General features: G+C 34.4%; 2 protein-coding genes and 6 non-coding genes across 8 annotated transcripts; all 8 read left to right on the top strand.

Annotated features, from left to right (window-relative positions):
• Nucleotides 1-11446: 11446 nt before the first annotated feature.
• On the top strand, nt 11447-16327 carry LOC128556921 (uncharacterized). Its single transcript, XM_053542898.1, has 3 exons — nt 11447-11812; nt 12729-12869; nt 14941-16327. Exons 1-3 carry the CDS (start codon nt 11566-11568, stop codon nt 15333-15335), a joined length of 783 nt encoding a protein of 260 aa, XP_053398873.1. The 5' UTR covers nt 11447-11565; the 3' UTR covers nt 15336-16327.
• An 848-nt stretch (nt 16328-17175) lies between these two features.
• Nucleotides 17176-17248, top strand: Trnaf-gaa (transfer RNA phenylalanine (anticodon GAA)). The gene has a single exon. It is a non-coding gene; the product is annotated as a tRNA-Phe (tRNA).
• Nucleotides 17249-18736: 1488 nt separating this feature from the next.
• Trnaf-gaa (transfer RNA phenylalanine (anticodon GAA)) lies at nt 18737-18809 on the top strand. The gene has a single exon. It is a non-coding gene; the product is annotated as a tRNA-Phe (tRNA).
• Nucleotides 18810-20304: 1495 nt separating this feature from the next.
• Nucleotides 20305-20377, top strand: Trnaf-gaa (transfer RNA phenylalanine (anticodon GAA)). The gene has a single exon. It is a non-coding gene; the product is annotated as a tRNA-Phe (tRNA).
• Nucleotides 20378-21726: 1349 nt separating this feature from the next.
• Trnaf-gaa (transfer RNA phenylalanine (anticodon GAA)) lies at nt 21727-21799 on the top strand. The gene has a single exon. It is a non-coding gene; the product is annotated as a tRNA-Phe (tRNA).
• Nucleotides 21800-26165: 4366 nt separating this feature from the next.
• Nucleotides 26166-26238, top strand: Trnaf-gaa (transfer RNA phenylalanine (anticodon GAA)). The gene has a single exon. It is a non-coding gene; the product is annotated as a tRNA-Phe (tRNA).
• Nucleotides 26239-28403: 2165 nt separating this feature from the next.
• On the top strand, nt 28404-28476 carry Trnaf-gaa (transfer RNA phenylalanine (anticodon GAA)). The gene has a single exon. It is a non-coding gene; the product is annotated as a tRNA-Phe (tRNA).
• Nucleotides 28477-61708: 33232 nt separating this feature from the next.
• On the top strand, nt 61709-69987 carry LOC123558191 (uncharacterized). Its single transcript, XM_053542899.1, has 3 exons — nt 61709-62046; nt 63464-63604; nt 65699-69987. Exons 1-3 carry the CDS (start codon nt 61797-61799, stop codon nt 66082-66084), a joined length of 777 nt encoding a protein of 258 aa, XP_053398874.1. The 5' UTR covers nt 61709-61796; the 3' UTR covers nt 66085-69987.
• Nucleotides 69988-72089: the final 2102 nt, after the last annotated feature.

Below are 72089 nucleotides of genomic sequence, written 5' to 3' on the forward strand. Positions count from 1 at the left end.
CGGTTCCTCCTTAAAAGACATGGTCGCTGGAAAACCGATCTTGCAAAGGATGGTTACATTGTAGATTCTTTAGACAATAGATTAATGATCACCAAAAAGTTAAAGTTGTAATTAGTTTGACTAGTTACATGTTAGTAGCACTCAAGTTCAGGTTTAATGGATAACTGAATTTTAATGCCAACTTACAAGCTTTGTATTTTCTATAAGCGTCTCGTCTTGCAAAACAGTTGTTGTTGTTGTTTTGTGCAGAGTCAATTGAGACTTTTAGTTCTCCGCGTTACAGCGTATAGCGGAGAACATTTGTCTCAACTGGTGCGTATACAAAACTGGTTTGACCAGTTAGGTCACGTGATTGTGACTATTTATACGGAGGTTTTGGTAGAATAGTCGGTTCTACGCAGACCACTCTTTGGTTAGTGCATACTTAGCATTAAAATTCAATTTTTTAAAGAAGATTAATGTTTTAAATTTTTCAATATTTAAATTGGCATTAAGGTTAAACTAAATGTTAGTATTGAAATAAGTGTATATTTGGTATATGTTTTGGCATGTCTGAACTCGTTCCGTTTTTCAGTATTTCGAGGAATAGTCTGAGCATTTCAATGTTTTATGCATTGGCTACGGAAACACGTTTCCTCCTGTCTAAAAGTAAAAACTGGAGAGGGGGGTTTTCGTGGGCGGCTCGTATTCCGTTTGAGAAATATACAATCGAATTTGTTTAATTTAGTAACACAATGTAGATGTTAAAACAATAATGTTTAGTTTACAGATTCGATTGTGGCATGCGTCATAATAGATATGATAACGGTATCGAATATTTATTTACATATGTGAGCAATATTTACTTCGCATTGTAATGCAGGATGCCGTGAAAGATTGAACTTTTCTGTTAACAGACTGTTTAGTAATTATATTGTTGTATGTAAACAAAGTACATGTTATATGTAATCAGTTACGTATTTTGTATGCCGACTCCCAATCAGTTATGCTAACCAAATAAATAAGCGTCTCGTCTTGCAAAACAGTTGTTGTTGTTGTTTTGTGCAGAGTCAGTTGAGACTAATAAACCTACCAATAGCACAATCCTATGGTACGACTTCCGCGGGCGTAATCCATCATAAATCCGTCTACGTCAACCGGTTTGCATCGTCTCGAATACCTGTGAAAGACAGTTATAACATAATATCAAAGTTTTGATTTATTTAACAGTCAAATAGGTAACCAACGTTTATCATATTTGCTTTATGCAGCAGGAGACGCACTCTACATCACATTCCTGATGGAATCCATCGCACGAGGATATGAGACAAGAGAAACCATTTCCATTTTAAATGCTGAGCGACAAGCAAGGGAGCTATTGGTACCATTTTAATTTTATTCTGAAATATAAAATATAAATTGACTTACCTGGATTTGCATTGAAAGAAAAGAATACAGTCAAGCCAGCCAGGGAAGGGACACAGTTTGATAAGGCAGCTGACTGCTAAAGAAAAACTGAAATTAGAACAAAATGTCAATTTGAAAAGATAGCTGTCTGGCTTCTTAAGGCAATTGGCTGTCTAATACAGTTGGCCGCTAAGACCAGCTGTACATAAGATAACATTTAACACTTCTTCTATCTCAAAATTCCTTCTTAACGTAACATAATTCTTCTCATCATAACAGAGACATTTGGTTCTTTCTTCTTCTTGTCGTCTGCTGCCTCGAGGTCATGTACACTATACAATTGCTGCAACAATTTGTTGATCACGTGATAAAGATATCGTCTAGGTTTAGCTAGTCTCTAGTGGTGGTGATAGTGTATCTCTCACGCCCAACTTGCCCCTCACCGAGTATGTACTCGGATTTAGATCTATATAGTTGTAATGGATTTAGTAAAGTGTTGAAATGGCGTTCTTATATAGGCATAGACAATATAGATAAATATGAACGAAGTTACACCTTTACTGTAACTAATATTACAACGCCTGTAATTACATTGACAAGCAAAAATATAGTATCTTTGCTATAAAATTCTGAATGATACTTCATTTCATTTTTAGATAAATAAGCTGACAAAAACATCTAAAGCAGTGAAGCAATGGTAAATCATACATATACAAATATCCGGATTGTTTTTGTATGACACTGTGCAAGGGAAGTAAAGTAATAGATATATGTGCCCTTGCTTGATACCCCAATCACACATACTGCGCGGATAGCTACGTCTAGCCACGGATAGAAACGTAGTAATCCGTATCGATCCGTACCCTGAGCCGTACCTCATAGTAGTAATCCGTATTAATCCGTACTCAAAACGTATTCAAGACTTATCCCAAACTTGCAAGTTTCTCCAACTTTAGAACATGCACAAAAGTTTGAGCGATCCGTAGCCATTTGAGCGTGACTTTAGTCCAACTTAATTGAAACTAATTCATCCTTATACCACAGTCACACATACGGCGCGGATAGCTACGTCTAGCCACGGATGACAACGTAGTAATCCGTATCGATCCGTACCTGAACCGTACCTTAAAGTAGTAATCCGTATCAATCCGTACAGCTCTGGTACGGATCGATACGGATAACTACATTTCTATCCGTGGCTAGACGTAGCTATCCGCGCCGTATGTGTGACTGGGGTGTTAGTTAAACTTACCAAAACGTAGTTATCCGTACTGTAACGTACCTTGCTGCATTGATCAGTATCCAAGGCTTCCCGTACTTAAGCGTACGAGTAGTTCAATGTAGACCGCAGACCCGTCCACGCGCTGGGCAAGTCGCCAGGTACAGTAAAACGTAGTTCAAAGTAGTACTTATTCGCGTCCTGTATTTTTTGTTTCCCGTTTCTCACCATTTTTACCGTACTAAGACCTATTGTTCCGTACTTATCCGTGTCCGCCACCAACACAGACCAATCCCATTCGCACCGTATCTCAACGCACGGACATATCCGTATGTGTGACTGTAGCTTTAGGTAAGATTTGTCATTCTTTGTCAACAAATTTTGTAATAAATATCATAAATATAGATTTTTAGACTTTATTTAATACGTCTCTATCTTTGGGAACTCACGGTTCTCTCTATATCTTATAAATATACCATGAAAATATTCCACAAGAAATATGTATTATGAAATAACTATAATTTCGACATAAGCTTCACCTGCAAAAGATTTTCAACAGAAGAAACGGCTTATAGAAATAAATATTCTGAATATTAGTATTTTATTTTCAGAGCAATAATTTGTCATACCTTGTTATAAGAAAACTGAGCCGTAACTTTTTCAAATATTTTGGTCATACTGGTGCTTTGCCATGGATACGATACAAGTAGTCTTCTCACGGACATTACATCACCGTTGTCTCAACAGGTTGCTTACCAGCGGGCTTTGCATGAGTCTAAATACAAATAAAAATATTCGACTGATTGTTACATCTTTACACAACTGTTTATTACAAATAATGTGTTGCCTGCAGTTCCATGAAATGTATCCTTGGTAATCACATGCTATCCTCTTTTATGACTTGTGCACTGTCATTTCTAGCGTGACTACGACATGACAAATTACTCGTAAATGTTATGACAGTTTATAATATAAGATACACGTATTATACCTGAAAAAGTACTAGCTTAACTGTGACAGAAACCGCATCAGATTACAAGAATTTTGAACCGCCACGTTTTGATCTACCCTCCATCACTACAAAGACAACTTCTCCAATCTCCACTCTCTTCCACAAATGCGTTGTTTATTGTCATCTCTTCCAAAGATCTGAACATGTTACAGGTAAGAAAATCACGGACGCTTATAAAAATAAAACTTGATGCACATTTATGTCAACATTTTAAAATAAATCTCTGCTTGGTCCAATCAATAAGTTAGACGACGATACGTATTGGAAGTTGAGTTATTACTCCACAGGGTCACCTTTTAGAATAACTTTTTTGTATACTTTTGAACACTGTTTTGATTGAATAGTGTTGTCTCTTGTTCCTCGCCATCCCTAGTAACGTCTATAAGTTAGAGAACACCGATTGTTTTCTCACAGATTTCCATAATAACATTATGGCGTGAACGGCCTTCCATCAATCGAAACATGTATATCTAATCATTTTTACTTCAAGAACTATTTTACTCCACCAAATATCGGACGACGAAAAACATATGAATAGTGATAATTGTGAATCAGATGACCCCCTGTTTACATCGTTCGCATAGCAGGAGAAATTCGTTTGACACATAAAATGTAACAGTTGTTGTCAAAATGTACAATAAAATACCGAAAATACAGTAAAAAAACAATTTTGAAAGAATTAATCATTTCTTGGGTTAGTTCACATGACTGACAGACATTGCCATATTCCAAGCTATACGCTAACCTTATTCCCAGTAAGATTGGCGGTCTGTGACCCCAAGTATGCGTCGTAACCGAACCTACCGCTGTCATTGTCATTGGACGTGATATTCGCCCAAAGACCCCTGGCTGCTGCGCTCTGAAAATCGAGGCTTTTTAATATCAAATCCTTTGTCTTGTTTTATGTCGGTTGTTATTTCGATAGAAATATTTTCTTCTAAAGAAGTGTGAAATAGTGTTTTGTTTTCATATATTAAATGATTTCGCAAACTAGCCTTTCTAATGAATTTCGGCTAAATGAATAACTGTCCTTGCAAATATTTGACAAATGTTATATACTCGTTGGGTGATAAGCTAGTCAATATAATAGTGTTATTAGGTAGAGTTGTATTCGACTCGGTCGGATTTCACACAAGGCGAGCATCCTGCCTGGCAAACTCCACGAAAGACGAATGGAACGTCCCAGATCAAGCTGCTGTTATAATTGCCCTTTAATTACATACTTCTACCTTTTTGTGGTGCATGTTAGGTTCTTTCAAAGAAATATTCTGCAGAGTTATGGGACTTTGATTTTTGTTACTATATTATATATACATACATTCCACATAATTATGCATTCTTGTGTGCGTCAAATTGCAATGTACAGTGTCAATACGTGCTATGGGTACATTAATCACCTTCAGTGATAGCTCTAGTTGTTTACTGCTTTGTTTAGCGAAAGACGACTGAATACGGAGATTTACCTAATTTTTTTCAAAACATAGGTATGAAGTTTAAAAGCTTTGATATGCTGGCAAAATGCCCAATTTATTTCTCAAAAATAGATATATATTAATAATATTTCAACCAGGGACGTATAGTTTTGAGCATCTAATTAAAATTTTGTGATCAAGGAAATGTAACTTCTTGAACATGTAGAGTAGAAATACCAAAGGGACATAATAGACTGGATATTTTCTATTAGGGTGTATTCCATTTTACATTCAACAGTGATCTGGATTGCTAAATAATGATCAATTACGTTCGCTTAAAATGTAGAACATCTGGAGCAGCGTGATAACCTGCAAATACATGCTGTAACAGGATGCATAAATGTAAGCTCTGCACGGGAATCGAACCCAGGACCTATCACACCAAAGGCAGACACTCTACCACATCAATATAACAGCAGTAGCTATAGCTAGGTATTGTAAGTGCATCCCTATTCACTACCCGACTACATTATAACGTTCATTATCGGTGTATTTTTCGTTTAAAGAAAAAATAAAATCTAATTTTGCCAACATATTTAATCGGTCATAACTGCCCAAATTTCTCTGACGTGTTTTTAGAGAATGAACTTACTAACTGGTAGTATCGGTGAAATATTACTTACACCGAATCTTTTATATTTGCCATTTTAGCGTAAGCAAGTGTTTAATATAGACCTGTCATATACAATGATACTTGGAGTTAGGACCAGCTACGACCCTGTCTTTGTCCACAATTTGAAGACCTAACATCCCCCGGTATAACAATTTAATCAAAATCAATGCGCTTCCTAAAATCATAAAAAAATAACCACCGATCTCTAATCATTTCTGTCCAAATTTTGTTCAAGCGGAGGCACCCGGTCCCTCTCTGAGCCACTAGAGCCAACAATAGATAAAACGTTTAAACGCCAAATTGATATACAGTCAAACCTGTCTATAAAGACCATCCTTGGGAGAGCCAAAATGTGGTCTTTCTTGGGAGGTGGTCTTTATTGACAGGTTAAAATACACTGTAAATGTTAAAATTGGAAACGGAACATGTGGTCATTAGAGCCAGGTGGTCTCTGTTCTGATGTGGTCTTTAACACAAGTTTGACTGTATCTGCATTAAACTTTATTTTTTTTTAATTTTTTTTTTTTTATTAAAGTTTAACTCCCGTTTTTAAAAGTATTTCAGTTATGCAACGGTGGACATAAAGGGCTTCTAACATTTGTTCAAATGTAGGCACATCACCTGTTTTATTTCTTTTATATTGTTAACATGGATGATACCATTCCTGATTTAGTGTGTCATACTCATATTCAAGGTTAAATAGTCAACTTTAGCGACTTGGTGCAACTGTGGCTCTCTTGTTTTTTTTCTTTGCATAAAAGGTTATAAAATGTATGATTTTGCTAAAGCCTCTGTACTTACGCCCGAAATAAAGACCGGCTTACGTGTCTTTCATGTGGTTACAGTACTACTAATTATTAAGTTTGTTATTGACACTCCACGTTTGCCGAGTTTCCATATACATGTATATCAAACTGACCCCGCATATTTCCGTGGAGGGTCACTAACAAACCCTATAACTGATTTGTTTTATCGGCCACTTATTCACCCCCTATAAACGACTCTCCGACCGATCAAAACAAACAACTGACATTATTCGCATCAGACCGACTGCCTATATTTTCTTAATTTATTTATTCGATTCAAAATCTAATTGACATGACCATATCATTATCATTTTTCCCTGGATTTAAGGATAACTGAAATAAAAATCAGGAACTGTTCTTCTATCGGAAGGCAAATTACAATTTACTCTTAGCCTGGCGATTTTGCTGTCCTATTAAGATGTTGAAAAACATCAATATCCTGTCATTTACCTTAAATTTTTGATGCTCATGTACACAAATCACTTTTTCGCTGTAAAATTTTAAGTAAAATAATTTAATGCTATTTTTGTGCATTTAGACGGATTTAAGCCACATTGGGACATCTTGCAAATCATCCTGGAATCTCTGAAGTAAACGCAAAAAAATAACATTTAATTCTTAATTAAACTTGATCTAATACGATTGTTTCATTGGCAATATTGAAGCTCGACCAGTACCGAGTTCGTTCATACAAAATCAAGAGTGTGCATTGACATGCCGAAGTCGATTACAAATTCACATAAAACCACCATTTCTTTAAAATTGCCAGATTGTCTCAAACTTGGGGTATTTTTATTGTTCCTTGAGAAGGAACACTTATGGTGAACTTGTCACACTTGACTGAGCATGTAATGGATGCAAGGGTATCATCAAAGGAATCCGATTTCCCGTAGGGCGCCGCCATCTTGGACTCATGCATATTCATTACAAATAGCCTCATCTAAAAATAGACTCCCGCCAAAAAAAATTTACGTAATGAAATTGTCCCTGGTCACGTGATTTTTTTAGCTTCTAACGTTTCGGATTTGCAGGTGCTTTCTTTTGCGTACTTTTTTTACTCTTCCTGATTTGTTTTTCGAATCGTAAATGCATGTATTAAAATTCTTTGTGTTAAGTGTGCACACGCCATGTACCCGGATAATCCTAACTCTGTTCAGCGACCCTAACTCAGTGCCAACATGGCTGACAGAAAGACGGTACATGTAGTTAATTTCCTTGTCTTTTTTCATGTTTTATGTGAGTATGCAATGTTAGCTTAAAACTGTTGATAGTCATAATATCCTGTATTGATAACATGTTTTGTGTACTAAATATATCAATCGAAATGTCACATTATGTGGTTGGAATTCATTAAATGTACTCAAAAAAGTCTTCAAAGTGAACATGTTTTATGTTTCTAACTGTTTTAAAGTACCAGAAATTACAGTAAGACCTTACTTATTAAATGTATTAGTTCCATAAATATCTCGTTGACAATGTTTAACAGTATCAAAGTTTGAAATTTATTTTTATAGCTTAAAAATTATATTGATTATGAGGTGGGTTTAAATTTGCGGATAATTCCTAACTGGTATAGGAAACAGTGCTGGATAAATACGAACTTAGAATGGATAAACACCTAACCAAACGAAAACGGCTGTTCGTCTGTGCTTTTTTATGGACTGTTGATGCTCGAAGTTCTTTAATCTACCCACCCCTGCAGGGATGTGGGATTCCTATGTCCAACTTATCCGACTCGTGATTTTTTTTGCCGGCGGACAAGTGCATTTTTCATTCTGTGTGTCCGCGGACAAGCATACTTTTTTCAGGTATAAAATGAGAAAACATAAAATATCATTTAGATTGTGTGTTGCTTTAAGTGTATGGAGGTGATAAAGATAATGGGTTCTTTGACTATGTCTCGCGCACACTGTAACTCGGTGACTATGATAAAATATCAGAGAAGATTTAGATACAAGAAGATTTATTTAACGTCGGATAAGTATAAACATATAACACTAGCTTAAAACTATTTTCCGGCAAACACATGTAAATAAGCTCGACATAAGTAAATCAGCTGTAATAAAATGCAAATATGTTAAAGCACATTAAAGCAAATAAAGCATCTGACTGTAAGTAGATGAAACAAATCACAAATTATCATATATATGTTACAGCGCATTAAAACAAAATAGCACAGAGGTACTAGCAAATAAAAGGAAAAAGTAATTTACCGCATACAGATTTAGCACATTTAAAGCAACATAAAAAAGATTAGCTGACACTACACAAAAATAAGAAGAGTCACATTTTACAACATGCATTTGAAAAAAAACATAAAAGAAGAAATCATATACATGCTAAAGGGAACATAAGAACTACTTAAAGTAGCTGAAGAAAAATATTTGCATCATCAGCATATAGCATTCTGTAACTAAAACTAAAAAAGGAAAACAAGGGTTACACACAGAGAACTAAAAGGACATTTAAAGACATCAGAAACGTAAACAACTTAAAAAAGTATTATGACACGTTTGTAAGTAGAATTCCTAAATCAAAAGCAGAGATCGCAAGTATGACTAAACAAGTCGGAACGTTTTAAGAGTCTTTCTCTGAATTCATCTGGCTTTGCACCATTGCGTGGGCAGTGTTTCGGGCATGACCTCAAAAGATCCCGAACACTACTTACGCGATTTCAGACTTTTATAAACATTTAAAGGCAAATATTTCAACAGCTTATGTTTTACCACACTTACTGTGATGTGCTTTTCTTTTCATTGTCCTAAATAAAGAACTCGATCTACAGTCTATTTGCGCTTTCATGAAGGTTTGATATTACAAATCAGAGCAAGTGAAATTTGACTATGGACAAGTGGATTTTTAAGTTCCGTGGACAAGTGAAAAATGTAAGGATACCCACACCCCTGTCCCGTCAGTCCATGCATTACTAACCCCTGGGGTGGAGTCAATTTTGACCCCGGGGGTCATGATTTGAACAAAGTTTATAGAGGTCCACTAGGCAATGCTACATGTGAAATATCTAAGCTCTAGGCCTTCTGGTTTATTTTTAGAAATTTTTTGAAGATTTTCCTATGTAAAATCAAGTGACCCCTAGGGCGGGGTCAATTTCGACCCCCGGTGTGTGTGTGTGTGTGTGTGTGTGTGTGTGTGTGTGTGTGTGTGTGAGAGAGAGAGAGAGAGAGAGAGAGGGGAGAGAGAGAGAGACAGAGAGAGAGAGACAGGGAGGAAGAGAGGGTTGGGGACTACAGAACTTCGAACATCGGTGGTATTAAATAATTTCTTATATAAATATAATAATTTTGACTTTTATACTGAGTTATTTTTGAGGGTTTATCCAGATTGTTCCAGACATTGCTATTTGCATAATATTAAAAATATGAAAAAAATATTTGTCTGTAGTGGGCATACATATAATATCTTGTAAAATTAATGACAAATTAATTAATGAAGATTTTTATCCTTACATTTTTCACTTGTCAACGGATAATACCGTAATGTTTACAATAATCACACCATGTACATGTCAACTCATTCATTTCTATAGAATACTAGTCAGTTAGGTGTTTATCCGTCACGCAATTTCGTGTAAGTTAGGTTTTTATCCATTCCTCACGTAAACTGAGTTCGGTTTTTATCAACTCAAAGTTAGGTTTTTATCCCTTTTCTCACTGTCAGTACATTTGAACATGTATTGTGTCAACATGTAGTGGGTTAACAACATAGTGTAAACGGGCCTATAAAACAGTATATCTTTGCTTTCAAACAACAAAATACTCGGGACATCAAAAGCATAGAAGTATTTTTAAAGATTTTTTGTAAAAGTTTTCATTGAAAAAGTTACCTTGTTCGTCGTTTTTCCACCTGAAAACACAAGGGTTGATATATTTAACATGATGCATTTTGAAATAAATATACACTTGATCAATGGAGATAGATATAACAACAGAAACATTCCTTTATACATCGTAATTACACAGAAAACAAAGTTGTATCGGCTTTACATCCGCCATGTTGGCACTGAGTTAGGGTCGCTGAACAGAGTTAAGATTATCCGGGTACATGGCGTGGTGCAGGTACTCGCTGGTGTAGTCGCGTGATGAAAATATCCGGAACACAGACTGCAAGACAAATGCTTCCAAATAGCAGAATATGTACTGCACTTGCTTTTATTAAAAAACAATTTTGGGTTATGATAAAACTGTTAATACTGAGATTAGTTCTTAATTAAGTTTGCAGCAATAATGACAGCACATATTTTTTCTCATTGCATTATTAAACATTTGTAACATTATGCTAAAACAATATCCCTTAAAAAGAATATTTTATATGCGCTAGAAGGAACCTTTTGGTAAGCTAAATCTTGTTTTATCTTATGAAAAGTAGGCGCACCTCAAGAATTTCTTTGTCGGAGCGTAATAACGCCATGAGATCGTAAACCATTTCAGTAGTTCCAGTATGGGATCACTGAAATATAAACCAGGCAGACTGAGATACAATATGTATGACAACATTATGTCAACATATTTTGATTACCTCACTCGTTAAAGCAACGTAAAAGTCAACTAAAAGATTTTTAATTGGATATCCCTATGAATGAACTTACCACTTATCATTTGAGATTCAGCAGCATTTTGAAGTTACAGGGCTTTATTACGTTTTATCAGGTTCAGTATTTTAGATAGATTTCTTACGGACCAAATGTTAGACTGGCTGTAGTCAAATATATTATCCCCTTTAAATACATTATTATAGATTCTTCATTATTACTACAACCACTAGATATTACTCATGTTATGGCTGCTTGCTTTTTATTCTTGATTAGTTAATGCATTTCCGCGTAATGTTCTTATGTTTTATAGCTATGTGTTTTTCATACTCTAAGAGAATTCCTTGACCTGAAAATCACGAAGTATGTAAACACGCGTAACGTGGCTCTAGGTAAGTTGAAAAGTACATGCGCAGTGTAGCAGTTTATAAAGAAATCGGAACAGGTATAGCTGCCAACTGGAAATTTTGATTCCTAGTGAATACAGTAATATACAATATTTGCTCTGAAAATGGCGAATAGGGCGTTTTCATCTAGTTCATGCAGTCTTAAAGCAGCAACTGTGCTATTACTCATAGTTTTAATTCTTCACATAATTGGATTTGCTTTACCAAAATGGGTTATTGTGGAGTTTAGTGTAACCAGATTCTCAACTAGAACAGAGAGTGGCTATCATGCCGGACTCTGGCAACACTGTGGCTGTGCTAAAGTACACGACTCGAGCGTATGTCTTTGTTTCTCAAGGATAAATGATCCAGGTGAGTGTGTTTTAACCGTTTTCCAGTGTATATTGTGTAAAACCTATAGATATCAAACGCCATTTGTTTCTGCGAAATTATCCGCTGTGTATTTATTTAAGTACATGTATTACGTTTCGGAAAATGTAAGAAAGTTTCATTATCGATATGCAGAACTTTGCGATTAAAGGAATTGTGTAGACATTGCAGCGCCGTATATTGCTCTAAACGCCCGCTAGTTGGAATGATTTAATAGTAAAGGGGAGTGTTGGTCTAGTTGTTAAGGTATCGGACGCTCAGCTTGAGTGTCGTGGGCTCGAACCCATATGTGGTCACGACCACGCCTTCTCATATGTCACTAGTACTGGTTTTTCCAGGAAGCGGACTCGAGAGTGGTTCAAGTAAGCTTAAATCTTTCATCACAATCGAGCTAAAACATATCAGTATAGACTAAGAGTGATTTACGAATGTTAATCCCAGTTAATCCCAGTTAATTAATTGCCTTTCTAACATGCAGCGGATTACAAATAACATAATTTTATCTTCTGATATTGCCTACTTCATTATACTGTTGGACTTTTTTTATGCCAGTAAGGATTAATTTGCTCATAAAACGTTGTTCTTGATTTATGTCTTTCGCTTCACTGTCCGTGATACGTACTAAGAATAGAATTGTGTTTAATCATTATGTTAGAGGATCATAATTATGTTAGACTGGCTATAGTCAAACATGCGATTCTCTTTGAATCAAGCTATCACTATTATTATTATCTTATTATCATTATTGTTATTATTATTATTATTATTACATCATTATCATCATTTATATTATTATCAACATGTCTTATGAATTAATGGACAGCAACACGTTCTGCCATCCTGTTGTTGTGGGGTTTTTTTTTTCATGTCTGTTTTATTTCCCTATTTTTGTTTCCAGCGTGGTTTAAGACAGTACAGGCTGCGGAAACCCTCGGGCTGATTGGCTTAATCATATCGATGCTTCTGTCTCTGGCTCTGATGTGCTACAAGCAGAACAAGAAGTACAAAATCATCAACCTGATAATTGTGATTATTTCTGGTAAGATAAAAAGCATAAGCGTATAGGCAGATCTTATCAAATCATCTGCTGTCATGTGTATTTCCCGCGGACATTACAACATTAATCCACGGAATATTTTCGCTGACATTTACATAAAAATCAGTCTGGAATATATCAGATCAACACATATTTTGTTTTACTTTATTGTTTAACGAGAAATACCTCTTATCGTGGCCTCAACGCGAAACTAGTCTATCTGCTTCTATTTCTATATACACATAGACTAGTTTCGCGTTGAGGCCACGTTATGGTATAGATAACGTTGGTAATATGCATTCGGAAAACTACAGAGCTCTCGAAAGCCTTGTTATTAAAAACAGAACTTACCTGATAGATAAACTGTTTATTTAAAAAGTAGATCTATAAGATATAACTGGGGTTTTATAATAATTTTCGATCCAGTTTTAAAATGATTTACGCAAATGTTTCTTGGTTGACCCTTTACCTACGTTGTTGCAATTACCATGCCTATGTACATCAAAATACTCGACTGCCGGAACTAAGAACAAAAAGTCTCCAAATAACATCTGCTGTTATATCATTGGTCCCATTTTGAATTAATTTCAAAGAAATGTTCATTGGGTATACATCTACCTATAGAGTATTAAATGTTATTTTATAAAAAAATATAAAACACTGGTCCGATTTGAAATAATTTCACTGAAATATTCCCTCTACTAAAATTGTGAAAAGTCTTCTCCGGGTCGTTCAAAAAGAACATTGCTGTCAGAGGCCGGTCTAGTTTTTCCTATAAGGCTTTTTAGAAATTTTTTGAAAATCTCTAAATCTGCAGGCTTGTTTTCAAAGTATTGGGGCAGAAATATTTGAGACGCACTACGAGAAAACCAACATAGTGCATTTGCTACCAGCATGGATTCAGATCAGCCTGCGCAGTCAGGTCAGGATCCATGCTATTCGCTTTCAAAGCCTATTGCAGTTAGAGAAACCGTTAGCGAACAGCATGTATCCTGATTAGACTGCGTGGATGCGCAGGCTGGTCTGGATCCATGCTGGTAGCAAATGCACTATGTTGGTTTTCTCATGGTGCGGCTCATTTCTTGTTATACATATACTGATGAGTGGTATAAGACAACCAGTGACGTTTTGTGAGAATGCTTGTAATTTCAAACTGGGTCATCCTTAGTGCAAAGTCACAGAAAAAAAATTAAGGTGCTATATGCCAAACATTATACCTGTATTTCAGGAACCTTATTGTTTATCAAATCTAGATTAAGTCTGAAACTTGGACATCTGAAGTTAAAATCCGATCACATTGTCAAATCTTACATGATGTTAAACTGGAGGATATCCAATAGGCGCTGCTGGGAAGCACATGAAGGGTGTTCATATTTCTTTACCCTTCATGAACTGACCCAGTCAATCCGAGTCTGTTATTATATAACTTGGTTGCGTTCTATACTTTCTAAGGGTCTTCATACAGATTTTATTTGTTAACGTTAAGGTGATAATATATTCTACCTGATCTATAAAGAATCTTTGCTCGGGTACATTTCTAGGGTTGTATCTGGGGTAAAAGGAACTAGGTTACTAGGTCAAATGACATAAAATGCCCTTTTGAGGACAAACTTTCTACTTGATATCATGAAACTTTCATGAATCATTGCCAAGATGAGTTTGGCCACATTTCAAAACTTAGGGTACTCAAATTATAGAAACCTCTACAACACTCTATAGTTGTCATATTTATCTAAGAGGCCTGAAATTTATGGGTTTTTTTTTTCGAAACTCGGTCTGTGGGATCAAAACGCAAGTGAGCAATGTCTGATCATTAAGTATGTCCATTTTCTTGAAACTTGATACATATACCATGCTTGTAATCTTATTTTAAATGATTACCCGAACCTTCGATTAAGTTTTGTAGCATTTATTTTAACTGGAAATGGAGAGCAATATACCGTCACTTTACTTCCGAAAAGCTTACTTCTTCAGTTTTCAAAGCGCACATTTCGTTTAAAATGTTAGCATGAATTTCTAGAGAGATTTACATTTGTATTTGATAATATTTATTTCGGAAATATTACCATTTCAGGTACATTGATGTTAATTGGAGTGATTATTTTTGGAGTTAAAACAAAGGAAATGACGAAAGCATTTGAAGATATTGACAATTATTCGGAGTCAGTTGAGTTCAAAGGAGATTATGGAGAGCTTGGTTATGCTTTTATTCTCTGTACCGTTGCTGGATGTCTTTGCATAGCCGTTTGTGTGCCTCTCTATAAGATAGACATTTGCACTACCACCCAGGAAACATCATATGACGCTCCCGTACATTACACAGCTCAAAATAATCCGCAAGGTTATGTGCAAGGCGGACAACAACCAATGATGAATGTGCCTACACACCCACAGACGCAGTATGGGTCTCCGCCAGCGTATGAGCATTGTTATGCTCAGGGCAACAGTGGAATACCCTACAAGTCATAGACTTCTTACCAATAACCACCTGCTAGTATCAAAACATTTAAATATGTATCGACATAATCATTGTATAAGGTCGACATGGACAACTGAAAATATTTTATGTGCATGACATATGCAGCAGCAATCGTATCGTTAGAAATATGAAACATGTGACTACCAGCATGTAATATTGAGAATTTTACTACATATATCTACCCACACGAAGTGGTTGAGATGGGAACATCAGTGAAATGATAATATGGTGAAATTATAATATGAGCCGTGCCATGTGAAAACCAACATAGTGGCTTTGCGACCAGCATGGATCCAGACCAGCCTGCGCTTCCGCGCAGTCTGGTCAGGATCCATGCTGTTCGCTTTCAAAGTCTATTGCAATTAGAGAAACTGTTAGCGAACAGCATGGATCCTGACCAGACTGCGCGGTAGCGCAGGCTGGTCTGGATCCATGCTGGTCGCAAATGCACTATTGGTTTTCTCATGGATCGGCTCATATGGTGAAATTATAATAAATATTTTTGGAATGGGGAGCTCTCGTTTAGAGCCACAATTTGCAGTATCGTACGGATAAAATGAGTGCGTTTAAAGTTCAAACCCGTTATATTTATGTTCGTAACGCAACACAAATACCTACAACCATTTGCATTGGTCTAACCCAGCCAAAATTCAAAATGACACTGCGAGCAGTCGCGAATAGGTAGATACTGCTCATTTGGTTGTAATTTAATTATGTAATTGTTCAGAGACCCAACCACACAAACACGCAAGCGCACATGTACGCACAAATGAAAATCTCCGAAGTCTGTGTCCATCACACATGTTATTAGTGAGTAAATAGTATAAACTAAGAAAATTACAGCCCCGCTGTTGATTTATCGGCAAATCATGTTTTCAGTTGATTACGTTATTTGAGTTAAACACAAGAAAATGTTTCCCTCTCCAATTAATACAACTAAATATGGTGTTTTAATTTAATAAAAACAAATGTCAATATATCAGTTCCGTTTTGTTTTCTGTATTGTTTAAGCATCTAAAACCATCTGCAAACAGAATAAACCCATAGAGTATATGTATGTTATAACACGTTATAAACTTGAAGGCAGAAAATTCAGCAATTAACGCTTAGCTCCACATTTTGGAGAACAAAATTCAGACAGCACCAAAACATAGAAAGAAACAAGTGTTTTACATGAATATTGAACAGCACATTAAACATGTATAATACTCAATAAATAATTGTCATTTTACTGATATATGCATTGAAATACCGGAAAAGAACAACGTAAGAGGGGCCACACTTTCGGATAATGCAATGAGTTTAAAAACTCAACATTTTCAAAGAACTATTACATATCTTAGTTTTGATGCATTTTCAGTAACGTCCTAGTACTGTAAATTCGCAAAACTAGCTCGATCTAGATCAACAATTGTTTATTTATATTTATTTCCATACAAATGGCATTTTAGCTCATCAGATTTTTTTGAGAGAAAATTATGTGTTATTGTCAACGATTGATATCAGCGTCGGCTTCGGCGTTGGCGTTGCCTGGTTTATTAAGTTATGTGTTTAGGTCAGTTTTTCTCATAAACTACAAAGTCGCAAAGTATCGATATTACGAAGTTTTCAAGCTACTTAAAGAAACCATTGCCGTGTTAAGTGCTTCTTAGTTAAAAGTAGTTGCTCACATTGGTAGCTACTAGTATGTATCTGTTGAAATGTATTGTATAATGTAATGTTTTTGCCTTATTTATGATGATTATGTCAATGGAAATAGGTGAATAATTTGCTAAATTGCTTAATCATCTGATATTATCAGGTTATAAATATTTTCGTATCAACTTGTCAGCCGGAATAGCTCAGTTGGGAGAGCGTTAGACTGAAGATCTAAAGGTCCCTGGTTCGATCCCGGGTTCCGGCGCGAACGGAACGTTCGTCGGCTTGCCTTTTTGAACAATATTTAACATTTTAAACATATCTTATATATACATAATATTGCCATTTATTTTGCTGGTGTTCTATCTTCAAGTATACACGAAATTGGAAGTAGTTGAATAACAATACCTGTTTAAAATGATTGGTTTAAATGATATTTTATTCATATATATATATACATTTACAACATGAAACGCTGTATTATTAAGACATGAAGGACTGAGTAGAAAGCTAAGCTTATTTGGAACTCTCTCCTTTAATATATTGACAACTGATACGTTTTGATAATATGAAACGAAATCGTATATACTGTATAGAAAACGCTTCAACTTCAACAGCCGATGAGTGATACTTTGTTGTTGAAATAGTTAAAGGTAGCCAACTGCTGATTTCTCTTATAGTATACAGGAAACTTAAAATAGGTTATAACCTACCTTTAAAATGTTTACACTTATGTCTTTGTATAGAAATGCAGGCGCTTACTACAATGTAGAACGAAGAAGGAAGCACGTAAAAACGTTGTGACCATGTGAGTCGCTTTATAGTTCAAACGTCTTTATAAGCCATTGACAAGCGAAGGATTTTCAAAAATGTAACCAACTTATTGTAACATGGTGTTTTAATTAAAAACAAACAAATGTCAATATATCAGTTCCGTTTTGTTTTCTGTATTGTTTAATCATCTAAAACCATCTGCAAACAGAATAAACCCATAGAATAAACATGAAGGTAGACAATTCAGCAATTAACGCTTAGCCCCAAATTTTGGAGAACAAAATTCAGACACCACCAAAACATAGAAAGAAACAAATGTTTTACATGATTATTGAACAGCACATTAAACATGTATAATACTCAATAACAATTGTCATTTTACTGATATATGCATTGAAATTCCGGAAAAGAACAACATAAAGGAGCCACACTGTCGGATAATGCAATGATTTTAAAAACTCAACATTTTCAAAGAACTATTACATATCTTAGTTTTGATGCATTTTCAGTAACGTCCTAGTACTGTAAATTCGCAAAACTAGCTCGATCTAGATCAACAATTGTTTATTTATATTTATTTCCATACAAATGGCATTTTAGCTCATCAGATTTTTTTGAGAGAAAATTATGTGTTATTGTCAACGATTGATATCAGCGTCGGCTTCGGCGTTGGCGTTGCCTGGTTTATTAAGTTATGTGTTTAGGTCAGTTTTTTCATAAACTACAAAGTCGCAAAGTATCAATATTACGAAGTTTTCAAGCTACTTAAAGAAACCATTGCCGTGTTAAGTGCTTCTTAGTTAAAAGTAGTTGCTCACATTGGTAGCTACTAGTATGTATCTGTTGAAATGTATTGTATAATGTAATGTTTTTGCCTTATTTATGATGATTATGTCAATGGAAATAGGTAAATAATTTGCTAAATTGCTTAATCATCTGATATTATCAGGTTATAAATATTTTCTTATCAAACTTGTCAGCCGGAATAGCTCAGTTGGGAGAGCGTTAGACTGAAGATCTAAAGGTCCCTGGTTCGATCCCGGGTTCCGGCGCGAACGGAACGTTCGGTGGCTGCCCTTTTTGAGCAGTATTTAACATTTTAAACATATCTTATATATACATAATATTGCCATTTATTTTGCTGGTGTTCTATCTTCAAGTATACACGAAATTGGAAGTAGTTGAATAACAATACCTGTTTAAAATGATTGGTTTAAATGATATTTTATTCATATATATATATATATACATTTACAACATGAAACGTTGTATTATTAAGACATGAAGGACTGAGTAGAAAGCTAAGCTTATTTGAAACTCTCTCCTTTAATATATTGACAACAGATACGTTTTGATAATATGAAACGAAATCGTATATACTATATAGAAAACGCTTCAACTTCAACAGCCGATGAGTGATACCTTGTTGTTGAAATAGTTAAAGGTAGCCAACTGCTGATTTCACTTATAGTATACAGGAAACTTAAAATAGGTTATAACCTACCTTTGAAATGTTTACACTTATGTCCTTGTATAGAAATGCAGGCGATTACTACAATGTAGAACGAAGAAGGAAGCACGTAAAAACGTTGTGACCATGTGCGTCGCTTTATAGTTCAAACGTCTTTATAAGTCATTGACAAGCGAAGGATTTTCAAAAATGTAACCTACTTATTGTAACATGGTGTTTTAATTAAAAACAAACAAATGTCAATATATCAGTTCCGTTATGTTTTCTGTATTGTTTAATCATCTAAAACCATCTGCAAACAGAATAAACCCATAGAGTATATATATGTTATAAAACGTTATAAACTTAAAGGTAGAAAATTCAGCAATTAACGCTTAGCCCCACATTTTGGAGAGCAAAATTCAGACAGCACCGAAACATAGAAAGAAACAAGTGTTTTACATGAATATTGAACAGCACATTAAACATGTATAATACTCAATAAACAATTGTCATTTTACTGATATATGCATTGAAATTCCGGAAAAGAACAACAATAAGGAGCCACACTTTCGAATAATGCAATGAGTTTTAAAACTTAACATGTTCAAAGAACTATTACATATCTTAGTTTTGATGCATTTTCAGTAACGTCCTAGTACTGTAAATTCGCAAAACTAGCTCGATCTAGATCAACAATTGTTTATTTCTATTTATTTCCATACAAATGGCATTTTAGCTCATCAGATTTTTTTGAGAGAAAATTATGTGTTATTGTCAACGATTGATACCAGCGTCGGCTTCGGCGTTGGCGTTGCCTGGTTAAGTTTTGTGTTTAGGTCAGCTTTTCTCATAAACTACAAAGTCGCAAAGTATCGATATTACGAAGTTTTCAAGCTACTTAAAGAAACCATTGCCGAAAGCAGCTGCTCACATTGGTATCTATACTAGTATGTATCTGTTGAAATGTATTGTATAATGTAATGTTTTTGCCTTATTTATGATGATTTTGTCGATGGCAATAGGTAAATAATTTGCTAAATTGCTTAATCATCTGATATTATCAGGTTATAAATATTTTCTTATCAAACTTGTCAGCCGGAATAGCTCAGTTGGGAGAGCGTTAGACTGAAGATCTAAAGGTCCCTGGTTCGATCCCGGGTTCCGGCGCGAACGGAACGTTCGGCGGCTGGCCTTTTTGAGCAATATTTAACATTTTAAACATATCTTATATATACATAATATTGCCATTGATTTTGCTGGTGTTCTATCTTCAAGTATACACGAAATTGGAAGTAGTTGAATAACAATACCTGTTTAAAATGATTGGTTTAAATGATATTTTATTCATATATATACATTTACAACATGAAACTCTGCATTATTAAGGCATGAAGGACTGAGTAGAAAGCTAAGCTTATTTGAAACTCTCGCCTTTAAAATATTGACAACTGATACGTTTTGACAATATGAAACGAAATCGTATATAGAAAACGCTTCAACTCCAACAGCCGATGAGTGATACTTTGTTGTTGAAATAGTTAAAGGTAGCCAACTGCTGATTTCTCTTATAGTATACAGGAAACTTAAAATAGGTTATAACCTACCTTTAAAATGTTTACACTTATGTCCTTGTATAGAAATGCAGGCGATTACAACAATGTAGAACGAAGAAGGAAGCACGTAAAAACGTTGTGACCATGTGAGTCGCTTTATAGTTCAAACGTCTTTATAAGCCATTGACAAGCGAAGGATTTTCAAAAATGTAACCAACTTATTGTAACATGGTGTTTTAATTAAAAACAAACAAATGTCAATATATCAGTTCCGTTTTGTTTTCTGTATTGTTTAATCATCTAAAACCATCTGCAAACAGAATAAACCCATAGAGTATATGTATGTTATAAAACGTTATAAACTTAAATGTAGAAAATTCAGCAATTAACGCTTAGTCCCACATTTTGGGGAACAAAATTCAGACACCACCAAAACATAGAAAGAAACAAGTGTTTTACATGAATATTGAACAGCACATTAAACATGTATAATACTCAATAACAATTGTCATTTTACTGATATATGCATTGAAATTCCGGAAAAGAACAACATAAAGGGGCCACACTTTCGGATAATGCAATGAGTTTAAAAACAACATTTTCAAAGAACTATTACATATCTTAGTTTTGATGCATTTTCAGTAACGTCGGCGTTGGCGTTGCCTAGTTTATTAAGTTTTGTGTTTAGGTCAGCTTTTCTCATAAACTACAAAGTCGCAAAGTATCGATATTACGAAGTTTTCAAGCTACTTAAAGAAACCATTGCCGTGTTAAGTGCTTCTTAGTTAAAAGTAGTTGCTCACATTGGTAGCTACTAGTATGTATCTGTTAAATGTATTGTATAATGTAATGTGTTTGCCTTATTTATGATGATTATGTCAATGGCAATAGGTAAATAATTTGCTAAATTGCTTAATCATCTAATATTATCAGGTCATAAATATTTTCTTATCAAACTTGTCAGCCGGAATAGCTCAGTTGGGAGAGCGTTTGACTGAAGATCTAAAGGTCCCTGGTTCGATTCCGGGTTCCGGCGCGAACGGAACGTTCGGCGGCTGGCCTTTTTGAGCAATATTTAACATTTTAAACATACCTTATATATTCATAATATTGCCATTTATTTTGCTGGTGTTCTATCTTCAAGTATACACGAAATTGTATTTCATATTATTTCATAACTAAAACAAATTGGTCCACTTAATCAAGAAGCGGTACAAAACTTAATGAGTATTCATTGTTCCGCCTACTATGGGTTTCCAACATTCATAGAGGTGGAGCAACTGCCAGAACAGGGACTGTTCAATAAATAATGTGTCTATATGAATGTAGGTATCAAATTGTGTTGTTGTTTTTCTTCTTTATAATGCAAGCTGTACTTTCATAGTTCAACCTTTATGCACCTTTCACACTCTTTGTATTAACTCCACGATTTTAATACAGCATTGACCGAGAAGGGCACTAATTGTTGCTATTTATATATATCCGAATTTTCCTGTTGTTCATAAAATTCAAATGTAAACCGGAGGTCAAGTAACCTCTGCTGGTCTAAAAGTAAACCAGAGTGCATAAAGTTAAGCCTGCATATCATATTTTCATTAAATAAGAATGTAATATTGTGTTCTACAAACTACTAGATAAGTGAGTCGTCTACTATGTATTTATAATTACATCCGCATGTGTACAGACATTGATGGCCACACCTCCAAGGGAAATTCAGATTCAAAAATCTTAATGGTTCTCTATGTGGTTTAATTTACTTGAGAACGAAAAGGGGCGTTTTAACTATAAGATGGTTATAGATACACTTATTGACATTCTAATGTATCAAGTTTTGCCTTCACTACACTACGCTTCGTTTCGGCAACGTTAATTGCATTAGAAAGTCAATAAATGATCTATAACCTATACAAAGGCCACATTGACCCTAGCCATCATATAATATAATGTTAAATATGACTTTTATTAATTTAGCTGGTTTTGTTTCGAAGTATACTTCACAACATGCAAACTCGGGAGTGTCATTTGAACCCTTGACTTTAGAAACTGAAATCGGTGGACTAATAAAATTTAAAGTTACATACTTCTTGTGAAAAGTAGTCTCATTTTTTCACATAATTCAAGTATTTATTCACATTTGAACATACCAGGAATACATCATTTCATGAGGGCCAAACTCTGTACATCTGACCTTTAAAAAGAAAAAGTCGGATAGTGAAATTTAAATCCGAAGTTTTCCGGTTTTCACACATTTTGTTCAAATTCTTTTCATAGCATCAATAAAATATATTATCAAGATTGGACAGGAAGCTGTTTAAGCTTAAGATTTCACTTCCTTATTTTCACAATGTGCATACATAGTTCATGGCATAGATATACTTTTAATTAACTGTATGCTAAGAAATATTAACATACCTTTCATAATAGAAACATCAGAAAAGGGAAATAAGTGGTGATAGACAGCAAGAATACGTTATTACGTTTACTATCTCTTTATACAAGTACGCATATGACACAACGATAGTCAAATAGAGGAAGAATGTATAAATTATCATACATGGTCAAGGATTGATTCTTTTGCAAACAAAATGTAAACGAATTCTACTCATGAACCGGTTGATTGATCAAAACCAAACTTGAAGTGTAGCATCCTTGTAAGGTCTAGTCACAAGTTTTTATCATATGGTTCCGTTTAACTGATTTTTGGGGCCGCTAGTGCTAAAACAAGAAAATAAAATAAACGACATCTTCTCGTGAACCACTTGATGGATCTTAATCTGTAACATGCTTATCAGGTCCTCTTTCAAATCGTAAACTCTCAGACGGCACAGGGCGTCGGCAGAAGTATGTCCATTCAGTTCTGCCAATTTGAGTACAGCTGTCGGCGAATCTAAGGAGACGTAAAGGACGGAAAATGCCTCTATAGACAGGCAAATACATACAGCCGGAGGACAGGGTATTATCAACTTCTTTCGAGCAAGTACATGTCTGCAGTTCCATACAACTCTACGGTTCTTTCACAACGTCTGGCGTTACAAGTCACAAACTTGAGCGGTATCTAAAAATGGTAAGCGGTTACGGAACTACATATGGAATAACATTACATATTGAACGACCCTCGTATATCCAAATTTTTCTATTGTTCATGAAATTCAAATGCAAACCGGAGGTCAAGTAACCTGTACTGGTCTAAAAGTAAACCAAAGTGCATAAAGTTAAGCCTGCATTTCATATTTTTATTAAATAAGAATGTAATATTGTGTTCTACAAACTATTAGATACGTGAGTCGTCTACTGTGTATTTATAATTACAACCGCATGTGTACAGACATTGATGGCCACACCTCCCAGGGAAATTCAAATTCAAAAATCTTAAACTTTTATCTTTTATAAAGTCACCTTTGCAAAGTAAAAACAGAAGCAGAATTTTAATAAGATATTGTAAAAAGTCACTACGTACGAATGTTCCAATATAGAAAAAATTCTTTCTACTGATTTCTGATAATTTCAAAGAATTGTAGTTTAATTTACTTGAGAACGAAAACAGGCATTTTAACTATAAGATTATTATAGATACACTTACTGACATTCTTATGCATTAAGTTTTGTCTTCACTACACTGCGCTCCGTTTCATCAAACTTGATTGCATTAGAAAGTTAATAAATGATCTATAGCCTATACATAGGACACACTGACCTTAGCCGTCATATAATATAAAATTAAATGTGGCTTTGATTAATCTAGCTGGTTTTGTTTCAAAGTACACTGCACAACATGCAAACTCGGAAGTGTCATCTGAACCATCCACTTTAGAAACTGAAAACGATGAACTGATCAAATTTAAAGTTACATACTTCCTGTGCAGAGTTGTCTCGTTCTTCACATAATTCAAGTCTTTATTCATATGAGCCGCGTCATGAGAAAACCAACATAGTGGCTTTGCGACCAGCATGGATCCAGACATCAGCGCAGTCTGGTCAGGATCCACGCTGTTCGCTTTCAAAACCTATTGGAATTAGAGAAACTGTTAGCGAACAGCATGGATCCTGACCAGATTGCGCGGATGTGCAGGTTGGTCTGGATCCATGCTGGTCGCAAAGCCACTATGTTGATTTTCTCATGGCGCGGCTCATATTTGAACATACCAGGAATACATCATTCCATGAGGACCAAACTCTGTACATCTGACTTTTTATAAGAAAAAATTGGATAGTGAAATTTAAATACGAAGTTTTTAGGTTTTCACATACTTTTTCATATTATTTTCATAGCATCAATAAAATATATTATCAAGATTGGCTAGGAAGCTGTATAAGCTTAAGATTTCCCTTCCTTTTTTCAAAATGTGCATACAACATAGTTCATGGCATAGATATACTTCTAATTAACTGTATGGTAAGAAATATTAGCATACCTTTCATAATAGAAATATCAGAAAAGGGAAATAAGAAGTGATAGACAGCAAGAATACGTTATTACATTTACTATTTCGTGATACAGGTACAGATATTGATAAGCTGTTTCTGTTCTAAGCTTTCTCTGATACATTCATTAACTGAAAAAATCAAAATCTCTTAATTTTAGCAAAGTTACACTGAACAGCAGTAAACACTGCTATATACGTTCAATACATCTGATAAAGCACAATTAACTTGTCTTTTCACCTTGCATTCCAAACTTTCTATTTCTTTCAGATTCATTAAAACTGTATCAAAATCTGTCTCAAATTATATGATTATGCTGTTGTATCTTCTGAAGAACTGAATTGTAAATATTTCATATATCTACCTGTACATTTGCTTTGATATTCCGCACGTGTTACGTAATTGTAATAACATAGCAGCTACTAACATAAACAATTTCTAAATCATATAACGCTCATTTCTATATAACTGAGCCGCGCCATGGGAAAACCAACATAGTGCGTTTGCGGCCAGCCTGGTCCAAGACCAGCCTGCGCTTCCGCGCAGTCTGGTCAGGATCCATGCTGTTAGCTTTGAAAGCCTATTGCAATAAGTAAAACCGTTAGCGAACAGCATGAATCCTGACCAGACTGCGCAGATGCACAGGCTGGTATGAATCCATGCTGGTCGCAAAGCCACTATCATGCTGGTTTTATTCTTGCAATTATAATTAATTGTTTGTAAGACACTTTAAATGGACATTTTTTTCATTATCAAATGAAGTTTTGTATTATAGAGACCTGTCGTTATCCATTTAAAGTTAAACCGTCACATTTCAAGCTCAAAACTTAAGTTAAGCGATGATTTAAAGTTAAGATAAAATACTTAAATTTCATTTAAGGTATATTTAAACTCTAGGTGTTATTGATAGCCTTATTAGTGGTTTAAACGCTTGTTAATGACATCAACCGATCACAGATACTTACACGTACAAATTGTCAGCCCGAATAACTCAGTTGGGAGAGCGTTAGACTGAAGATCTAAAGGTCCCTGGTTCGATCCCGGGTTCCAGCGCGAACGGAACGTTCGGCGGCTGGCCTTTTTGAGCAATATTCTAACATAATGAAGGAAAGTGACTAGCTTTTAAAATAATATGATGAACATTCCATTGTTGTTGTATTTATTTTACTGGTGATGTAGAAACTTTGAGGTGGCCACACCTCCCAGGGAAATTCAAATTCAAAAATCTTAAACTTTTATCTTTTATAAAGTCACCTTTGCAAAGTAAAACAGAAGCAGATGTTTAATAAGATATTGTAAAAAGGCATTATTTACGAATGTTCCAATATAGAAAAAATTCTTTCTACTGATTTCAGATAATTTCGAAGAAGAATTCCCTATGTAGTTTAATTTACTTGAGAAGGAAAACGGGCATTTTAACTATAAGATTATTATAGATACACTTACTGACATTCTTATGCATTAAGTTTTGTCTTCACTACACTGCGCTCCGTTTCATCAAACTTGATTGCATTAGAAAGTTAATAAATGATCTATAGCCTATACATAGGACACACTGACCTTAGCCGTCATATAATATAAAGTTAAATGTGGCTTTGATTAATTTAGCTGGTTTTGTTTCAAAGTATACTGCACAACATGCAAACTCGGAAGTGTCATCTGAACCATCCACTTTAGAAACTGAAAACGATGAACTGATCAAATTTAAAGTTACATACTTCCTGTGCAGAGTTGTCTCGTTCTTCACATAATTCGAGTCTTTATTCATATGAGCCGCGTCATGAGAAAACCAACATAGTGGCTTTGCGACCAGCATGGATCCAGACATCAGCACAGTCTGGTCAGGATCCACGCTGTTCGCTCTTAAAACCTATTGGAATTAGAGAAACTGTTAGCGAACAGCATGGATCCTGACCAGATTGCGCGGATGTGCAGGCTGGTCTGGATCCATGCTGGTCGCAAAGCCACTATGTTGATTTTCTCATGGCGCGGCTCATATTTGAACATACCAGGAATACATCATTCCATGAGGACCAAACTCTGTACATCTGACCTTTTAAAAGAAAAAATTGGATAGTGAAATTTAAATACGAAGTTTTCAGGTTTTCACATACTTTTTCATATTATTTTCATAGCATCAATAAAATATATTATCAAGATTGGCTAGGAAGCTGTATAAGCTTAAGATTTCCCTTCCTTTTTTCAAAATGTGCATACAACATAGTTCATGGCATAGATATATATGGTAAGAAATATTAGCATACCTTTCATAATAGAAATATCAGAAAAGGGAAATAAGAAGTGATAGACAGCAAGAATACGTTATTACATTTACTATCTCTTGATACAAGTACAGATATTGATAAGCTGTTTCTGTTCTAAGCTTTCTCTGATACATTCATTAACTGAAAAAATCAAAATCTCTTAATTTTAGCAAAGTTACACTGAACATCAGTAAACACTGCTATATACGCTCAATACATCTGATAAAGCACAATTACCTTGTCTTTTCACCTTGCATTCCAAACTTACTATTTCTTTCAGATTCATTAAAACTATATCAAAATCTGTCTCAAATTATATGATTATGCTGTTGTACCTTCTGAAGAACTGAATTGTAAATATTTCATATATCTACATTTACATTTGCTTTGATATTCCGCACGTGTTACGCGCAGTCTGGTCAGGATCCATGTTGTTCGCATTCCAAGCCTACTGCAATAAGTACAGCATGAATCCTGGCCAGACCGTGCAGATGCGCACGCAGGCTGGTCTGGATCCATGCTGGTCGCAAAGCCACTATCATGCTGGTTTTATTCTTGGGCGGCTCATATTATCGTTTTTAACGCCATCTTAGCTTCATCTGTTTATGATGGCATATAATTAAATTCAGTTTTATTACGCATCAAATACACATTCTACCGTCTAAATGTGCATTAATAATTAATTGTCTGTAAGACACTTTAAAAGGACATTTTTTTCATTATCAAAAATATATTGAGAAGTATTGTATTATAGAGACCTGTCGTTATCCATTTAAAATTAAACCGTCATTTCAAGCTCAAAACTTAAGTTAAGCGATGATTTAAAGTTAAGATAAAATACTTAAATTTCATTTAAGGTATAAAAGTCTATGTGGTTTGGGTAGTATTATCAGTGGTTTAAACGCTTGTTATTGACATCAACCGATCACAGATACTTATACGTACAAAGTGTCAGCCGGAATAGCTCAGTTGGGAGAGCGTTAGACTGAAGATCTAAAGGTCCCTGGTTCGATCCCGGGTTCCGGCGCGTACGGAACGTTCGGCGGCTGGCCTTTTTGAGCAATATCTAATGGAGGAAGGTGACTAGCTTTTAAAATAATATGGTGAACATTCCATTTTTATTGTATTTATTTTACTGGTGATGTAGGAACTTTGAGGCGTTCATTTCTAGCTAATCGTTGGCTTTGATTATTAAAATTAGAAATAGTAAGTAAATGTTTATTTATTAACGTGACATGTGCAATTTACAAATAAATAATACAATTTTCATATAACAAATTATTTGCACCCGGCCCTGTGGGCCTATAAGTCACCTCATATTTTAACATATATAAAGATGTAGTGTGAACAGAGTTATCAATACATTTGTAGCAACTACAGTTTGACGCAGTCTTATCATGTTATAATAATAAATAAAAACAATTCAAAGTGTAACGAGAACATCTTTCGTCATACATATAAAAGAAATGTTTCACATTTAATACACAAAAATAGAACACGAATTATCAGTGAAACAGACAATTTTTACGCTTTAAATATGCATCCACTAAGAACTTAGCTAATCTTCTTGGGTAAATGTTCACAAGATATACAAGTTTCTCAGAGTCGCTCATACTTATGTAAATATCCCCTAAAGCAATGTCATTAAAGTATTGCAACCTTAAATTGTTGTAAAAGGTACAGTTGATAACAAAATGGATTTCGTCTTCAATTAGTCCCGTATCACACATTTTACAGAGTCTTTGCTCGATGCGTTCTCCTATATATCGCCCAGTCTCTACTCGAATTGGTAAAATGCCACACCTTAACTGTGCAAGAAGAGATCGTTCATTACGTTTTAAATTTAAATCTACATATTGTTTTTTTTTAAATTCAGTTTTAAACAGTCTGTAAGTTCGTAATTTAGGTACTGTTATAACATTTTCCTTCCAGGCATTTAAGTAATAGTTCCTTATATGCGTGTTTGCTTTGTTTAATTGGATAACTGTACGGTTATTGAAATGGTCTATAAGACCTACTTTTGTTAAAACATCTTTCAGCTCACTGCACCAATTATTGCGACAGTTTCTATAATCCGTATTAAAAGCCTGTTTTGTAATTCTAGTGTCGTCAAGTAATAATAGTCTATTCCAATAACGTATCATATTAGTCCAACGTCTGTAATTTGAAGGTATCCAGCCCATGTCTCCAGTTATAGCCAATATAGGAGCAAACCTGTGTACTCCTAAGTAGTAGCGTATCGCCCGATGTTGAACATTGTCTATGCACTGGAACTTCCTGTATCCCCACACGCTCGAACAATAATCCATGATTGGCACAACACATGAATCATAAAGTTTCTCAAAGGTTTTACAGCCGAATTCCTTAAGTGATCGTAATCGTGATATGACTTTTCCAAGAGCCCTTCCCGCGCTTTTAGAAAGAATGTCAGCATTCTGAGTAAAATCGCCTTTGCAATGAAACATCACACCAAGGTATTTGTAACTATCGACAAGTTCTAGAACATTATCTCCAATTTTGAATGACTTCTCTGTAGTCGAAGCGCGACCTCGACGAAAATGAATGCATTTAGATTTATCAGTATTGATTAGTACGCGCCATCGTCTACACCAGTCACGTAACTTGTCTAGAATGCGCTGCAGGTCTTCCTCTGTCTTTGCGATACAAACTATATCATCGGCATATAACAACATTGAAAGCTTTCTACCATCAAGGTCGAACCCAAGACCAAGTTCATTGACCTCCTTCACTAGGTCATTCGCGAATATTGAAAAGATGGTCGGCGACGCCGAATCTCCTTGTTTCACCCCTGTGGTACATGTAAACCAGTCTGTTAGCTTATTATTCACACGAACGCACGCACTAGATTGCTGGTATATATTTGAAATATTTGTGATAATTTATCAATGTAATGCGGTGATTTATAGCTTTGTATCTTCTCCATAACAAAATGTATAGCGTACACACAACCATCTTATTAGATATCAAATCGTTGCTGCTGGACGTCCACTTTTCAGTTTAAAACTATTTATTATGAAAACTTGGTTTGGAAAACACAAGGTTAGATCGATCGTTTGCCTTGTAGCACATTGATATGTCAACTTGGTCATGTCAAACTTCCTATTTCGATCAATGAGTGATGTCAGTAGAGTTTGACAAACAATTCTCGTTAGTACGACTTAATTGTACATTAAGTATTTGTTATGCAAATGTAAATGTCAGTTTTACAAGCCTTCATTTAGGGATTTATTTTGACATTACACAAAACTTATTTTACCTACGAGAATGTGACTAACATATTGACATTTGCACATGCTGTTTACTTCAAATGTTTCCGACTTTTGATCATTTCTCTCTTTGTTTTCATTTGATTGTGCTTGCTTGACATCGACAGTGTAAGACAGTCCGACTTTAATTAGTCTAGCGTGATACGCATGGTAATACATTATACTTTATAACTTTAAATTCATTATAATTCTAATCAATGTAGCAATATTCATCAATAAATTCCTGAAATAGCTCAAGACAGCTAAAGTCTTTCCTGTGCATTAGACTGGTAATACATCGGATACAAATAATTACAGACCTATTTCCATACTGTCTACTACTAGTATTTCAAAGATATTGAAAAACATTTCACTAAATACTTATTTGCTTATCTCAATAACTATACTTTGATGCAGACATCGCAGTCAGGTTTTAGACAAGACAAAACCATTCAAGTCAAACTGAGCTAGTTAAACTCATAGATAATTGGCTCACACACACACGCTCGCACGCACACACACACACACACACACACACACACACACATAACGAGGAGATAATTGGTGCTATATTTCCTTTTTAAGAAAGGCGTTCGATCTAGTTGGTCATGAAATATTAATTGAAAAAAAAAAATGAATTATTATCATAATTCATCGCTTCTTTTCAAATCTTATTTAGATGAACGGTTTCAATATGACGGCTCTATATTAGAACCTGTACTTTTCTTACATTTTATAACTGACTTACCACTTTTTATGAATAATTGATATAGAAATATGTTTGCTAATAACACAACGATACAAACCCATAATAAAGTCAGAACAAACTTACAGAATAATGCATATGAATTCAGCAAATGGTGCAGTGACAACAGTATGGTGGTTAATGCAGAAAACCCATCGGTCAGGAGTATTAGGTACTGTACAAAAAACACAGTAACACCGCAAATTGATATTTCATATGATGATAAAATATTACCTCATGTAGAAACTCAAAAATTGTTAGGAATCTATATTAGTAACCACTTAACTTGAAAAAAAGATAGGATAGATCAACTGTGCATCAATATTTCACGTAATATTACATTACTCAAATTACTCTCTAAATATGTTCCAGGAGAATTTCTTTACTGTATATTATAATTCATACATTCTTCCTCTATTTAATTATGACTGTGTATATCGTTTGGAGTGGTACTTCTGCCTACAACATAGACAGATTGTCCAAACTTCAAAAACGTGCTGCTAGGAGAATCCTTAAAGCTGACATTATGACACCCTCGGCGGACATATTCATGGTCAGAGAGGAACAGGTCAAGGTCAACATGAAAATGCGTGGAGAGGTCGTGGTCGTGGAAACAGACATAGCTAGGTTTCCATTGGGTTTTGGAATGTCAACGGTTTTAGTACAAAAACAGACAGTGACAATTTCTCTTTGAGGTCTGATTGTATAAAACATCTGGATTTTGACATTTTAGGCATAGCTGAGACACATTTAATAGATAATAATGTATTAAATTTACCAGGATATGTCTGGATTGGAAATAATAGGAAACTAATTCATGTAATTGCGAGAACAGGGTCTGACGGTGTTGGTTTTTTTATAAAAGAAGATTTTAGTGATAGGTATTTTATAAATATCTTTGATGATAGTTATGATGGTATATTATGGCTAGAATTTGTTGATAAATGTACTGGTTTTTCCTTTTATACATGTGTTTGTTACTTACCACCAGTTAATTCCTCTAGAAATGTCGATGTATGTGAGTTTTATGATACATTACTCAGTAATATGTATTCTTATCAAAATTTAGGTCCTCTGTATATTTCTGGGGATTTTAACAGTAGAATTGGTGACAATCTTGATTATATTGCTGGTGTTGATGATTTACGAGAGAGAAATATTGTTGATTTTAATACAAATACATTTGGTGACAAATTGATAGATTTTTTAATTGATAGCAATATGTGTGTTCTTAATGGTAGACAGTGTCTAAAAAAATGATTACACTTCAGTATCTGTTAAGGGATGTTCTGTGGTAGACTATTGTATAGTCCATCATGATAATTTGTATCTATTCAAAGACTTCAAAGTAATTAGAAGTTCAGAAATTGTGTCTGAAATTTATAGAAATAGATGTATACCATCATCAGTACCTGATCATTCTATTTTATCTTGGATTTTTGATTTGTCTGATGTTATTGTTAACAATACTACTAGTGGTGATTCATATAAACATGGTCCTAGTGCTTCATATGAAAAATTTAACCTGAAAAATATTCCAGATAACTTCTTGAAGTCTGACACAGTCGTAACATCACTACATGATGCAATTTTTAAACTAGAACAAAGTTTACGTCATCAGCACGATATTGATGCAGCCTATTCTGACATTTGTTCTGTTATTAAAACAGAAATGTATGACAAATTAGACCATAAAACAGTAAATATATTATCTGGGGTTAATACTAAAAATAGAAGGGTTGGAAAACCCTGGTGGAGTGAAACTCTATCTAACCTATGGATTTCTCAGACAAAGGCAGAACGAGATTGGTTGAAATGTAATAATGCATCTGTTAAAAAACGGTTGAAGTCTGTTTTCGTGACAGCGAGACGGGCCTTTGATCGTGAAGTTCAAAGAAGTAAACGGGCATATTGGGTCTCTGTCCAAACAGAGCTTTTGTATGAATGTGAAAATAACCAACAAGAGTTCTGGAAATCCATAGGCAAAATAGGTATTGCTCAAAATAAAAGGAAACCAATACCAATGGAAGTTATAGATAATGATGGTTTAGTATCTAATAATGTTGATACAGTTTTAAAGAAGTGGAAACAAGAATTTAGTAGTTTATTTTTATCAAGAAATAATGGTGCACATAATATTTTGAATCCACAATGTAATAATTCTACAATTGAGAGTGATTCTCTTAATGCTGGTATTTCATTAATGGAAGTCAAAACAGCAGTTAATAAAGCAAAATTAGGAAAAGCCTGTGGTACTGATTCTATACCAGTTGATGTTCTGAATAATGATGGTTGTGTTTCATTTCTGCATATGCTTTATAATATATGTTTTGATACTGGTGTTGTACCATCAGAATGGGGAAGGATTATTATTACTCCTATCCCCAAGTCTAGTACTTTAGATCCACGTGATCCTCTGCACTCTCTTGTTCAATGTATAAACTTTACTGTTCAATTTTAAATGAAAGAATTTCTAAATGGGCCGAAATTAACAAAATAATTGTTGACGAACAGAATGGTTTTCGAAAAAAGCGGAGTACTATTGACCACTTGTCTTCGTTAACAAACATTGTTGAAACTAGAAAGAAACAGAAACAGTCCACATTCTGTGCTTTTATAGATTTTAAAAAGGCTTACGATTTTATTGATAGAAGTATTTTATGGAATAAACTGTCTAGTTCAAATATTGCTATTGGGGGTAAAATGATTGTAGCACTGAAATCACTGTATAGTAGTGTTTCTTCATGTGTTAGAATTAATGGATTATATACTGATATGTTTAATGTACAATGTGGTCTTAGGCAGGGTTGTTCTTTATCCCCTCTGCTTTTTAATCTCTTCGTAAATGACTTAGCTGTGTCTGTAAAATCTGCAAATAAAGGTATAATGGTTGATAATGACAAGATATGCATTTTATTATATGCAGATGATCTAGTATTAATAGCAGAGACAGAAGATGACCTTCAATTTATGCTGAATATTTTGAGTACCTGGTGTGATTTGAATAGTATGGTGGTTAATCCTTCAAAAAGTCAAATTGTTCATTTTAGACCTCAGTCAGTTGAAAGAACCTCATTTGAATTTATGTGTGGCAATCATAGTCTACAAGTAACAACCAAATACACATATCTTGGTTTATTGGTGAATGAATTTTTAGATTTTAATGTCACAGCCAAATGTGTTGCACAAAGTGCTGGTAGAGCACTCGGTTTATTGATTGCTAAATATAAGTCTGCTGATGGTATGCCATATGCTGTTTTTACTAAGCTTTATGACAGCACCGTCTGGCCAGTAATCTCATATGGTGCTTCTGTTTGGGGAACGCAAACTTATTCATGTATTAATGCTGTACAGTTGCGAGCAATGCGCTTTGTTTTGGGAGTTGGTCGTTATACACCTAATAATGCTGTGTATGGGGAGCTTGCTTGGCAACCTCCAGTTGTTAAACAATGGAAGACTGTTGCACAACATTGGCATAGAATTAGTATAATGGATAATGATAGAATTAATCATAAAATTTTTGCTTATTGTAATACTAAGAGTAACTCGGGATGTAAAAATTGGGAGTTTAGAGTACGAAAACATATGAATGATATAAATTTGTCAGATATGCTTGTTAACTGTAATACAACCTCTTCTAAATATTTTTGTGATAGGGTTGTAACTTGTTCCATGCAAAGGTTTATTGTTTCATGGAAAGAAGCTATTAACTGTGATTCTGGTCCATCTGGTAGAGGAAGAAATAAACTGAGAACCTATAAAATGTTTAAACATGACTTTGTACCGGAAAAATATGTTAGTGCTTTTATTCCAGCTAAACATAAAGCTGCATTTGCCAAGTTTAGATGTGGTGTTGCACCTCTAAAACTAGAAACGGGTAGATATGAGAATATTCCTGAAAACCTGCGTCTTTGTCCTTTTTGTAGGAATAGTGTTGAAAATGAAATACATGTTTTATTCCACTGTAATGCCTATCAAAGTTTCCAGACTGACCTATGTACCAAAGCCTGTGAAGTTAATAGTAATTATAATAACCTAGGTAATGAAGAAAAAATAGTATTTGTACTATCTGATGAAGCCATGATAAAAATAAGTGCCAAAACCTGTTATATGATTTTAAAAACCAGAAACAACATGCTGTATAGTTAATGCACCGTAAAGCATCAACATATGTTAATTTCTATTACTGAAGATCGATATTCAATTTTGAAAATTTCAATTATTAACTGTGATCTATCGAATTATTTAAAGTCCTTTATAATTTTGTATGTAAGATAACAAATGATTGTTTGTGTTCAAAGTGGGACTTGGTTTGTCATGTTAGGGGCTGACGTGGCACGGTCATTGCTGGCTTTGCCATTCATGGCAGTGTTGTTCTTTCTTTGGTGGATGGGACTGGGTCTTGCACTGAACAGTACATTTATTCACTAAATCTTAATTTGATGCTTTGTGGTTCATGTTAGTTGATTTTAACTGTAATATATCTATAATGTGATATGTAAATACCACTTTTATAGTAAAAGTAAATAATATATCTATAATGTGATATGTAAATACCACTTTTATAGTAATAGTAATATATCTATAATGTGATATGTAAATACCACTTTTATAGTTAAGCTACATTAGTAATGCAACAAATTGTTTAAACCATGTTTGTTGTAATCTTACAAGATTAAATGTTGTAAAAGTATGTTTTAACGAGAGGCTGGTATTAATCAGTTTACAACAGATCTGATCTGTTATAATACTTGATTTTTTAAACTGTTTTTTTACCAGATACACATTAGTGTTGTTTTGGCTTATCAGTTTTTTAGGTAACTGAATCGTTTTATGGCAGTTTTTAGGCCAGTGAAAGGCCCAGATTAATGCCAGCTTCTCGGTTTTTACACATAGTTTTTAGCTCGACTCTTCGAAGAAAATGTAGAGCTATTGCACTCACACCAGTGTCGGCATACTTGTTGGCGTGCCGTTGGTTAAAGATTTTGATAAATATCTCTGTTACTATCAGAACTATTGACTTAGAACTTACAATTATATAATTATTATCTATTACAGTCTGCACCAGGAGAGACAATTCTCATAGTTATGATTTGAATTTTGAAAGATTTATGCCCCTTTTTTTAAGTTTTTATATTATAAAGTCAAGTATCTTTGTTGCTATCAAGCTTTTGACTTAGAACTTCATATATTTTTCTATTATCAAAACCTGCCCAAAGAGAAACAATCCCCACAACTCTGATTTCAGTGTTGACAGAGTTATGCCCTTTTTTTTTTTTTTTTTTTTTTTATTTTTTTTTTAAACTTAGATTTTTCTTTACCTTTTACATAATGTCCAAGATCTCTTTTGCTATCAAGCCATTGAATTGATAATTAAATACTCGTTTACTATTAAAGGTTACCCCACTATAAACAATTCCCATAGTTCTGATTAGAAATTTGAGAGATTTATGCCCCTTTTAATGGCAAAGCTCTTATTCAGAGGCAAACACCGTGAAAAGTCGAGTATTGTTATTCATGAATCTTAACCGTAAATTATTTGAATATTTTATATGATATGTACAGAAATTATATTATATTTGTATATTTGTAGTCTCTTATAATTCTTAAATAGAATGGTCTTGCAATAGTTTGTTGTAATTGTACACTGTAATTATATGTCGTATGCAAGAATGAGACGTAAATAAAGATATAAAACTATTCAGGGACTTGGGTGGCTGATCACACATGTCATCTAATTTCAACCGCAATAAATTAATAAATTGATCACAAATGATTCCTTTCTAACAATAGAAACTTAAGATCGGTCACAAATGAACATCTCAAAGTTCCTAAATCTAAAACAACATAGGTTCTCTCATATCAATGTTAAAGGTAGCTTTTAATAATTACTTTTTATTGGTGCTTTATGTTAAGGTAGAATGCCTTGTTTAAACACTTTGTTTTAATTTCATCACCGCATATTTTTAGTAGTCAATAGATCCATTTAAATTTATCTAAACAATCTTCTGTGACAAGGTATATCAACCTGATTTGTGTGGAGATTCAATTTTGATTTACATACACCATTATATTTTGGGCATATCCGTTCCCGACGTTAAAACGTTAAGCTGATCATTGACTGTTTACCTTATTCGAAACATATTGCATGTTTCGTGTTTATACCTTTTACAGCTGATCACTACACTTTTCTTTTGTATTGTACAAAATATTGTACTGCTGGACAAGTAGGAAACTTCATTTGAAAAGTAGTTCTCACAAAGCCGTTTGTTTAAACACAATATCGTCGTTTAATTAACATAAAACGAAATCAAATAATGTAAATAAAATTCACTTAATGTTGCATTGAAAGATATATTGAAAGATATTTGAATAAAGATTATACGTTAGGTGTTGTATTTGTTTTCAAAAGACATTAACTATTGTTTGGCCATGATAGTCTGACATTAATCACATTCTATCAGAACAGAGTTTTGATGTTCTGAAGCAAAATAGATCTTGCCTATCATACAACGGGCAGTTCGTCCTGACTTTCAACTTGACATCGTCGTTTTAACAGTTCGTTCGTAATGACATTATGGAGTCTGTTCTAAAGCACGTCGCAAAATATATGTAAGACCAGATTTTGTCGTTTCTATCATCTGACAACAGGACTATAGCAACAATGATGTTTAAACCTATCGTGTACATGGTTTTCCTTTTCTCCATGTGTAGTTGGGAATATGCAGGTAAGTTATTGTTTCTATTATATATTATCTTTCTTGTGATATTTATTTACATGATTGAAAGTGTAGTTTTCATTTAAGATTTTTTGTAATTTTGTTGCAACCTTTATTTTTCAGCTGTAGCTGTTATAAGATACTGGTGAATACTGTGGGTATGTTATTTTGAAAATCTTGGAATAGTCACTTTCTTATTGCTATTCAGAGAAAGTGTCGAGAAAATAGCCTTTTCAGAATTAAAACGTTCCCTTTTTCAGTGAATTATCGCCTGAAATATTAGAGTTAAAGATATCGTGAATTTTCACATTGAAAAATATCAAATATATTTTAACTGGTAGCAATTTTAAAATGGGTTTTGAATAGTCAGAACAAGAAATAAAAAGAAAATATGTTTGTTTTACATGTAAGATAAAAAAATATCTTTTACTAATGAACACCATAGCTATATCACTCATGAAAATATTGCATATGGTATGTGTATTGGGTGGCGTGGCACTCTTAAAAACGTGGCTTTGCCCTGTATCCATGAGTCAAGTTGTAATACTGAAATGAAAGAACCGGCACGCAGAAAAGTGTCATTCTAATATTCCAATTTAAATGCAAACACAATTCACCGTGTCCAACCGCTAAAAAAAAGTATGGATAATTTTGATTTTTATTATACTATACTCCGTTGATATTTAAGGTCGCTTACTTCAAACCACTTGCCCCTCATCGATGTGGGTTCGAGCCTCACTCGGGGCATTGAATTCTTCATGCGAGGAAGCCATCCAGTTGGCTTACGGGAGGTCGGTGGTTCTACCCAGGTGCCCGCTCGTGATGAAATAATGCTCGGAGGGTCACCTGGGGGTATTCCTCTCCTGTCAAAGCTGGACAGTCGCTTTATGACTGATGATTGTGTCGGTGCAATGTTAAACCCAACAAAATCAATAAATATATAAAAAAGTTTTTCATGCAATTTCTACCTACAACCAGTATATTATCTGTATAGATGGATTTACATCTTTATTACTGAATTTAAGTAAATCATTACAGAACAGTGTACTAGTATATAAATTGTCATGGCTTATACAGGGAATTTCCGTTGCTGGTCATTATGTTTATAGGCGCGCCGATATGTACAGTTCGTTTACTAGGTCATCCGTGTTTATATGTTTTCAAATCAAAATTTCTCTATTTACAGAATGACCTTTCTACACTTTGAATATGTTTCGTTTTAGCTCGAGCTCACGTCCTTCTTATACAAGACACACTAAAAGATTGAGCCCCGAGTTTAGGTTACAAAACGCAATAATTAATGTTTACAAACATCATGTTTACTAAAACGGACTGTACAAGATAACGAATGCCGGGGCAGTTATAAACAAATAAGTGTCAATAGATATTACCCGTAAGTATTGACCTGGCACCAACATTTCTATATCATTTTATGAAATATTTCATTTTGTGTCGCTTACAACAGATATTTTAATTGTCCGTTGAATGAATGAATGTTTGTCCGGTCCTGAAGATTTTAAAGGACATTTTGTAGAAAGGTTTTATGTACTTAAAATTTTAATCAGAACAGAACAGAACAGAACATATTCTTTATTTCCAGTAACTTAAACAATATAATGTCTCACGTTACATAGCATCAGTACAGAGTACATTTATGTGTCACTAAGGACGGTGAACAAAATCAGATGGTGAAATAAATACATGTGCTTATAGAGGGTGAACTAAAATAGCAACCGTAACATGTGATATTTACTTGAAGTATACAATATATGAATGCAAAGCAAATGGAACATTGTTGTCGTCAGAGCTATGGGTACAGACAGTACTAGCATTGATATTCACCTAGATAAGTAACCAGTGAAATAATTAAGACAAAACAAGTGTCTATCATTATCGGTGCTATGCTGATAAAATTGCCGAGTATAATACTGTGTCAGAATACAAATGCAATAGTATATTGAGTGATAATAATTAACGATACTAAAAGGTACTAACATATAAAATAACTAAGAAAGAAAATACAGAAATGCGATAGGCCTTACCGATACGAAAATGTACGGATAACCAGGCGCGTGCGACAAACGGAGAACAAGCACGGATACATAATACCTAAACATGCCTTGTAAAAAAAAAACAAGGCATGAAGAGTTACGAAGAGTGTAAATAACTAAAAAGTGCTAAAATATGCCGCAGTATGACAAAAGAGAAGTACCTTAAGTGGATATATGCAGCACTGGTGCGATTGCATGACAAAGTAACCATAGCTCCGGCTACAGATATAAATAAAACTATATACATCAGCAGATCATGATGTTTGTAAACATGAAGGTAATGTCAATAGCATATTATATTAAACTCCTACTGTATAGCTACAGAAAGACCTTTTCGTAATATGAAAGCATTATAAATAAATTTACTAAGCTTCAATAAAACTGAACGTTGAATATTATGCATTAATTGAGTAAATTTGTATACACTAAGTCGACGATAATAATATGGCTTGATATACAATTTCCTAATAGTGTCATATACTGGACATTTAATAATAAAATGGTACTCATCTTCTATATCGCCGCTTATTACAATAAACAATATCTTTGGTTATGATCAACCCTGTTAGCGCCATAACGGCCGGATTCGATTCTTAATTGATGCGATGAAAGGCGAAGACGAGAAAATGCAATTCTAAGTTTAGGCGATAAGAAATCTAAATAGTTTTCAAATCCAAACAAAGGTCACAATGGGGAAACTGGGTAGGAGAAACAACATGCAATGGTACTGATGTACTCGTTGGTTTCAGCTTGCAAATAGAAAGAAACGTAAGTTTTTATTGAAGTAGGATGTAGATATGTAGATAGCCTGAATAATAGAAACAACGGACGCCTAAAGATCCAAATGCCAAACAACCCGAAGTCTCGTCCCCGGTACGAAGCCAGGCCGCTAGTTTGAAAGTCAATTTTGACCACAGATCACTCCAAAACTTTGTTAACTAACGTTGCTCATAAAACTGCAATACATATTATAGATATGAATGTTTGAGCATAGTCTGCAAATCTGCCCTTAGTACAGTAAAATGGTGTAAAAATACTTCAGAAAATGGGAAAAGCATGAAACTTGGTACATAACTACTTTAGGGCAAAATACTAAAAATGAGCATGAGACCCACTCCGAAAAATCCAATATGGCCGAAAAATCCAAGATGGCCGCCATATATGTATAAATTTTCAAAAATACATAATATTATATATAAAATTTCTATTGACACTTACAGTCATCAGTATTATAAGCTAAAACCACCTGCCTGAATAAATCCAAACATATTATATTAACAAAAATACCGCCCTTCCAACAAAAATGAAAAAAGTTGCCTCCCTTGGATAAAATATGCTATTAAGCAGAAGAAAAGTCATAATGCATTTATATGAATCAAAATTAAGTAAATAATGGTAACTGGCATATCAAGAATGTTTAAAATGGCAACAGTCCTGTGCAGAACTTTACAACAATTGTAAATTAATTAATTATAAATACATTCGAACTTCGGTAACTGGAACCCATCAGGACCGACTAAATTTATTCGAATTATCGGTAGTATGAGTGATCGAAAAATATATTATAAAGGAATTTGTTTGGGACCTGACGATAGATTAATTGAAGAATGGTGTTCGAATTATCAGAGTTTGAGCAAACGAAGTTTTAGACTGTAATGTGTATTAGTGAATTAATGACATGTGCTTCACTTTGTCATTAGTTTTCGTGACTCAGACTTTGTAAGTGTTGCTGTATTCATTTCAATTTATTTACACTAAGAGAACTAATGACACTTAATAAAACTATATAATCCATTAATTATGTTAGTGTGATAGACCATGTGAACATCCCTGGCCTGTCAGATCATCATGATTTCTTTGGGAAAAAGTCATTGCCGGTTGATCAGCGTAATCAAATTTACATTTGCATGTCCCTGTAATATTCTGTTTTTGTCAAATTGTAGCACATTGTGCAGTAACAATGGTTTTATAGTTTAATGTCATAAGCATAATGTACAGTCACTAATGCCCTAATCACTCTCAGGCAAAGACCATGAAGATCATACTGCTTCCTGAAAATTTTGATGCGGTGGGGACGGGGATCGAACTCAAAAAATGTGCAGTTCTAAAGTTCATACTGCGCGCTTTTATCATCCTTGCCAGGTTCTCACGGCGTCTAACACGTTCACACTAATTTTCTTACCACGCGCTTCTTCACGTCCAGTGTGTTCTTACTACATTCTTAGTACAATCAGTCAGATTGCACCTCTCGCTTACCATACTTTAACCATATGCTTATCACCTTTTCACTGTATTCGTCGGCTACTTATAAATACTACGCCATGCGCCTCTTTTTTTTCCATTCCTTCTGCAAGCTATATTGACATAATTGTGTCCGCATCTACACTCAACAACCATAAATTACAATAAACGACGACCCCCCACCCCACCCCAACGCCCCAATGAAGAAAAAAGAGCAGTCTTATAGAGAGACTGCGGTGGACTAAGCAAAAGCAGTGTGAAGGATATACGGAGGTCCAAAAGTCCACTCCAAGCTGCCAGTGCTGCTGAGTCCAGGATTATGTGGCAATTCCTGATGATGTTCGATACCCATTGCTGATTGAAAACGAAGTGATTGGGAATTGGATCCAGTATTCATACTTAATTTTCAGAATCTGAACCAATCATGGAGAGAACCTGCTGCAAACGTGACACAGACGTGTTAAGAACCGAAAAAACGTATTAATAACCTTATGCGGTATACTACAATGTGGCATGCACGTAGCATGGTCATAGCACACAAGCGTAGATAAGTTGTAGGAAGAACTCCATTGACGTAGCAAGAACGCAATGATAACCCAATGACAGCGCAGTGAGCACGCCATGCAACCTTTCCCGTCAGCACCACGCTTGTACTATGTCCTACTAGGTTTTAGTTAATCATTACTACGTCCTTCCTGCTTCCTGATTAGACCGCGTTCTCACTATATTTGTTTTGAACATGTCCAAAATTCGACCGCGTTCTCTACACTCATGGAGACCATAATTATTAATTATCATGTTCTTATCAGAGTCTACTGTATTTCTTCTACATTGTACAAGTTCTTACTGTGTCCTGCTAGTTTTTACAACGTAGTGGGAACGTGGCTGAGTGTAACGGGGGTATAAATTAAGAGCAGAATCTATCATTTCTACAAGAAAAATGTGCTGTAATATCTATTTCTGGACATTTTACTGAAATTAAAATTAAATTAAATGTGAGTACTTGAGGATTTTTCTAATGAGCACAGGTACATTCGAAACACAATTTTGACACCAATTTAAATTACTAGTTTTAAGACGACAAATATTATCTATTTACCATTTGTACTTGTCAAACAAAACTAACCAGTACAGCTTGCGCTTACCGGTGAATCAAGCTTTTAAATGCATTTTCTACATCTTCCTACAAGCAAACTGTTCGTATTATATTTCTGGGGTATAAATGGAGGCTTTCGATACTCTTCTTTACAGCAAACATGTCAAGTAGCTTGATCAACCATCTGTTCACATATAGATTTGGGCTATGATGTGCATTCCTGCAATCATCTGCTACACCTCTTGAACATACTAAAAAAGGTTGCCCATTAGGTCGGGCACATATGGGTGTCGGGTGTTCTATCACTTTCCTAAAATTCCTAGTCAAGATAAATAAGGCTGACCAGAGAGATCTTTGATATATTGGAACCTTTCCAATAAGTTTTGTCTCAAGTACCCGAGTCTCGTACCAATAGCTCCTCAAGTGCATTTGCAACCTCGATACAGTCTGTCGAGGAAGACGTAATTTGTCAAACGTGCTGAAATGCTCTGCACTGCCTTATGCAAGTTAACTAGAGTTGTCGACAATCTCGTGCTTGTGTGTACTGACAAGAGTATCTGACATGTACCTTATTTCAGATTTCAGCTCACTGTTCAGAGTAATATATTTCACAGAATAGTTACTAAGTGTTGTCCATGAAAGCAACTTTTATATTTTCAGCCTTACTCTTCTTTGTTACACAGTTAGCAATTTATTACGCAGACATTGTGACTGCGGGTGGATAATAAGGAACATTGTTTCATTTGATCCTACTAGTCCGTCACTATAATCTATTCTTGCATTTCGAAGTCCCAAACTGAAAGGGGTAGTTGTCGTACTTGGTGTCAAAGAAACTACAATTTTATACTTACCATCTATAAACAAGGTTTCATAAAGAAATCTTTAGAATTTGCAATTTTGAAGTTATTGAAGAATCTGTCATTTGCAAATGATGGACAGACATACAGACGGACAAAATGATGTACAAGAGGAGAAAAAAAGATAACAAGCATGTTCTCAATTTGTCCCTCTGTCTATGTAAAATTTCTCAAGAAACAATCTCTTCTTGTTTTGAAGAAATGCAGGATGACACTTTGTGTCATATTCGTGCACTATTTGTTGCCATAGCAACAACATTTGTTGCCATAGGAACAAATTTAAATGACATTGGCATTCTCTGCATTGCCATCTATCCATTTAACATGTATCATGAAAAATTCTGCTGTAGTTTCAAAGTTATTGCAGTATCCCACTCTGCATGGCTGACGTATTGACAGCATACAGGGGCAACCCATAAGCCCCATCTGGCTAAATACTGGTAAGGGAATAACAACAATGTTTCAATATGCTGCTGTGGAGGGAATTCAAGTGAAATAATATAAATTACATATATTAAAACAAAATATTCTTTAAAATATGAAAACTACACAATGATAATATTGAACTAAGTTTTAAATGTTAGATTTTTGCCGTTACCATGGAAACAGAAAGAAACTAACATCATTTGAATTGTTATTTTTGTATTTGATGCAAATTTAGGATTTATTTTATTATATACATTTATATTTAGTGCATTTTGGGGGTGAATGTAAACATAATGACCTTTCATTAGAATCTTCTAAGGTAAATATTGAGTTTTGGCGGCCATTTTGGAAAATGGCCACCATATCGGCCATCTTGACAGATATCAAATGGGTCCCATGAAAAAAATGATTTTAATGCTTTAATAAATAGCTGTGCCAATTTTGGTGCTTTTCCCATTTTCTGAAGTATTTTGGCATTTTCTGTTACGAATTGATCGCACTACCTGGTAATGTTGATTATTTAACATTTTGAATAAATTTGCCAGTCTAGAAAGCCCGCCATTATTTTATCACGTCCAAGATCCGATTTTTGCGGACCATTCTGTTGTCTTTCTATCTAATATTTCATTGCACATATAATGATTACATATGGAATACAAAAACAGAATAATTCTATGTTAATAAATTACACTGCTGTTCATTTATAAACAAGGATAATAGATATATAAAATGACGAAAATATAATTGTTTTCCTTTATATTTTAGAAGAAAAATGACGACGACTCGACAGCAAACTTTGTCAAATTTCAATGTGCTCAATTTAGGTCCTTAAATTTATCTACGTATGAAATTGCTGCAGCTCCAGGAAAAGGGATATGGGGTACATGGACCGACAGCGAAATATGTCCGCCTGATTCTTGCATTTGTGGTATGAGAACAAAAGTAGAGCTCCCTAAAGGCAATGGAAAAGATGATGACGACAGCGCCCTTAATGACGTCGTATTCTACTGCTGCTATTGATATGCTAAATTATTATAGACAGATTAAATGTTTATTTGCATCTATATAATGTGTTTCTTATTATTCCAAAAAGTTAGTTCTTTGTATCTTTTTTATTTTGGTTAAACATTATTACGTTCTTTAAAGATCACACATGAGACATGTGTTTAAACGTTTTTACAATATCTCATTTACCTTTAATTGCCTTTAACATCATCAAGATAAAGTGTTTGTCTTGTGTATTCTCTCTTAAGAGAATGACTAACAAGAAATTTAACTGGACATATAATAAAGGATGTGTTACATTAAGTTTTTATTTCTTAACTGAAGATATTAACTTCTATAATCGTATACTAGTATATCAATACAAAGCACACTAAGAGCTTAAAGTAGTTGTATTAATCTAAACACAATGTCACTGGGATAGTACTGCCTTCCTTCATAATTCATTTTTTTTCTGAAAAAATTGTGGCCATTCTAGTGCTAGGATATTTGATTATTTACATTAGTTCACGTAAAATGTTAAGATAAAAAGGGGTTACTTCTTTGACGCATCAGACACCTCCTGGCAAACATTTAATTTAACAAAATAATATACGTTTTGTGTTTTTAAGCTACTCGTTTGTTAAAATTTCAACTTGTGTTATAGAACTGGTGTCATGTTCAGAAATATAAACTGTATCGACCTCAAATTTCGAATGAAAGTCTAAACGTAAAGGTAGAGGGAAACAACATGTCACACGATTTTGATGCGATCTCAATTGTTAAGGTACTACAGAATAACAATCTGGATATATACACATACATAGCATTGGATAGAAACTTTGGGTGGTATGCGAACGTTTGTAGAATTGAGTTAAGTGTACCTCTAAACATACACCCTCGTTCCGGAACAATTGTTGCCAAGTTTCCTTTACAGCCCCAAAGTACATATTCAAAATCACATGTCATGTGTAACTTAGGTGCATTACGTTAACGACTGTTACAGTCCCTCTTACGTCTAAGTATAACATTACAAAAGAAAATGTTTATTTAAATATTTCTTTCATGCAAAAATCCTGCTGACAATAAACGCTTATTCATCAAAATGGCTAATATGGCTAATAATTACAGATTCTACTTGTTACGACTATTTTTTTGAGATTTTGCTATTCTATACAACTCTCGTACAGGATGAACGGGCCTTTTACAAGCAAACAAAAAGTAAGAAAGACTAGAATATGTAAAATTCTGATGATCAGTTCTGCTGATTGAAATACTTAGTAGTAGCAGAAAACAGCCGTAGATGAAACGGAGAGACACTAAGTTACAGTATACATGCTAGAATACAGTTGTTGCTATCACTTTACTATTACCGCTTTTGTCTCCACGTAATAAAATATATACATCCGATTGATAATTCAGTCAGTAAATAAATAGAGGATATTTGTTTGTTTCAGTGAAATATCAATTTTATTTCACAAGTGAGCATCAAAAACTGATATTTTCACGAGTGGCGTAGCCACGAGTGAAAATGACTTTTTTTTGGTGCTCACGAGTTAAATAAAATTGATATTTCACTGACACAAACAAATTTTCTTTTTATTTTATGTGTAAAACTTTTCTTTTGTCGCGTAATTGATAAAATGTCGAAAATTGCGGGAAAGATCAACAGAAAGCATAGCGCAAATGACGTCATTTCAACGACGTCATCGTCATTATGGTCCCCGGTATTCATAACGCTCGGTATACAATTTAATTTAATCGCGACGGAGGACCGGAACTAGTTCGGCAAAAACAGTGAAAAATACAAATGATAATCTACTGTTTCAAAACTGTGGATTATCACTTTTATTTCACTGAGAAAACTCTATAATTCACTGGAAAACATAAAATAAGAACAAATAAGAACAAAATATATAAGTTAAATGTCGGTAACACATAAAAACATTGGAAAACACGCTTCCGCAAAAAAAGAAGTAAGTTCTCCTCCTTTGAGTATGTGTTTGTTCATATATCAAGAATAGGAGTAAGTAAGTCGTTAGTAGACATTAAAGGCACTGGCCTCCAGATTTTGGCTAAAATGATTGTTCTTTAAGATTGAAGTTTAGTCATATTTTGAACACTAGAACATGTGTTTTTGGTTCTAAACTATCATAAAAATGCAAATCAAGAAACAAACCGTGGATGAATACTTACTTCATGGTCGTTAAATACAAAGTTTTAAACTACAACAGTTTACCTCCAGTACGCACGCTTTTCAATTTTTAATGAAAATGAAAAAAATAGTGAAGATAACCAATTCTTATGTGTTTCCATAACTTATGTTGTAAATTTAGCAGTCTTATTATTAATTGATTCTACTGATGAGAAACTTTGGCCTCTGCTACTTGAGTTGTCATTCACCAGTTACCCTCATAAATTGCTTGGGACTGGAGTGTGTATCATTTTGTATTAATAATATCTGTCATGTGTTTACGAATCGGATAGAAATATCCGTCCCGAGGGCACCTGCGCATTGGGCGGTAATGAGGCTTTCCGAATTACCGCCCATGCGCAGGTGGCCGAGGGACGGATATTTCCATCCGATTCGTACACACATGACTGATATTTTTTCTTGCATATCGTATACAGGTTAGCATTTTATTCTGGCAGATTATTTTTCTTGCATACCGTATTTTACAAATAACAGATAGAAATACTTTCTTTGTAGCACTCTTTCTTATAGTAGAGCGCGGGAAATTAACGTCCGTAAGCAGAAGTGACGTCATGATGTTTTGCGTTACGCACAATAACAAACTTCCACTTTAGTTTTATCGTTTGTAGCGTAACGTTATGTTCTTACGGTAAACTAACGTATTTTGAATCGAGAAATATACTATAAGGAATGGAGAGAAACTATCAAGGTACCTGCTTTTTTCGTGTTTTTACACAAACAATATTTAATCAGTGCATGAACAACTAGTTGTTATTAAGAGCACGAGAGTCATCTGGCATGGGGGTGCCAGATGGGTTTTGCCGGCATGGGTAAAATCACCGGAAACGCCAGTCCGGTGTGCAAGAACATTTTATCTTGGTACGTTGTCATCATGTACCGTTGTAAACATGTCTGGTTTGTTAAGAGTTAGAGGTGGCTCTGTATTTGGGATGGTACCATCAGTCAACGGTTATCCTCATAAATATTAGGGGTAATCTTTGTCTTCCATTACTATGATACACTCCAAATATGGGAGGGTACATACTTTTGTATATAAACCTAGGTCAGAACTTGAGAGATAAATTTTTACTTTTGGCCCGGGCTTTGAAAATACAGATCATTGGATTTAGAAATAAGAAATGTAATATTTTACAATTATAATAAAATAAGTGACTTTAGACCAGAGGAATGAGAGAATTATAATTTTGATGACTATATTTCCATCTCTTAGACTATATATCCTTCTCATAATAAACTAACATAGAAAACTGGAATTGAAGTGTTATTTTATCAATGGTGTAGAAACCCTCACCCCAGAACCTACGTTTTTCAACACTTATAATCTGTCAGTACCTTAGTTTCAAAGACTTCTAAAGAAATAAAACATGTAATTTGTTTTGCCATATCTATCTAATAAGTAAGGTAAGTCATACGTAGGACCTGGTAGGTTTACATTGAAGATATTAAGTCGAACATAGGAGTTAGTTAGTCGTATGTATAGGACCTGCTAGGTCTTACGCTGGAGTTAGTCGATCTCTCTCTCTCTCTCTCTCTCTCTCTCTGTGTGTGTGTGTGTGTGTGTGTGTGTGATCGCGCTCTGTGTTTCCACTAGTAGAGAATGAATAAAGTCCTGTATTGATGCCCTTGTATGTAAAGTGCCTTTGAACGTTTTACGTAATAAATCATATTAAATATATATAGTAAGTCGTACGTAGATCTTACCATAGATCTCTTTTCTCTTTCCGCTGACATCAAGAAACTTCCATACTAAAAAATGTATTTTTATATTTCCCAAAACTTTTGTGTATTCTTGTTTAAGTTTCTGATGAATGGTGGTATAGTAATGCAATATGTTCCATTTTGTTTCCTAAAGTTTGAATTGTTGATATTTACAAGCAACGAAAATGCTTCTTTTATGACTGTCCGCTTTATTATATAATAAAGGATCGGGTTTTTTCTTCTTTCTATTGGCATACGGGGGTCCATCGTGTATGAACTTTTCAGGAAGACAACGAGAAAGTGTGTAAATACTAACATTCATGCTATATACACACATTGTATGAAAGAAGGCTGGAATAATCTTGAACAATTCAAGTTACATACACAATTTATTATGAAATAAAAACATAAACATGAGAAGGAAAAGGAGGCAGATCAGCCGTTTTGCCCAAATTTTCTTAAAACTGAAAATCCTTAAATGGAGAAAATTCCAAGTTTTCTTTCGTGAAGACGTATTGCTTTGTCTAAATTATTGCAATATTTTACAATTTATACATTACTGAAGACGATATTTTCACGTAAAAGAAAACATTTTCAACATTACAGGTATGGGAAATATTAAGTTTGTAACCAATTTTGTAAAAAGTTTTAATATGGCACAAACAAAAATGGCCATAAATTCGGTGGAAAAAGCTGAACCTATGTTCAAAATATTTTTGTGGTCCTTGACGATGCTCACTATTACAAACATTCTTATGTAACATAAATATCGCAACATATGTCCAAATATCTGTAATTTCAGCAATATTCAGTGACATGTGTTGATAAAAATAGTAACTCAGTTTAAAAAAAAACAATTTCATTAAAGAAAGTAAACATACAGAAAGCAAACTATGCATAATTTTGTCAATAATAAACAACTTATACATTTTCAAAATGGTGTAGGCCATATGAGGCTTAGGTGAATCGTGTCCTCAGAGACATGCAAACACACACACACACGCACGCACGCACGCACGCACGCACGCACACACACACACACACACACACACACTATGGCATGATACCATATCTTATCTTATCATATCTTGTCTTGATTAATGTATACAAATATAGAGATAAAAATAAAGAAGATAGCCCTACAAAAACATTTAGCTGTATAACACAAGTGTCATGAGATATGTAAACGAAACGACTGAAACGGAGGATATCCCGCCAAAATGTGTATCAATCACTTCGTCGTCCAAGTCGTCAGAAACTCCATTATATTTTCCAGTTTCGCATTACGGATAATGCTTAGGCACTTGTGGGAGGTCGGTTCCATTGCCCGTTTGAAAAGGTAAACCCATGCCAATACCAACATGAAATTCTATATGGCAGTGGAAGAACCAAAATCCTACAAACAAAAAGTAAATTTTAGATTATACAATGTCATTGCAGATTTACTACATACACTTAATACAAAAATACTACAATTTTCACATGTAAATCGTATTTTATTATAAACATGATGCGTTAGTGACAGCTGCAGCGTTAACGTGACAGGTTTCGAGGTCGTGTGCAGTAAGGAGGTCCGCAAAACAAAGCAAACATGTTTTTCTTTTGCTGACAACGTAACAATTACAGATAAGTTCACTGTGTGCAAATATTTAAAAGGCGCTGCCTGATTTCCAATAAAATTTTATCTGCTTCTGTCTCATTCGCATTTTATTCGTTTAAAGTTAATCACAATTGATAAAATGACCGCGAAATCTATTTTCTGTTTAGGGCAAAGTATATTTCTTTTATAGATATTAATTTAGTGTGTCTAACCATTGTGTTTTATTACAGGAAACAAGTTAGAGTTAAACGTTCATTTTGATCCAGCAGCTGGCTTGATAAGACTTTTGCAACAGAATTTTTTATCTCAATGTTTTACTTTTATCCAAATAAATGGTTGACTACTGGCCGTCATACAGCACACACTATGAACTAGCAATTTATACATGGAGTCTTGTAATTATGTGTGCCTACATAGCCTTCAGCCGAACATTGCCAATTATAAAATTAGCTATCAGCATTTAATTAATTGCTGCACGTGTTCGAAGCTTGTCTCCAAGAATATAATACCGTTTACAGAAACACTTTAAAGTGAAGGAATACCTAACTTTAAGTTCTACTGTCGATTTTGTATAAACGCAATTATCAAACAAGTATTTACGACGAATGCATTTTAAGATCTGGCATTTACTACAAATCGATACGACACTTTTAAAAGTAAGCAAATGGCCAACCGTAGAGGCAGCCATTTTACTGTGTTTATGACGTCATTTACACTCTGTCAATTATTCATTCAAACAGCTTTTAAAATAGATTAATATCTGAGCCATGCCATGAGAAAACCAACATAGTGGGTATGCGACCAGCAAGGATCCAGACCAGCCTGCGCATCCGCGCAGTCTGGTCAGGATCCATGCTGGTCGCTAACGGGTTTTTCTAATTGTACTAGGCTTTGAAAGCGAACAGCATGGATCCTGACCAGACTGCGCGGATGCGCAGGCTGGTCTGGATCCATGTTGGTCGCATACCCACTATGTTGGTTTTCCCACGGCGCGGCTCATCTATAGTTTCTTGCTTTAGAGATGTAAAGCATGATTTCTTCCAATCTAGTTGAGAAATCTGTTTAATCAAGGAGAACAGTTGAAACAAGGAAAATAAAGGCTGCAATGCTTATCAAATCTTTCTTATCAATTACACATTATTTTCCCTGTTTTGATTGTTGTTAGGAAAACGGTCAGACAGAATTAACACTGAAGCAAAGCATTTCTTTTTAAGTCTTGCAATATTGTTTCCTTCAAGTGATTGTAAATGAGCAAAGCGACAAACACGTTTTCGTATATTCATTTGCATTTTGAACGTTTTAGGGCCGTTTTGAAAAATAAACGTAACAGGGAAACTTAATAAATACCAGGATTATTTGCATGATAACGCAATATTGTGTATCCACCATCAGGCACCGTGCCTGTATCATTGACTACAGGATCTGCAAGATTTCTGTGTAACTTCTCTTGGCCAACTAGTTGTTTTACTCTATCCAATGTCACAGTTTCTCTTAACTTCAAATGCCAAATAAAAGAAATTTAGATTGCGTTTTTCTCTTTCGTGTTTTATATTTTTGTTAGCTAACATGTACTTCTGACATTTTAAAACAAAAACAAAATAGTCATTATGCATTAACACGCGGACTGCACATAAGTGACACAAACACCTGATACCTTATATTTAAGGTTATCATACATTTTAGATTACTACATAAGTCTTTTAAATCTTGGCTCGCTCACATTTCAGGACTACAAATGTCAATATTTACATGTTATAATGTACCAAGAAATATGCATACATTCTGCAACGAAGTTAATGTGTGACTTTGATATATGTTCTGCAGAGGAACGAGCCCACATTTCTCGACGCACAATCTTAGAGTATTTTTATCACATACATATTAACTTTGATTAGTATAAATTTATTTCTCAACGACACAATTTTGGTCATATGGCAACTTTTCACTACAATGGGCATTATCTTGTGTATTATCTTGTGTATAAGAACCACCAACCTTCCATTAGGTAAATTGATACTTACCACACATGAAGTTTCGAAGAATTATACTTATTATGTTGATGAGTAAATGTGTATGTTCTGGTACCTATGATTTTCAACAATGTTTGTGTCTGGATTTCAAAAGGAGAAAAATACATAAATCTTTCTTTAATTATACTTATGAGAAGAGTATAGTACAAATGTCTTACCCTTTTATTATAAATGTAATATATTTATGTTATCCTATGTAAACCTACTTTGTCCATTCCAAAATGTAGTATTTGTGGCCGTGTAAATGCATAGGATGATTGGTATTGTAAGTTTCATATTCATCTAAAAATGAAGATTTTTTGCTGATGCATCATAGCATAAAACAGCAGCCTAGGTAAAGAGTATGGAATAGCAACATTATTTCAAAACAGCTTCTTACAAAAACAGCTTCTTACATTACCGTAGCAATTATGTCTCCCACCACACAGTTGTTTGGGAGACATTGATTTACTTCAGTCTGTGTCTGTGTGTCTTTCTCAAAGCTTGTCTGCACATTAAGTCGAACATTTCACATCCGATCTTCACCAAACTTGAACAAAATGTTTTTGCTAATAAGTGCTCGACCAAGTCCAATAACTGGCCAAATCGGCCTAGGGACTTCGGAATTATGGCCCTTGAATTACCAAAAAAAAAAAAAAGATTTCTTGGGCGTTTTTGACCTCAAACCGGCGCCTATAGTATAGGGTCCTATTGGTGTCGAAAAAGCGCATGCACATGTGCTCTAAGTAAACAGAATATAAAGACCGAACTACTATTTAGATGATAAAGCAGTTGTGGGAGACATGCGCTTTTCTCAAAAGCAACTCTAGTTTTTCTGACAAAACCAATTTTAATGTTTCAAACTCTAGGCATGTATACATGAAATTAATATGAGCATATGAATAAGTTCCCTGTACGAAAATGTTGCTATTAATCTGTAATAGTCATAGAAGATAAACAGGATTAGAGAAAACGATAAAATAGATAGGCCTACGAGTGGTTTTCCTGACATGAAGAAGAAAGGAAGGTTATTTAAGGAATACTTGAATTAAGTTCTTGCTTTCACTTATCTGTAACTTATACAAAGTGTTAAGGGCATTAGGAAAACAAATAACATGAAATGATTATTGAAATGATAAAAAGGTGTTAACTAGTTTAATAAATGTTCAAAGGTTTTAACTAGTCAAAGCAAATACAAAGCACACTGACTGAATATTTTTGTTGTTATCACTCACAATACATCAAACGTACCTGTTTCGCATGTCCTGGCTCACAGAGGGCTAAACAGTGGACTCAATACTCACTAGACGTTATAGGTAGTTGTTTAGTATGTTCTGGCTCGCAGTCGGCTAAACCTCGGACTCAGGTACTCACCAGCCGTCATACGAACCTATTTAGCATGTTCTGTCACACTGTCGGCTAAACCTCGGACTTAAAAACTCACCAGACGTCATTCGCACCTGTTTAACATGTTCTGGCTAACAGTTGGCTAAACCTCGGACTCGAGTACTCACCAGACGTCATACATACCTGTTTAGCATGTTCTGGCTCACAGTCGGCTAAACCTCGGACTCAAGTACTCACCAGACGTCATACATACCTGTTTAGCATGTTCTGGCTCGCAATGGGTTAAACCTCGGACTCGGATCCAATAGTTTCCAACAGTGTTGCTAGCATTTAACACAAAGTCGTATCTCTCTCCGGCGAAGATGTTGAACGATTCAATCTTTTCAAAAGCGTTTCCGTCCGAAGTTATTATCGTTAAGATATGATTATCTACGGAAATCTAAAGAAAAACGAAAACAATGCATTTATCAATCTTTGTTCATATCTTCAGGGTTATTTGCAAAATGGACATAGAGCTGGACAAACGTGCAAATATACCAAATGAATACCGACCAGAGTAGAAGTTATAATGCTCCAGTTATAGTGTCACGTTTTGGCCTCCACGTATAGCTACGTTGGGAAACGTGGCTACAACGTTTGTAAACGTAGAACAACATGGTTGAAACGTGATCAAACGTGAACTTGAAATTTTGAATTCTGACATGTTTAAAATTCGCTGCCGTTTTCCAACAGCATACAACAACTTTAATAGCAACAACGTGGCGAGAACGTAGTGCAACATTGTATAACGTAGCAAAAATGTAACAGAACGTGAACATAGCGCGTCCGGTTGGTAATATTGTCCCAGACAATGTGTCACGTTTTGTCACAGCGTCGCGTTAACGAGGCAACAACGTAGCTAGCTTTTAATGAGAACTTGACACATCGTGGCACCACGTGGCACCCAGTTGAAATTTCCATAAATGTGGTTGTCAGAAACGGGGCAAAACGGCGCGGTCAAATAGTGACACTATGACTGTGGCATAAGGCAATCCTGACTATGCACGTAATTATTAACTTTGGATATATATTATATATTTTCATCTTGTAAGCAGTTAATACATAAAGAATATTCCATGTTCTAAAGTGACAGACGCTTCTTGTACTTCATAGATGCATGAAAATATGAAGTATGAATTTTTAAAAATAGCAAATGTATCCGCTGTTTCTTTGAAACTTTAAACACTTGTTCATCATCAACAACTCTGTACAGCAAGAAACATAACTCCATCCTGCTTTTTGCAAGAATTATGGCCCCTTTAGGACTAAAAAAAACCCCCAGATTTCTTGGTTTTTTTGCGTTTAGGTCAATTTTTCTCCTTAACGGTCAAAGTTATTGCTTTAAAACTTGGAGCAGTTATTTGACCTTAAAAGCTGACTATGCACAGCAGGTACCGTAACTCTACAATGCTTTTCTTAAAAGTTACACCCCCTTTTGGACTTAGAAAATCAGATTTCTTTATTAAGTTTTGTTTTTAGGTCAGCTTTTCTCCCAAACTATCAAAGCTATTGCTTTGAAACTTGCAACACTTGTTCACCATCAAACCTTGACGCTGCACAACAAGAATCATAACTCCATCCTGCTTTTTGCAAGAATTATGGCCCATTTTGGACTAAGAAAATATCATAAAACACACGGTTAAGACAATATTTCTGTAGTACAGAGACAAAAAAATCAGATGAGCGTCTGCACCCGCACGGCGGGGGTATAACATTTTGACAATATTTGTTAAGTATACAGTCGCACGAGACAGTACAATAGAACAAGTAACGGACAAGATCATCTGATAAAAGATAAAAAGACATTGTGACTGAAATCATTCGTTCTCCACCTTTTCATGTTAGGAAGTTACTTGCAGAGTAATGACAATGACAATGGCAATGACAATGACAATTCTTTATTTGCTTCCGGCCCATGCAAGGTATATACAATATACATATACAAGCTTTCAAAATCAGTATAGTGTGCGTATATAGATATAAACATATAATATAACAGTGTTGCAATATGGGTATTTGTTTCATAAATATTTACCTCCATCAATCTAACATCTAAATATCTTGCGCTAATAAAGTTTGTAAAAGTTTCTTTCTTTTTTTAAATGCATAATAAAGAAATACCGCTGTTGATTTTATCAGTTCTTCATTTCTTGTAGACATAAGAATATTAAATTTATTAACATCTGAACGAGTATAATATTTACTTGGTATATGTAGTTCACGGAGATCTCTATAACATCCACAGCACAACAGGAAATGGTACTCGTCCTCAACAGAATTGGTATCGCATAGTTTACATTTTCTATTTTCTCTTGCGGTATTACAGGTTTGTAATGGTACTGAATCCAGGTTACATACATTTTGTAACTGAAATACTGTTGAAAACCCAAAAAAAAAAAAACAAATGAAAAAGAAATGTATGTTTACCGAATATTTCGGTTTATCATATTCCTATATAAATTCTGTAAAAAATGGCTTGTATTTCACAAGTAAATATGAACAGGTAGAAAAATATCCGTATTGTATCTTTTAAATTCCGTATTGTACCTTCCATATTGTATGCTGCCGAACTACTTTCATTAATATGCATGACCTGACACAGTTCTATGAACAGCGCACATAAAAACTTCGCTTAGTTCCATTTTGATATCTTTCAATAATAAAACAACAAACAAAAAGGTAGAAATATATAATAAAAGGGTCATTACCCCAGCAGGCACACAACGTTGAAACAACATTGATTCAACGTTGAAATTGGTCGTGACGTTGATCAACCTTATTTCAACCTTCAGCAACCATAGAAGATGCTCTTTTGCTGTTTGGTCGCTACCTGACGTTGAATCAACGTTTAATGTTGGTCATGCTTCGACCTTCTTGCAAGGTTAAGATAAAAAATGGTTTGAAAATTGTTTTAAGATCAATACTGACTTTCGTTTATAACCCGTACACTCAGGGTGTCAGTACGGCATTAAAATACATGTTATTTATCATTGCGCCTGTACATGGCATAATACATTTTTAACATATCTTGATTAAGTGTGTGATTCTAGTTATTTATACAGCTGTCAATAAATATAAGTAGAGCAGAATATATACTGTGGCAGGAACGTTTAAATGAAGATCCTGAGTTTGATTATTTCAAAATACTACAGACTGATATCAAACCCGCCATAGTTTATAAAGTGTATGAAAACAATTCGCAGAGACTTAAAAGAGATATAATAGCTAACATATGGACAAGACCAATAAACTTAACAGGAGATTTATGTGTTAACTGTGATATGCCATTCGTCGATTATTTGTCTCACGTTATAACAAAATGTTCTATTAGTGCTGTACGACGAGAAATCTTTTTCACTGAATTAGAAACAATCTTTACAAACAATTACATTACAAGTATAAAATTGCTTAATGAAAAAATGTTTACAGTAAAATTGTTGAGAGGCATATCTGAAAACGAGATAGAGTATTCGCATTACGGAAATATCGATTTGTTGCGGCTCTCATATGATTACATTATAGACTGTGGGTGTAAAAAAAGACAGTAAAAATGACAAGGAAGAGCAGTAGAACACAGAAACAGCTTCTTGATATTTATTCTCAAATGATATAGTATTATACATTAAGGCATTTCTGTTGATATGTCATCATGATTGTATATATTACCTTTGTACTTTGATATGCATGTTTGTTTAAGTTAAATAATGTTTGTAATATGCAACTGGCAATCTCCCGAGTGGAGGAAATAATCAGAATCAGAATCTAATAGCACAGTGCATAATAAGATAACGAGTCAATTATCGTTCATTTTGATCCATGTGTAAGAACATAATTAGTAAATATATTCAACAATGTATCCCCAGCAGCAAGTATTACAAGCATTGCAAAAAATATTATGTTTTTTTTTCATATAAAAGAATGATATTTAAGAATAATATTATATAAATATTGCATTTCTGAGAAGGTGATATGAAAAATGTTCACCGCGAGATATATGAATATTGACCGAGGCGCCAGCCGAGGTCTATATTCATATTTCGAGGGGTGAACATTTTTCATATCACCCTCTCAGGAATGCAATATTCATTTTATTATACCGAAAGCTTATAAGGGTCAAAGCATTTACTGGAAAATCAACATAATAATTTATTTAACATTCTAACACGATCCGCAGCAGTTGCTATATAAACATATAGCGAAATCGCCTATACATGAATCTACGATAAAATATAGCTCTTCCATTCCACCCTACGATTGTAACACGGCTGTGAGATTCTACTTTGCTTCTGTTATATACCGACTAAATACTCGACTTTTCAGTGATATGTAGTAGTAATAAAAAGTACATCAAATTTTCTGAAACAAACAATTTCTAACTGATGAATTTATTTGTTTATAATTTTACCGTAAGAAAATGTTTCAGCCCGGTAAGTTTCAACTTCAACACCAGTGCATCTAGTCTGGTCGTGTGTGTAGTTTACAATTTCTGCGCTGTACAGGCACCACAGATGTCAACTAGATTCTACTTTGACAGTAAATAAATTATAATTCATGTTCAAATCTTCCAGACTCAAGTGTTTACGTGTTTATATGCCGCCGCAATGTTCTGGCGTGTATGTTTTAGTGCCATCATGAAGGTGACGTGCACTATTTTTAGAAACTGCATGTATAAACTTTGAACGAAGTATTTACTTCTGATTTCTATATCTGACCTTAGATGTTATTGAAAATAACATTTTTACAGCAGTAACTACTTAATACTTTAATTAAAATTTGTTGAATATCGGAAAATTCCGTATTATGCAACGCTTTCCATTTGTGGGGAGGTTTTTATAATAGCATATGCAGCCGAATGACATATCGAGCTAAAATGTAGTGCTGTAAAATGCGAAGAATTTGCGTGGTTAGAATCGAAATAATAAATATGTTCCTATAATTTTATCAGTTAATAAAATATGGGCAGTCGTTCGGACGCGAATATTAAATCACTCGTGCTACGCACTCGTGATTTAATTATTACGCATCCGAACTCCTGCCCATATTTTATTAACTGATAAAATATAGGCACATATTTATTATTTCTTAATTAAAAAGTAATTACTAACCAAATAATGAAGACAGAATTAAAGAGTCTTTACTTGTTAGGACTCATAATTTTTGGCGACTTTGCTGTAATAAGATTTTTTTTGATAGATTTAGTCGAGACGATTACATATCGCTGACATCTAGCTATATTTATTCTAATATTTCAACATTGCGTCAAACAGTAGCATTCGAAAAACGGCGATAACTTTCTTCTTTCTAAATGAAACATATAAGTGTGAGTACTCATTTTCTTAGTTAGATCATTTCCAAACTTACTGTTGTAGTCTCGATTCAATATTTGATGAAAAATTGTTTTCGAAATATTTTGCACGTAGCTTAAAAAAGAAAATAATCAATGCGAAAGTATCAATTTCTCAACGGGTGATATGAAACAATAATATCACATGCGCAGAAAAACAAAATAACGCTGTTGCGCATGTGATATGAAATTATGGATCATATCACCTGCGCAAAAATTGAAAATAACGATTTTGCGCATGTGATATAAAATCACTGGGGAATATGATATATTATTCAAGTTGAACTAATGGGAAATTTGCATTGGACATTTATGTGAGGTATAATAATAAACAGATATTGAACGGTGTTGAGTTAGAGTTGGACATAGGCAGAATGAATATTTTAACAATGGATTCAAATTTTGAAAAGGGTTTAGATGTTTTACAATATAAAGTGCATGTTAAGACGTAATTAGGGTATATTTAAAAGGAAATGATGTTCTTTATTTTTTAAAGGTAGTTTAGAAAGAAAAACTATAATAAGACCAAATAATTATAGAAAGACCATTTTCAGCCGAAATCTGGAGACAAGTACAAAATGTACCTTTACTTTGCAAAACTTGGAGTCAAAGTTATTGTGATAAATATGATTAAAATGGAAAATAATTTTCTTTGTGTTGGAATGAAAGGAGTATGTGTGTGACTTTTGCAAAATAGGCACCAATTTATCAGATATTTATCGGCAATTCTTAACTCTGCGTGTATGACAAATTATAAATATGTAAAGCTCTAATATTCAATCGTAAATAATCCTAAATGACCACCATAAAGCTTTTGGTAGAAATAACAGAAGTTGGTATTAATGATTTAAAAACCTTAAATCGAGATTTTCGATCCGTGCAAAAAATTATAATCAAGTTATATTTCACATCTCAAGACGTCTGCTAACTGAATAAAAGTTCTTTTTACATAACAGTCATCATAGTTACCGTTTCTTTTCAGTGATGCACTGGTATAAATTTACATATTGGTACATTTTGTTGCTAGTAGTTGCTGTCCCGATGTGCACATGGGTTCAAAACATAACGCGGGTTAAAATAGTTTTTGGACAGAAAGAATTATATCAAACTAAACTTCTTTCAGGAAACCCTTACCTCAAAGGTCAAAGTCATACTTTAAATAGTGAAAACGTGCTGTTAGTCCTTTTTTGACACCTGTCAAGCTTGACATCTAGTTTGTATGTAAAACAATTCCTAAGATATTGCATGGCATGCAGAAGGATAATTGGCTGATATTGTCACCTGTCCTGAATAAATGAAGTATAAATCTAAAGTATTGATGATATGAAATCTTGACATCACCATGCACCAATTATAGTTTTACGTAGTGCAATTTTATAATCATTTATTCTACTAAGCATTTTACTTCATAGACAGCTTCGATATTTCTATGTCCAAGGCATATATTTTAAGGAACAAAGAAACTACAGCTTCTTTGATGCCTTGCATCAAAAATTCGTCTTGTTGGACAACTGGCGTACCATATCTGTATTAGTCAGGAGCCAAGAACCATGAGCTGATAAATCCTTTAGCAGAAACTATTTGTTACAGTGACGTCATGGAAATGAACTGTTTACATTCTATCTGAACAAGTATTTCTGCCAGCAGGAAAATTTATGCAATATTTCTCTACGGAAATGCGCAGTACTTGGAACATACAAACATTCTCTGAAAATGGCGAATAGGGCGTTTTCTTCCACCTCATGCAGCCTCAAATATGCATCTGTGATTTTACTTGTAGTTTTAATTCTACATATAATTGGATTTTCTTTACCTAGATGGGTTACTGTGGAGTTTAACATATCTGTAGATGAGAAAGTAAGAACAGAGAATGGCTATCATGCCGGTCTCTGGCAACACTGTGGCTGTGCTAGTGTGTTCTACTCTGGCGTATGTCTGTGTTTCTCAAGAACAAATGATCCAGGTATGTATATTTGTGATCGACATGCATTTTTTTAAAAAAGGTAACATGAATTAGTCGTATGTTAATGTTATAAAAGCTAATGATTCGTATTCGAGGATATTTACCGAAATATTACATGCCGCGATAGCAAGAAATATATCGTAAAAAGTAAAAAGAGGACCATGAAGGCGCTTAGCCGCTCACCTGACATTAATCTTGAATGCATAGTCAATACGTTTTGTTCAGGAACCATTTCAACAAAAAAGGTCGATGAAAGGCTGCTACAAAGTTTGATATATTTACAATCGTTTTATTTCTATAATATCACCTAGTGACCTTATCTAAAACCCCAAATAACCTGGTATGGATCTTGATACAGATTTAAAAAAACTTTATTTTCTGTCGATAGAAGGAATAGAATTATACGGTCACCGAATTCATTTTCGCGTGAAGTTACATTACGCTACCCCTACCCCAAAATCACAACAAACTTAGTTCGGGTGTTTTACTGATTTACCTCTTTCTAAATCTTAGTATTTTACATTCTCATTCATCAGTGTTTCACCACAGGCGTGAAACGAATCATGGAACGTGAGAAAAAGTTTTCTTTTCAAAAGAGGTCTTTATAACTAAAAATGGCGACTTCATTGCGAAATGGTTTGAATGCAGCATAATTTATAAAATACGCCAATACGTCAACTTTGCTTAAAATACTGATCATGTTATTTTTGAAAGTTGCTTTAAATATACTTTCTATATGATAAAGCTTTTTTCATATTTTTTTTTATTCAAAGTACCGTTCAAAGCAAATCGATACTTGTTGACTGAACAGAACGATTTACGAAAACAGTCTGACGAAACTGAAATCATTGTTCATCAAAAATGCTCGTCAATGGTCGTGTTTGAAGGTTTACAGAGAAAAAAGTTAAGAAATATCAAACATGTAAAATACGCATTCTATGAGGAATATGATGCATTTTTACATTAAACAAAATGTCAAAACGGAACCCAACTTCAAATTAGGCGAATCCACCTTAAGATTTGCTCAAAGATGTGACCTGTAGAGCTGCTGACGCTTACAGGCGCTTACGGGCTGTCATATAAGCTCTTCACTTGCCCTTCATAGCGTTCAGGTGAGCTACCCAATTAATTTGAAAGTCTGGGACATTGCCAACTTTATTCTAAGTGTTTGCACTTTTACCGAGAGTATGTTATATTTGTATTGAAATTTCTATAAATTGCAGCTCTGACTTCCGTTGGAATGTGTTAATGGTAATTTACCATCTATAGGTTATTCTGAGGTTTTGCATTTTTTTTTTTTTTTTTTTTTTTTTTTTTTTTTTTTTGCTTTTATAACGATATATTGATGGACAACAGTGAACATTTGTTACTATATGCCTTAACTCATGTTATTATTATTTTTTTTTTTTGTTACTAGCATGGTTCAAGATGGTGCAAGTTGCTGAAACCCTCGGACTTATTGGTTTAATCATCTCTATGTTTTTGTCTCTGGCTCTGATGTGCTACAAACAGAACAAGAAGTATAAAATCATCAACCTGATCATTGTGCTCATCTCAGGTAATTTAGTACAGAGATTCCATTTCATTGAACTCCAAAAACTTATAGGCTTACATTGCTATCACTGATATGCAAGATTAATAAAACAAAAACTTACATTTTACTTCACAGAGTAACTACAGTAAGGGGAACAATAACCTGCTTGTTGCGATTTCGCTTGATAACAGCGATTTATGATTGTACCGTTTCACTTCTAAAATAGTAAGTTATACCAGATTTATATAGCGCCATCTTTTATGAAAAACACGTTCAAAGGCGCTGTACACAAGACCAGATAATTATATACAATGTAATTTGAACCCTAAGCATGACCTTGACTTTTGAGGCAGGGAACAAGATTTCTCTTAGCTAAAGTCCATCAAGATGTGACGTCACCTTTTATATCGTAAGACTGTAAAAAAAAGATATAGAGAATCCGTCATTGGTCTTCGGTGAAGATCGGGAAATCCCAACCCGAGGGCGCTCCGCTCAAGTCTTAAACGAGGCTGTGCGATCGGTGCACCCGAGGGTTTGGATTTCTGATCTTCACCGAACACCAATGATGGATTCTATTTCTCACTTACAAAAAATTACAACAACAGAAATAATGAAAACAAGCATGAAAATATGGAACTATTTAAAACGCGGGAAATTGACGTCCGTAAGCAGAAGTGACGTCATGATATTTCAATGACGCGCAATAACAAAGTTCTGCTTTAGTTTTATCGTTTGTAGCGTAACGGTACGTTCTTATCATAAAGTAACGAATTTTGAATCGAGAAATACACTATAAGGAACGGAGAGAAAAGATATTTAAAGGTACCTGATTTTTAATTATTTTACATAAATAGTATTATATTCAGTGCATGAAGTAGTCCGTCACAGGAGTGTGGGATAACCCATGTGAGAAGATACTTTCCAGCATTTCTAAAAATAGATTTTTCTGTCCGATAAGTGAGAAATAGAGAATCCATCATTGGTCTTCTGTTAAGTTCAGAAAATCCCAACCCGAGTGCGCACCGTTCAAGTCTTAAACGAGGCTGAGCCGAGTTTAAGACTTGAGCGGTGCGCCCGAGGGTTGGGATTTCCGATCTTCACCGAACACCAATGATAGGTTCTATTTCTCACTTACCACAACAGAAACAGTAAAAACAAGCATAAAAATATGAAACTACTTAAAACACGGGAAATTGGCGTCCGTAAGCAGAAGTGACGTCGTGATATTTCAGTGACCCACAATAACAAAGTTCCGCTTTAGTTTTATCGTTTGTAACGTAACGGTACGTTCTTATCATAAAGTAATGAATTTTGAATCGAGAAATACACTATAAGGAACGGAGAGAAAAGATAAAGGTACCTGATTTTTAATTATTTTACATAAATAATATGTATATTCAGCGCATGAAGGAGTCCGTCACTGGAGTGTGGGATAACCCATGTGAGATAAGATTTTCCAGCACTTCTAAAAATAGAGATTTTTCTGTCCGATAAGTGAGAAATAGAGAATCTATCATTGGTCTTCGGTTAAGATCAGAAAATCCCAACCCGAGGGCGCTCCGCTCAAGTCTTATACGAGGCTAAGCCGAGTTTAAGACTTGATCGGTGCGCCCGAGGGTTGGGATTTTCGATCTTCACTGAACACCAATGATGGATTCTATTTCTCACTTACCACAACAGAAACAATAAAAACAAGCTATTTCAAACGCGGGTAACTGACGTCCGTAGGCAGAAGTGACGTCATGACATTTCAGTGACGCACAATAACAAAGTTCCGCTTTAGTTTTATCGTTTGCAGCGTAATGGTACGTTCTTATCGTTTAAGACTTGAGCGGAGCGCCCTCGGGTTGGGATTTTCTGATCTTAACCGAAGACCAATGATAGATTCTCTATATCTTTGTATACGTATTTGTTTGTATTTTTGCAATTTATTCTGTAAAGCACTTTTGAACGTGTACAAGTGCATGAAAAGAGTGTTAGATTCTATATAAATGTGGTATAATAATAATAATAATAGTAATTCACTTCATCCCTCAAAGAGGTTGTTCCGTAACTTACCAGGTGTATCTCTCATAACATCAGTTTGAAAATATGTAATTGGAAAATTCTTCATTTCAGGTGCACTGCTGTTGATTGGAGTTATCGTGTTTGGAATTAAAACAAAGGAAAATCTTAAAGAATTGAGCAATTATTCGGACGCAGTCGAATTCAAAGGAGGTTATGGGGAGCTTAGTTATGCTTTTGTTCTCTGTACCGTTGCTGGATGCGTTTGCATAGTCGTGTGTGCGCCTCTCTTCCTGCGAGACGTTTACACTAACACTTCAGAAACCTCTCATGATGCTTCTGTACATTACACAGCTCAGTCCCCTCCGCAAGGTTATGTGCAAGGCGGTCAGCAACCAGTTCAAAATGTACCTACACACCTACAAGCGCAGTACGGGCCTCCGCCAGCATATGCACAATATTATCAGCAGGATAATAGTGGAATACCGTACAAGGCGTAGCCAGATAGTATTTAACATTTAGCTTCAATGTTTGCATTCAGATAGTATTAAACATTCAGCTTCGATAATTGCATTCAGATAGTATTAAACATTCAGCTTCAATAATTGCATTCAGATAGTATTGAACATTCAGCTTCAGTATTTTTGCATTTATAAACTTTAAACATGTATCTTCCATACAAAAAGAGCGATGAAAATGTTAGCAGCGCTGAAGTTTAGAAAAAGCTCAGTACGAGATGTGTATGGCAGTATGCTGTGCAGAATAAGGAAACATAACCTTTCTCATTAATTTTTTTTCTTCATATTGATAGAGAGGTGAATATCTATGTATAAAAGGTTTATAGATGGAACTCATACCTTTCACTGTTTCATTTGTTTTACCTAAAATATGAAAAAGCTTTAAAATTTGAACTACAAGAGCGACTCCGCGGAATAAAAGAATAATTTCCAAATTTTAAATTGAACGTTAACGTTGCTTTACATGATAATATTATAATGACATAAACGTCTTAAGAGGTGCTTGTTAAAAACTGGCCGATTGTGTTTATCTGGGGGAAATGTTTATCAAGTCGAAACGTTTCCGGAAAACTTCTCGCTATATTAGTGTTTAAATTTAATACTATTGTGATCGAATTTCGTAGCGATCACGGCCTGGTGTGGCTGTGCGTACTTTCTGGTCAAATACTTATAGCAGGTTTTTTACCAGGAAGGTATATAGGAGACAACATAAGGTTAATCTATGACATAATGTACTTTACAGAAAAAAATAATATAACTGGCATGCTTTTACTACTGGATTTTGCTACTGCTTTTGACTCTCTGTCATGGTCATTCATGTATAAAACTCTTAAATTATTTAATTTTGGTGAATCTTAATAATTCTGAATTTCTACTGTCACAATATGCAGATGACACAACTGTACTATTAGATGGAAGTGAAGCATCTCTCAGAAACACAATGCTAACATTAAACTCCTATGCCAAAATTTCTGGATTATGTATTAATGTAGAAAAAAACAAAAGCTGTTTGGATAGGAGCAATGAAAAATAGTCATTTAAGGTTATGTACTGATCTGGGTCTACATTGGGAACAAGAACAATTTAAATTACTGGGTGTAACCTTTACACTAAATCTGAATAATATTGTTATTGCAAACTACTATTCAAAAATAGAGGAAATTAAAAACTTATTAACACAATGGTCTAAAAGAATGATCACACCAATAGGCAAGAATATAGTTATTAAGACGTTAGCTATGTCAAAATTGAATCACCTAATATTAAGTTTACCAAACCCGAACATAGAAATAACTAAATCAATACAAAACCTATTTTATAAGTTTCTGTGGAATTCTGGACCTGATAAGATAAAGAGAACAGTCATAACACAATCTTATAATTATGGTGGCATTAGACTGGTGAACTTAGAAACCTTTATGACATCTCTTAAAATTACATGGCTTAGAAGGTACCTCACCTATAATACTAAATACTTTAACTTTATCACACAGATCCATTTCTTAATACATTTCACAGTTTTGGTGCTGACTTTCTAAAAAACAAACTACATAATGTGAAAACCCCTTTTTGGAAAGATGTTTTCCAGGAATATATAAAACTCAGTATGCAATATCCAAAATCATGGAAAGATTTCTGTGTTTTACCAGTTTGGCATAATAGTATGTTTAAAATAGGAGGAGCAAGTTACTGTTTTTCGAGATTCTTTAAAAAGGGAGTAAAATTGGTGAATGACTTCCTGGACAGAAATGGAAATCTGTTATCGTTTAACAGTTTTATAAATATATATAATATTCAAACTAACTTTCTTCAGTACCAAGGTATAATTGAATCTATTAGGGAATTTTTAGATAAATTAAGATTTCCTCATTATGCTGTCAAAGAGCAAAATCCTTTGCAACCTTTACCAATAAAAATCATTCAGAGTGCAAATAAAGGTTGTAGGTGTATTTATGACTTTTTGTCAAGCTTTCATAAGTTACCAGATTCAAGTAGAAAATGGAGAGACAAATTAAATTTAAATGCTAATTTCAACTGGAAATTTATATACAATTGTCCATTTGCAATAACAAAGGACCCAAAACTTCAGTGGTTTCAGTTCAAAATAAATCACAGAATTATTGGCACAAACTATTTATTAGAAAAAAATGAGGAAAAGAAATGATAATCTCTGTACTCTATGTCACAATCACTCAGAAACCATAGAGCATTTATTTGCAGACTGCCAAATTTCACTAACATTTTGGGAAGAAGTTAAAAGATGGATAAAAAGAAAATGTCCTAATGCAGATATTGACTGGTCAATATCAGATATTTTATTAGGTAATTCAAATTTCAGTGCAGCTACTCTATTATTAATCTTGATTGGAAAATACACTATTTATCAAAGTAAATTTGAGGCGGCGGTCCCTACCTTACAGATGTTTATTAATAGTTTAAGAATACATTTAAAAACTGAGAAGTATGTCGCTAAAAAGACCCAAAATATGAATAGCTTTGATAGAAAATGGAATAGTTTTAGGACTCTACTTGTAGATGGTGAAGTAACACGTGGGTCTGGGGCTTCATAGTGCCTGCGCCTGTTGTCGTTTTTGTTTTCTTTGTTCTGTTTTTATTTCTCAGTAAAAAATTTAACTTAGATCTGAATTACATGCTATCTATGGAGCATATTATTAGCTTTTCATTAATGGATATTTTTACTGACTCTTTTCCATTCTGACCTTGTACTTTTTAAACTACATTTTTTCCTTTTTTTCCATATAACTTGTTGAACAAGTTACTTTAGAGAAGATATGCAACTCTGCAATCTCCACACAAAAGTATCTGTTAGAGTTTCCTCCCCTAGATCAATACCTTGTTAATGATAAAGGCTATATACCAATAAAAGAAATTGTTCTTTGTTTCATATAAAATTCAGCTACTTCAGACCAATTTTGTTACAGTTTCTAGATTTTCACTCCGTCGTAGACCTATTTTCCACAAGATATCCATACATTTGCTTCAAGAAAACGAAAAGAAAAGGGGGTGTTGAATAGTATGCAGTGAAATGCAAGTCAACTGAAGTCAGGTACCCTCATATTGCCGCATTTCAGAAAGCGGTCCGCAGAATAAACACCCTACTTTCGTTTTCAAGTAAACAACTCGAAAACGTGCGAGTATTAGCATGAAACGTGTCCTATTTTATGTAAAATTCATTCCACGAGTGAAATAATGCCCATTTGGCCCCCGATTTACGCGCAAATGCGCGAAAAATGGAAAAATTAGGATCTATTTATTAGGCACTTCTTTCGACTACACCACGGAAGCACATTTTGGACCGAATTACTGCATTGTAACCTAAAAAACCTTGCGGTTAAACGTAAGCAAGGTAACTATGTATGCTAATTAAGCCGCTAATTTATTGTGTGTAATTGGATTTCTGGAACCTACTGGTCAACTTGTCCTTGTCATTTTCGTATTCGTTTCCTTTTCTTTCGAGCAAGGATACCAAATTATAATACAGCTATTAACGATATTAATGTAAACCCAAACATTGCAAGTTAAGTTTATTTACTGATTAGTTACTCAAACAGTATTTGAAAAACTATCTGATCATGTGCACGGTCTTTTCACTGTTAATATATTACTAGTCTTTCTTTTTAGAATAGTCTCCATCCGGAACACAACATGTATTACTTGATGATATTAAACAATGTATATCATTATTTGCATAGACATGTACATTTATGCACTTTCAAACAATTCTGGTTTATGTAGGTGGATTTATTTCTCCAACTACGCTTGATATTATATATGTTAATATCTCTTCTGGCATACAAAATCAATTTTGTGATGAATGTATGATACTTTTGATGTGGAAAATGAAATAAATTATAAAAAAAATCATTTTCAAATCCCTTGATAAATGACAGAGTTATGGACCAGACAAGAAACACATTTGACTTCTACGTGTGTCCTTGATCTTGGAGCTAGGGGTCTGGGTCTTGTGCAGGACAAGTCATCTCAATATAAATCGGTATGATATGTTAATACAGTTCTTAAGTTTATGAAAATAATTATGCAAATCCATTTCTTAAAAAGTCGCAAGAGTTCGAAACTGTTGTTAAAGATAACATGTAAGAATGACTTGGTATTTAACCTACTTCTCGTTTACATGAGTCAACAATGTTGTTGTACTTATAAAACAGACTGGCCCGGTTTATAGGTTGGTCAGGTGTGCGGATATGCGATGTGTATTGTATTTTGTCATTATTTTTGAGCATGGATCGGTACAGTTCGATTACTAGGTCATACGAGTTTACACGTTTTCAAACCAGAAATTCTCTACTTACAAAATAGCCTTTCTACATTTTGATTATGTTTTGTTTTAGCTTGAGATCATGTTTTTTTCTTATTCAAGACAAACTAAAATATGGAACCCTGAGTTAAGGTTACAAAATTCAGTTTTTAATGTTTACAAACATGATGTTTACGAAAACGAACTGTAGTGCATTGTCCGTAAGAATTGACCTGGCACTCATTAATCTTCGCTAATATTTTTTCGGGCGTTTTCGTTAATTTACGCAGTATATGTATCCTGAAAACATCTCCATAACTATAGTAACGTAGTACTGAAGGCGAGCTTTTGTGATCACCCTGTGTCGGTCATCTGTCACCCGTCGTCAACAGTTTGACTATTAATATTAGAGGTCACAATTTTGGCCCAGTTTTAATTAAACTTGGTCAAAATGTTACCCTCAATAAAATTTTGAACGACTTCGATATTGGGTTAACTGGGGTCAAAAACTAGGTCACCAGGTCAAACTAAAGGCAAAGCTTGTTAACACTCTAGTGGCCACATGTATGACAATATCTCTATGAAACTTGGTCAGAGTATTAATCTTGATGACCAGTAGGCGTAGTTTATATTTGGGTCATGTGGGGTTAAACACCAAGTCAAAAAATCAAAGGAAAAGATTGTTAACACTCTAGAGGCCATATTTATGATTGTATCTTTATGAAACTTAGTCATGACATTATTCTTGGTGATTTTTCGGATGACATTAATTCTTGATCAAGTGTGGTCAAAAACCAGGTCAAATCAAAAGTATAACTTGTTAACACTCTAGAGACCTAATTTTAAGTTTGAAACTCATGAGAATTGATCAGAATGTTTGCCTTGACGATCTGCGGGTTAAGTTTGAATCTGGGTTATGTGTGGTCAAACACTAGGTCAGCAGGTCAAATCAAAGGAAAAGCTAGTTAACACTCTAGAAGCCAAGTTTATGAATATATCTTCATGAAACTTGGTCAGAAGGTTAATCTAGATGATGTTTAGATTAGGTTTAAATCTGGATTAGGTGTGGGCAAAAACTTGGTCACCAGGTCAAATCAAAGGAAAAGCTAGTTAACACTCTAGAGGCCAAATTTATAATAATATATTCATGAAAATTGGTCAGAATGTTAATCTTGGTGATCTTAAGGCCAAATTTGAATCTGGGTATTTTGGGATCAAAAACAAGGTCACCAGGTCAAATCAAAGGAAAAGCTAGTTAACACTCTAGAGACCACGTTTATGACAGTATCTTAATGAAACTTGGTCAGAATCTTAATCTTAATGATTTTAATGTCAGTTCCAATCTAGGTCAGGCGGGGTAAAAAAGTAGGTCACCAGGTCAAATCAAATGTAAAGCTTGATAACATCTAGAGTCCACATTTATCAGGGGTAAATATACATGTAATTTGCCCCTTTAATGGAAGTTAAAAGCAATGATAAACATTCGAAGTAATATTCTTTTTTTTCATATAGAATACAACTGATGAATGACACCAATTTGTGATACATAAATGTAACAAAGTATGAAACTAGAAAACATATTATGTGTGTATGTAAGGTGCAATGATCATCCTTTTATCAATATGACAAAGTTTGAATTTCCTAGAGAGAAACTGCTTGATTATTGTATTAGGGTTCCATTATTATAAAATACTATAGGCGATTTCCCGTG

The sequence above is a fragment of the Mercenaria mercenaria genome, chromosome 5 (assembly GCF_021730395.1).
Source record: "Mercenaria mercenaria strain notata chromosome 5, MADL_Memer_1, whole genome shotgun sequence".
Lineage (NCBI taxonomy): Eukaryota > Metazoa > Mollusca > Bivalvia > Venerida > Veneridae > Mercenaria > Mercenaria mercenaria.

Coding starts and splice junctions, on each gene's coding strand:
- LOC128556921 (XM_053542898.1), top strand. CDS start 11,566: ATGGCGAATAGGGCGTTTTCATCTAGTTCATGCAGTCTTAAAGCAGCA. Junction 11,813..12,728: donor CTCAAGGATAAATGATCCAG/GTGAGTGTGTTT, acceptor TTTTGTTTCCAG/CGTGGTTTAAGACAGTACAG. Junction 12,870..14,940: donor GATAATTGTGATTATTTCTG/GTAAGATAAAAA, acceptor TTACCATTTCAG/GTACATTGATGTTAATTGGA.
- LOC123558191 (XM_053542899.1), top strand. CDS start 61,797: ATGGCGAATAGGGCGTTTTCTTCCACCTCATGCAGCCTCAAATATGCA. Junction 62,047..63,463: donor CTCAAGAACAAATGATCCAG/GTATGTATATTT, acceptor TTTTGTTACTAG/CATGGTTCAAGATGGTGCAA. Junction 63,605..65,698: donor GATCATTGTGCTCATCTCAG/GTAATTTAGTAC, acceptor TCTTCATTTCAG/GTGCACTGCTGTTGATTGGA.